Raw genomic sequence first — 72,089 nt, 5'->3', positions numbered from 1 at the left:
GAGAAAAAAGACTAAAAAGGGATAAAAAAAAAAAGGATCAGAAGCTAAGACTTATTTGATATAAGGAAGGACACATGTTAATCTGGTTTAACATGAAGACAGGGAACATGTTCATTTACTATCTCTGTCAAAGTTTAAAGTTACAGTGACATTCAGAGGCTATTATTTGTTTTTATCTCAGCCACCAGCACAAAAACAATCACATCAAAAAGTCAACTTGGTTTGGGTCCTGGGTCTGCAAAATAAGTTTGCCTCATGCATTATACTTAAAAGAGGTGACACATTTTGAATAATTTGACAGTTTCTGAGAAAAAAAGTGGGGTGGGGAAAAATGTTAAATTTCTAATTTTATTTGTAGTCATTTTTTTCTCATGAATAAATGCCAGATTTAAAAAAAAAAGTTGGGATGATGTGTTGAATGTTGATTAAAAACAGGATTTGAAGGTTTGCAAATAATTTAAATCCAATCTAAAAAAGGTCAAAAATAACATATATTAAAACAGAGAATGTTATTGCTTTATGAAAAATATGTGCTCATTCTAAATTTGATGCCAGCAACAGGTCTTAAAACAACTGGAACAGGGACATGTTCACCAACATGTTGCATCACTTTTTCTATAAAAAAGTTGGGACAGGAAAAACAAAACACAAAGAAACAAATCCAAGGTAATGGGAGTGAATTGCAACAAGTTAGTAACATAGCTGGGTATAAAACAACGGGCATTTCAGAGAGGCTGGGACTCTCAGAAGTAAAGATTGGATGAGGTTCTCAAACATTCACAGTTTTACAATGTGGATCACTTTTTTCAGATTTTTTTTACTCGCACAGTCTCGCAAAGAATTTGGGAACTTCTGGAGACATCTCCATACAAAAGGGAAAAGGCTAAAAATTAACAATAATAGATGGGTGTGATTTATGGGGCCCCAGGCAGCACTGCATTAAAAACAGACATGATTCTGTAGTGGAGGTCATTCCATTAAAAACAGACATGATTCTGTAGTGGAAGTCACTGCATTAAAAACAGACATGATTCTGTAGTGGAGGTCACTGCATTAAAAACAGACATGACTCGGTAGTGGAGGTCACTGCATTAAAAACAGACATGACTCTGTAGTGGAGGTCACTGCATTAAAAACAGACATGACTCTGTAGTGGAGGTCACTGCATTAAAAACAGACATGATTCTGTAGTGGAAGTCACTGCATTAAAAACAGACATGACTCTGTAGTGGAGGTCACTGCATTAAAAACAGACATGACTCTGTAGTGGAAGTCACTGCATTAAAAACAGACATGACTCTGTACAGACATGACTCTGTAGTGGAAGTCACTGCATTAAAAACAGACATGACTCTGTACAGTAATGACTCTGTAGTGGAAGTCACTGCATTAAAAACAGACATGACTCTGTAGTAGAGGTCACTGCATTAAAAACAGACATGACTCTGTACAGACATGACTCTGTAATGGAAGTCAATGCATTAAAAACAGACTTGACTCTGTAGTGGAGATCACTGCATTAAAAACAGACATGACTTTGTAATGGAAGTCACTGTATTAAAAACAGAGATGACTCTGTAGTGGAGGTCACTGCATGGGCTCAATATCACTTCTTGGAGCTATCACCTGTGGACTAAGTTCATCACTGCATCCACAAATAAAGAATGAAATCCGACGATGCAAAGAGGAAAACATATATAAACATGATCCAGAAACACCAGAGACTTGTCTGGACCTGAGCCCGTTCAAGATGGACTGTGGGGAAGTGGAAAACTGTCCTGTGGTCTGGTGAATCAAAATCTGACATTCTTTTTGGAAATCATGGATGCAGTCTCCCTTCTAAAGAGGCAACACCCGGCTTGTTATCAGCTCACAGTTCAAAGCCAGCATCTCTGATGGTATGGGGATCATAGGAGTCCATGGCATGGGTAGCTTACACATCTGTGAAGGCTCCATTATTGCTGAACAATGTGTACCTATACAGCTTATTTCTCTAATTTATTTATTAAATACTAACTTACTGATCACTGCAGGGTTGACCAGGGTTTAAACACCCGTGTTGCTGCTGCATTTCATCCAATAAATTGTCCACATTACATCACTTTTACAAGCCACATAAAGCATAACATGTATTGCTGTTTTAGGAATAGTAAAATCAGTAATAAGTGTAGGATATAGTGATGAAATCACTTTCTTCAAGTAGAGAAAAATGACTTCTATGCTCACCAGGAGCAGACGGAGATTAAGAGAGCTGGGATAAAGTAAAGAGCTGATATAAAAAAGAAAGGAGTCGAAAAAGAGAAATACAAGGAAAAGGAAGGTACTGGGAAACAATGATTCAAGACAGAGGGAGTGGGAGGACACACACACAAACACACACTCACACACATACACCATCCCAACCCTTCAGTATAAGCTCTTTCTCTGAAGAGTTTGAGAGACACAGGGTGTTTAAGTGTGTGTTGGCTAAAATCCCAGGTGTAGAGAGAGGGATAAGTATCTCTCTTCATCTTAATGTCAAACTACCATCTCTCTTGTTTGTATTTGGAAGTCTGATCTGCATGTTTTGTAGATAATGCATACATTTAGATGCATGTTTGTGAATAAATGTACACTGTAACACACATAAATTGCTTGCGTAATCATTTTGCAGACCTTAATCCAAGCTTTATTGAAAGTTACTGAAGTGTCTCCTACAGCTTTAATTTACTCCTTTGCCGCTCAGCAGAGACCAGACAAACTTGGATGCACACATGCTCCTTCTCAATTTAGATACTAGTGATGCAATGCTTCGACGCTGTCTACTATCCCTGGCTAAAAACAAACGTGTAAGTTGTTTATCTTATCTCGTTTCTTTCTCAAGGCTCAGCCTTCCAACTGCTGTCAAAAACACAGACATACACATGCAAACTGAGATGTAAAGGCAGCTCCCTGACAGGAAGGATCTTTTAATGACAAAATAAACAACAGAATACTTTTAAAATTGGACTTACTTAAAACCACACTATTTACTGTGCTTATCTTGACTGTACTATGAAGGAGACGAGATGATGGCTAGGTATTTGTCATTATTCAAGTTTGTAAACTATTTGCATGACTTACAATGTTACAATGTTACAGTGTCATTTAGCAGACGCTTTTATCCAAAGCGATGTACATACGAGAACAAGAACAACACAAGCAAAGATCTAGACAAGAGGAAACAAGATCAGTACGGGTAACAAAGTGCTTCAAGTCCATTTGGGTGCAGGTACTGCCAAGCAGTGTAAAGGCAATGCACAAAAGGAAGTAAATTAAGGAACATCTACAATGAAGCAACCAAACCATTTAAGACTTTCCGTTATCATCATCACCAATTAACATCACCACAATAATGACCAAAGTACCAAGTGCTGAGTCCCTCAAGAGCTGAACACAGATTCCCAGAGTACAGCAGGACAGTGCGAGTCAGACGACATGGTCTGCCACTGGGGACAACAGTGGAGAACAGTCTAGCTAAGTGCATAGTGCTTCCTAAAGAGCTGGGTCTTTAGCTGTCTTTTGAAAGTAGAGAGGGACTCTGCCAATCAAATGGAGTTGGCCAATTCATTCCACAATTTAGGGGCAACAGAAGAGAAGAGTGGAGCTAGTGATTTTGAGGCCTTGTGTGCTGGAAGCACTAGGCGCTTTTCAGAGGCTGAGCGTAGCGGGCGAGAGGGGCAGCAGACCTGGATGAGGGGTTCCAGGTAAACTGGAGCGGTTTTGGTTACTGCTTTGTAAGTCATGATTAGAGTTTTGTATCTGATGCGAGCTGCAACTGGAAGCCAGTGTAGCGAGATGAGCAGGGGAGTGACATGAGCTGTCTTAGGCTGGTTGAAGACCAGACGTGCTGCTGCGTTCTGGATCATTTGCAGAGGTTTGACTGTGCATGCAGGGAGGCCTGCCAGTAGAGAGTTGCAGCAGTCAATGCGTGACATTACAAGAGCCTGAACCAGAAGCTGTGTTGGGTGTTCTGTCAGGTAGGGGTCTGATCCTCTTGATGTTATAGAGCGAAAAACGGCAGGACCGAGCAATCGAGGCAACATGAACCTTGAAGGTTAGCTGGTCATCGATCATGACACCCAGATTTCGGGCAGACTTAGTGGGCATGAGGTTTTGAGATCCAAACTGGATATTGATCTGTGGGTCCATAGTGGGACTGGCTGGAATGATAGTAAGCTCAGTCTTGGACAGGTTGAGCTGTAGGTGACGTTCCCTCATCCATTTAGAAATGTCAGCAAGACAGGATGAGATCCGAGCTGAGACAGTTGTGTCGTCAGGTGAAAAAGACATGGAAAGCTGTGTATCATCTGCATAGCAGTGATAGGAAAAGCCATGGGAGTGGATCACTGCGCCAAGTGATGTGGTGTATATTGAGAACAGGAGGGGACCAAGCACTGACCCTTGAGGTACCCCTGTTGATAAGCCATGCATATTGGACACTTCTCCTCTCCATGATACTCTAAAAGATCTCCCTGTGAGGTAGGACTTGAACCACTGGAGGGCAGACCCTGAGATACCAAGTGAGGAGAGTGTAGAGAGGAGGATTTATAAGAAGACTTATAAGAAGTAGCTCCTGTCTGTGGGAGTTAATAACTCCAATATCCCAAATAAATTATGCAGAATTCAAATGTTTTTTGTGCTTCATTGTGCATGACAAGGAAGCATTAAAGCTCCACTGAGTTTTTTGTTTTTTTTTGACTGTTAATCAAACAGACTAGTTAATATAAACATTGATTTGACTGTATGAGCTGCAACATCAAAGCAGACCATCATCCTAAAGACTGAGAATTAGTTTTGTTTTAAAGTCTAACACTGCTGCAGGGGGTAGGTGCCAATTAGGGGCTGACTGCATATGGCGGACATTGACTTTTTGTTCATCGGTCTGTTAAAATGGGGCGATGTGAGGTTACAAAAATGTAACACTAAAGTACTGATGTACACAACAGGATCAACAAAGAGATAACAGGTACTGCTCTGGGGCGCCAAAATCAACACACACTAAAAGTTCCACACAGGAGCTTTAAAAATAAAACATTTTCTTAATCTGATTAAAACCTGCAACAGGAAATAGACATGATCAATCGTAATCCAGAGGTAAACTTACTAAGACACAAATTGGTGCCCATCAGTTAGAATATATGTCACAAGTTCATGATGAGTTGCTTACCCCTTAAAGACCTAGACCCTCTTTTGGGGCGCCAGCTTCTCCTGAATTTATTTTGAATATGCTGAATGAGACGAATGTCGTATCAATGGAAAGTTGAGAATCTCCGCTGTAACTGAGTTTTTAAAGCTTGTTGATAGGATTAGCGGTCCTATCAAGTAGCCACCGGTGGCTGTCTAGGTCTTTGAGGACTACTTGGTCACTGTTGGGTTAAGAGAGAAGGTGGAGGTGGAGGTGGAGGTGGTTGAACATGCCCCAAAGGGCTGTCTCTTTGGGTGGCCATATTTTAATGAACTGATGTGTTCAGACATGGAGCAGCATGAAACTCTATTGTCAGGTCACATTTGGCAGTAATTATTCCGGCTACTGGGATCCAACATTTTAAACAAACTGATCACCCTCACCCTGTAAATTAATGCAGCCATGGAATCTGAAAGAATTTTAAGATATCAACTTCAACATGTAGGGATAGAGAGGGGTAGCCCTCAAATGCTGTGGTAATAACCAATATTTATAATGCACATTCATCATTATGTTCATATAAAGCATCAATACAATCTCCTGGAAGGAGGAAATGTGTGAAGCAAGAATGGGTGAAAGCAAAACAGCATTAGCATCAATGATGGATGATGTTTGCATCACCAGCGTGTCTGGGAGCATCGGTGAAGGAGTGAAAACATTTGGCTCAGCAGTGGTCCTCTAATAGTTCACACACAAGATGTACACGAGATGATTTGTGTGTTTATTCTTCCTATTCCAAAATGAGTTTGAGACGTCCACACTTCTGTTCAGAGGATTACACTGTAGACACCCTTTCTCTCTCTCTTGGACTTTGGGGAAGTGGGGAATAGATGGGAGGAGGGGGCTAAAAGACTGGCGAGGGGACATCTGGTAAATCATTTACGAGACAAGAACAGGTGGCTCTCCAATCCCCCTACGTCATCCATACTTCACAGGGTAAAATATTTATTGTGCTGCCACAAAACGGGATCCTCATAATTTGGCTTCCGCGCATGGTGGCACTCAAGCTCATTACAAGTAAATGTTATGCACCATATGCTTTCATTTTTACTGACTAATGTCCCACAAACTAATGTGCTATTACCAAATGAGGATAGGAGATGAGAGGGGAGGGTTGGCATTGTCAAGTCAAAAAGAGAACACAAAGAGGGGGCAGAGGAGAGCAGCACTTATGGTATCCTCGTCAGGATATAGATTATCTTTGGGGATGGATACCAAACCAATCTTAGCCCAGACTGAGAATGACAGAAAACACTTACATAGGAGTTTAAAAATGTCGGCGTATTTGCTCTGGGACAGCCAACTGTGTCAAGCCATTTTTATTTTTATGTTAAATGTCCTAATTGGTCTGGAAACGTTATAGCCCAAAATGATAAAACACTTATTTCATTTGAGTTTAGAATGACAGCTTATCCATGTGTCTGTGTTCTGGATAGTCGGCTAGTTTCAATGCTATTACTGGAACTGCTATAGACTTTGTGAAAGAAGTGAATAAAGCCACTGAGACGTCACTTGATTAACTTGAAGCTCAAAATGTTTGAGTCTTGAGTTTTGTCTTTTGGCCCTCACCAGCTCGGTAATTGGAGACAGTAGTTGAAAAGGAGAGAGAATCCCAAGCAGGACAAACTATGTTGCCATTTTGATGAGGTTGGACTGTTTTTTTCTGAACCAGCCTCGACTGACCGCTTCATGTTTTAATACTTTTGTTTTTGTCAGAACTTGAGGTTGCAGCTTGGTTAGAACTTGTCTGCTCATGTCTTAAATACATTTTCTTGTTATTTAGGTAGTCACCAAATGTTTTCTATGGCATATCCCTCTGTGGGCTTATTTTGATTTGCATGTAGCCCAAAACAACAGTACAGATGGCATCAGATTTGAGTTTTAGTAAAGAGAAAACGGGAGTCTTAAAACAAAATACTCTAATTAACAAGTGAAATGAAGTGGAAGAACGATGGGAGTTAAACTATTTGTTTTTCTAGGGGCTCAAAACTACTCCAAATGAGAGTTATATGTTTGTGAAAACTTTTAATTTAATAAAAGTAAATCAATAAAAATGATAGTCCTAGTAATGTACAGTATACAGCATCATAAGTGTAAATGGAAAATGTCAGTTTTTCATTGGGCTTGTTGAACAAGATTCATTGATATAATATACCCCAAGTATTCATTATTTTATATTTAGTCGTAACCATGAAGCAAAATTATAAAAGCTCAACTTCCTAAAGGCTTTTTTTCAGGGCAGTTTTTACTTTACACATCTTGGGGTTGGGATGAACTCAAGAGAAGGATCCAGTGGTCAAGTGCACGAGCTGGGCGTACATCAAGTTTGTTGTATCTCTGCGTCAGACCTAGCTGTGACCATCTTTTGACCTGAACTTACACCAAGCCTGACTTTGAATGGCCATACTCGGGCTCTGTCTTATCATTTGTGTTCAAATGAACATTTGCAGAGCGCCAAGTTTTGCCAAGTAAGACAATAACATTCACTTTCTCCTCAAATCAAAATATCTGCAGAAGGTTTGGATAACAAAGCCCAGAAGAGAAAAGATTTAAGACTTAATGAAGAATATAAAAATGCTCCCAGTGCGAAGTTAAAACAGCTCTTTGGAACTATCTGTCCACATCTTTATAATCACTATCTACCTCAACATAACTCAAAAAGCATCACAAAAGATTGCTTATTTAACTAAGTTTAGAAATGATTCTTAGATCCCATTGTAGGCATTATGGTTTGCAAACAAACAACTATGTACTTCTTTTTTGCTAACCTGTATTGCAGCTAGTTATAACTCTTGTTATTCCAAGAGGGGAGCTGTCTTCATGAGCCTATTTGGGGCCTCTAACCTCCCCTGGACAATGTTTAAGATACTGTTACTCTTTATTGTTTGTCTTTTTGTTATGTGCAAATAAACTAAGCTTAACTAAACTAAACAACACCACCACAAACAAACAGAAGCTTCCAACAGGGACACTGGGAAGGTCTTTAATCCAAATCTGTAATTATAGAGCAGCTTCAGTAATCGACTAACACAGGACTTCCACCAGATCTGTGTCTGGTCTGTCTCCGATCCGCCTCAGTGATCTCTCGTCCGTCTACACCCAACGTTTGCGTTTTTGGTATGCAGCACGGAGCTGGACCACCGGACAGCTGGAGTCATGTGACCAAGGTTTTCCTGCAGTAATTGCTGAATTAAGGATTCTCCTCCTCCTCTCCTCATCCATGTTGTCTTTCTGGTCCTCTGAAAACCTCTGACCTGTTGACTCCAGGCCTGGCTCCGCTCATCATGATGGTTTGTTGTTGTAGTTAAGTGAAATACGATCTGGTGATAACACAGAGTGTTTTATTCTGAAAATTAACCGGATGTTTTCATTTTGTTTTGGTGCCTGACTTCCTGTCCCACTCCATCTGCTCTGTGGAGATTGATGCATCGTGCTCAGGCATCCGAAGAAGTTTTGTGTATCTGATCCGTTGCGTTCTAGCATGCCGAATCAGATACGCAGGCGGAACGCAACAAAGCAGATCCAGTGGAAGTCAACACATTGACTGGAATAGAAACCTATCAGATCCGGTACTGTGACGGATTTGAGACGGAAGGACGCGGATCTGGTGGAATTTGGCCGTAATTTGGAGACCACTGTTCATAGATGGCATTAACAGCTCAGAGATGACAGACTCATTAATATTAAACCTGAGAGCGATCAGCACCTGGACAGCTCCCTGTTTCTACCCCACACATACTGTAGTTGAGAGAGTGCTCTGATTATTTTAAACAGGACTTATGGAACAGAAGGAAACCCTTAAACCTGCTCATTATCTGAGTAGGGTCCAATCATCGATTACTCTCTCTCATCCTAACACTTTTATTAATCCTTAAACAAAACACACTGCCATCGCCTTTGTTAAGTTCTGTGACCATTGCTTCTTTTATTTATATGACCTTGAAGAGGCCGACTAGTCTGACTTCACCTAAAGGTAACACCCATGTGTAACACAAACAGGGTCTAATTCTAACTGGCGCACAGGACTTAACTTTAAGTCAGTCGTAACTTTGAGCTTGAAGTCACACGTAAGGTTACACCCAAGCATATGCTCAGCTGGTGCACGCAGCCCCAGGTGACAATTCATCCTGACAACAAAGACCATCAAAGAACCACAGAGAAGAGTTTCCAGCATTAACATCAGAGCCACTTTCATTTATTGATCTAGACTGTAAGATGCAGTTTAAAGCCTTTTTTGTCAAACATTCTCTAAATCTGCTTTTCAGCCCTAACAAAGGCTGATAGAGAAATAGAGAGAGAGAGGGATAGAGAGGGATAGAGAGGGAGAGAGAGGGGAAGATGGAGGAGCAGTGAAAGCTGTATGAAAGCAGCAGAGCAGAAATAAAACGTGTCCACCCCTTTGATTCTAAAGAGCACTTGGACTCAAGGCGCTGGGCTGAAGTGAATAGGCAGACTAATTGACTCACTTTACATTTGAAGCAGGCACTGTACACCCTAATTAATATAGTGATACTGCCCTGCTGAGCCTCACAGCCAGTGGACAACGGGCGATTTATGGCTCCCGCTGTAAAGGTGCCAACAGGAACTATCACTGCTTCTCCATGTGTAGAAACGACTTCTGTTCATTTGTATGTTATCTGGGGAGATGGCCTCTCCAATCATCCCCCTCTCTTCATACATCAATAATGACACTTACAGTTATTGCTCTGAGGTTCTCACTTGTACGACTGCCAGTTAAATTATCTGCAGAGGAACAATCAACACAAACCTCAGCAGCCTTTTGGAAGGGAGTTTAGATGGTGTGTAATAAATAGTTGAGTCAAAGTCGTATTTCAGGGAAAGGTAGATCACTGGAGTGGACAGATCGGTGTATGAGCTATGTTGCGTCAGCCGGTTTTGAAAGCCCTGACAAGCTCTGGCAAGCTGTGTATTTATGTCATCAGCTGCTTTTGTGCTAAATCACACAATCAGTCAATCAATCAATCTTTATTTGTATAGTGCAAAATCACAACAAACGGTATCTCAAGACGCTTTTACAAACATAGCAGGTCTGGACCACTCTATGTCAAATCCACCATGAGCATTGCACCTCGCAGTATTAGCTAGACACACATCTGCCTCGACCGAGTTGGGTCTGGAAAGAGGGACAGAGGAGAATAGGAAAAAGAGGGAGCAGTGATAGAGTGATGAGACAAATAGTAGAAGCTGTTGCCGCTGGAGTCCAGCACGTCCGTATCAGCTGGAGTCTGGAACGTCCACAGCAGGAGGACGTTTACGGCAGCTCAGATGAACCTACGAGACAAGGGAGCTCAGGGACTCCAGAAAGGTCTATGGTTAGTAACTTTCAATGGGACAGGGAAAGTTAAAGGAAGTGATGGTGGGGGGGCGGGATAGGATCCCAGTGTGTCAGTGTGCCACTTCCCCTGGCAGTCTAAGCCTATGGCAGCATAACTAAGAGCTGGTCCAAACCCGAGCCAGCTCAAACTAAAGTCCACCGGAAAGTTTGAAGGCGACTCTTAAAAGTAGAGAGGGTGTCTGCCTCACGGACCCTACACAACAATGCCTAGTCCTAATAACTTTGTAAAACCTTGTAATTGAATACTGCAACTTTTCAGGACTTCTTCCCCTCTGATCTGTTTGCATCTTCACATTTGAGTCGTTACTCTGGATTGGAGCCGTACGCCAAATACTGCACAAAGGCTTCACTTGCATTAGTGTCTGCTCCATACTAATATTGTCAGTCTTCACAGAATGGTAAGGCATTTTATGGCTGAAATGTAAAGAGAATTCTGTATCTGAGGCTGGCTCATCATCAGTAGAAGACATCAATAAGTCATCTTTAAAAGCACTCATCTATTAATTATGTTAATATGTGCCAGCATAGAATATTTGGACTGTGAGAGGCGTGCCAAGCCTTTGTAATTTGGGGAGGGAATCCACCTAGAAACAGGATACGCATATGCCAGTTCCCTGAACAAGTGCAGCCCTTCACCAAAGTAAGAAGATCCGGTCTTTAATCTGTGATAAGACAAAGAGGCCAGATTTTCATTCCTTTATGGACGTGCTCTGTTATTTAAGACATTCAAAAATGTTCCAGCTGGCTCCATCAGAGGAAAGCATTATATTCCACTTCATCCGTGTAGAGTTTCTCACTGAGTCATCCACTGATTACCTCTCTGTGGGTCTGTGTTATGTAGGAGGTATGAAGTGATCAATGGCTGAAAATAACTGTGTTTACTAGAAGGACAGACAAGAAGAGAGTACTGTGTACAGTGAGTACGGATGACAGAGTCACTGGAAAGAGTAAGAGAGTGTCGTTTGAGTCAAATCTAATTATTTGTTCAGAGTTGGAATTCAGCTCATATGTTTACTGCACTCCTACACTCTGGTTGTTTATCACCAGTACTGTAGTGCTGTGTGAGTTATCTCATGATCAGGGCTGTTAAATGATATATTCCTTTCATAGCTGATTAACACTAGAATGGCCATGGGGATCATTTTGTCTGTGTTCACATTTGTTCGTTGTGTAACTTTGTTCAATTAAAGATTACAGTGCTGACGGTTCCTGACTTTTCCTAAAGTTTTGTGTTTACATATTGAAAATGTCATTAATACAAATAGCACAAAAGTGCACAACAATGATATGATCGTGTTTACCTACTTCAGCCACAGGCAGTCATAACCGCCAGTAGGTTGATACGTTTTCACACTGGGCATTTGCCTCTTGGTTTCTTGTTAACTAACATTGTCTCTATGAAACTTATAGACCGGCCATGAGTTAGTGTACAGAGAAGTTTGAAAGTTTTGAATAGATTGAGAACAATAGACAACTCTATTTTGGCAAAGAGAAGCTCAAAGAGAGTGATGACTGCTGAAGAAGCCTGACAGTTTTTCCAGGATTGGACAGAGCAGACCGGCGATCTATCTGAATAAGAAGTGGATGAAAGTGACTAGTCGCGGAAAGTTTCATGCTATATATACATATTTGGTATATCTTTAAACAATGAACAAATCAATTAATCTTTTGAGTATTTATCATTACAAATAATATAATTTGGCAGTCAAAATGACCTCCTGTGGCCTTTCTAGTAGAAATGGAATTCTGGCCCTTCTACTGTAGTGTTAATCCCTGAATTTCTGCACTAAATTGCAATTGAGCAAATGTTTTATCACATGCTGAAATTTGAATTATTTTGCATTCAAAAACATATTTTAAGTCCATTTTAATAAAGTGAAACAGTCTTACCAGTGTCTTCATCACACCCATCCTTCAGCACCAAATCCACTTCAAGATCCTGCTCATCACCTACAAAGCCCCCAACAACCTCGCCCCCTCTTATCTGACCGACCTCCTCAAACGCCACTCCCCGTCTCGCCGCCTCAGATCATCAGATGCCAACCCCCTGTCCCCTATCACCAAGTCCGAGCACCACCCCTTGGGGGACAGAGCCTTTGCCATAACTGCCCCCACTCTCTGGAACTCTCTCCCTCCACACATCAGCAAATCTGACTCACTTCAATCATTCAAAAACCACCTCAAGACCTACCTGTTCCAAAAAGCATACAACACATGATCTCTCCCCCTGCCCCACCTCTGTCCCTGTTTTGTTTTATTTATATGTTTTATTTTTATTTTTACCTTATGTAAAGTGAATTTGAGTACTTAGAAAAGCACTATATATTATTATTATTATTGATTTGGGAATCAAATGAATGCACAACAATACATGCTCCTAATGATTTGGATTTTGGATTTATACTTCAAATGAATGCTGCACGTTACATCTAACCATGACTTAGAGGTAGGAGACAGCTTTAAAGTTCTTTGTGTGGTTGTTTTGTATACCTTAAGAAATCTGCAGGAGTGCATGTACAAAATGTGCAGCACATATTTTAAATTTAGCTTCACCCACAGGTCTGTGGTCATTTGCACACTCCAATATAACGCTATGCAGGCTTCTATGATGCTGTCACCTGCTGACATCAGTCTGATTAGATGCACCTGTATGCTTAGCTCGTAGGTGGCATAATGAATATGTCATTTTTGACTTGTTAACTGAGTGGTCTCTGAGTTTTTTAAAGTGAACTGTGCCATTCAAAAGCACAATGGTGTTGATACTTTCTGTCATGGTGGCAGCAGGATGAAGGAAGTTGCTGCAGCATCTTAAACACAGGAAAAAATCATGCCATCAAAAACATGAATCTTAACACATTGGTACTGACAGCACTTTTAAATAATTAATAGTAACATTTGAGTTATTGAATTTTAATTACATCTTTTAAAAACAGTGAAACAAAAAATAAAATACTGCAGTGTCACTGTGCTCGCTGGAGCAGCTGTCATGTAACCCTGGTGATGTCTTTCAGAGTCACTTAGCTTCGACTTGCAGCTGTGTTTTCTGTCTGTTATTGGAAATGTCTATTGTGGTGTTCTTGGAGCTTGATTCAGTGTCTGCTGCATAATTTATTTGCCCTTCTTATTAATATTTTCCAAACTTCATTAAAGCCCAAAAGTAATGCTTCACTCATGCTATCAATAAACTGAAACAGGAATAGCTAAAATACTTGAGAAGAGGAGTGCTGTCATCTCGGACATGATACAAATTAAGGAAACACGTGTCTGAAGTGACGATCAATGAGCAAGATATGGATATTAAATGAAGCATTCCTTCTCTTCTCATTATAATGTATCCTTCACAGTGTATTGATCAGGCTGTCAACAACGGATAGTGTGGGCACTGCTGCTCATTGGTGGAGTGTTTAAAGGCCTCACTTTCACCACAGCATCCATATATAGACTCTGAATCTCAGTTCATCTGGGGGGAAGTTAATATTGTAAAGATCTAGAGATGAGTGAAAAAGATGAGGTCAGAGTCTACACACTGATTTCAGTACTTTAACTTCCCTTTACGAGCCAACATCTATTTGTCATTTTTTCTTAGGCTACTGACTCTGGGATTGGTAATCTACCTACCCCTAAACTGAACCAACCAGCAGGACGGTGTGTACATCCTGCAGTTTGCCGAGCACCAACAGACCTTGGCTTCACACCTTGCACTTGAAAGAGGAACTTTAACAGCAGTTAGATCAAACTCAAAGGTGCAGATGTCCAGTCATCTGTGCCGAGTTCATCCTGAGGTTTTGCAACTCTGAAAGCTGGTGTTATCCAAATGTAATAGATTTGAGGGTCAACTTTGATTTAGTAGATCTGTGTTTGAGCATCTGGCTGGGCTGGGATCGCACACACAGCATATGCAAAGATGTGTGTTTCAGCTATGGCATAGATCAACATATACTTCTTGCATTTCTAAATTTACTTGTGGTGTTTTTTAAATGATTATTTTTTGGCCTTTTTATATCTTTATTAAGATAGAGCAGAGTCAGTAGAGCAGGAAACTGTGGAGAGAGAGCAGGGGATGACAGATTGGTCACAGATTGGAGTTGAATCTAGGCCGCCTGCTTTCAGGGCTATGACCAGAGCCGGCCTTAACTGACTTGGTGCCCTTGGCAAGAACTTAACGGGTGCCCCTTGTATTGTAACCAACTCCCAACAATCACATCACATATACAATGAAATAAAACTGACAGCCATCTTTATGTTTTACAGGTTTTTTTTATTTTTAAATAAAAATGACCTCTAAAAGAACATTAATAAAGTGGTAATAACACTGATATTTAGCAGGGGAAAAATACAATTTCAAAATACATAATGTAGTAGTAGTATTTATTCAGTCATTATATAACACAATAATTTTCACAGTATAGACACTTTCAACAAAGTAATGTTTTAAGTAATGACAGGAGCAAAATGCTTATTTAAGCCTAGCCTGCATTTCCCATCTAATTAAGCTAACAGCCTCAAAGTGTGAAGACAACAACAAAACAAAGAGGTTCTTCGAAAACTGCTTTACATACCAATATGTTAAAAAACAAAAGTGAATCACAAGCTTTTACTTGCATCACTCCACAATTTAACCCAAAATTAAATTAGATAAAACACAATCTAACTCACCTTCTGCTGAACATTTCAAAAACAAAAGAACTGGTCATTCACTCCTCCAGCACTCACAGCCCGGCTCACAACCCCATCCACATCAACAATCAAGCAGTCAAAATAGTGGATCACTTCAATTATCTCGGACTCACCCTGGACAATAAACTCAACTTTGATCAACACACCACTGACATTCACAAACGCTGCCATCCGCAAACTCAAAGCACTTTCTGTCGCCCCCCACCTTCTACTGTTACTGTACCAAAGCATCATCCAACCCATTCTCCTCTACTGTTCCCCCTGCTACTACAACATGCTAACTGTCTCCAACAAAAACAAACTCATACGCACCACAAACAAAATCATCCGCCTCCCCACACCCAACCTGTCTGACCTCAACAACAGAGCCATCATACGCAGAGCACGCACTATAACACTGGACCCCCAACACCCCCTCTACTCGGTCTTCACACTACTCCCCTCCGGTCGCAGGTACAGATCCCCTTACTGTAGGCGAGCCCGGTTTGGCAGAAGCTTCGTCCCATCGGCCATAGCACTGCTAAACAGAATGCCACTGTAATGTGTCCGGTGTGTTTATATGTGTCCAGTGTGCATATATGTGTCCAGTGTGTTCATATGTGTTCGGTGTGTTTTATATGTGCCCAGTGTGTGCATATGTGTCTGGTGTGTATATTTGTGGGATGTGGGGCACCATTTCTGTGAGGCTGGTTGGATGTTTATGGTTAATGTGTTCATACATGTATTCCTGTACAGATGGTGGCAACAAATCTCCTTATTAAGGACAAATAAAGATCTATCTATTATTTTACCTATTATCTTCAAATTTTCTTCCTCACTCATTCAGCGGCGCCCCCTGTGGACGGTCGGCGCCCCTAGCGTTTGCCTATACTGCCTATGCCCTGGCTATGACCTCTTTACATGGGGCACACAATTTAACCACTACGCCAACCTGGCACCCCAAAACATATCATGATTGACATGTTGTCTTTCCTGAATGATCATCTTAAGTTGTTGTCTGTCCACCAGTAAAGGATCAAACCCACCCCATCCTTAACTGGTCGCCATTATTGAGCTGCTGCCCCTAATGAGGCAAGGGTTAAGTACTGGAGCAGGAGAAATATAGTCCTGCATGCTGCACTGTATTTGATTTACTGGAGGTTCAGATGATTTATAGAGCCCTCCAGTTTTATATTTCCCTCAAGTGGAAGTACGACTGAAGAGAGGAGGATAAATCAGATTTTAAACAGATCACAGGGGGTTGCAAAAACTCCCAAGAGAAGATAAAATGTGGCGTGACAACTGATGGATGATTAAATTAAAAAGTGAATTTTAAGAGAGAAAACATTTTATTAAAGAAAAAAAAAGGGATCTAATTAGGTGAGTTTAGTCTGGCTGATCTCGGAGGTCTCCTGTTTAAAGCATTGTTTAATGTGGCAGTGTTCTTGCTCTGTGTCACTTCAGGAAAACTCCTGAGAGTCTATTAAAAGTGAAAAATCTGGTTTTCAACACTTTTCTAACAGGAATAACTAGCTTCCCCTTTTTACTGAGCGCTTGATGACTGCAGTTTGATTTCCTGAGGCTGCAGTCTACATTTATCATGTCCAACCCTTGAAACATTTCCCAAACGTAGAGACAGGGTTTAAAAGATAAAAGAGAAACTGCTCTGGGACAGGTCAGGGAGTCCTTTTGGCAGCAGACTGAGCCCCAAACTGGGCAAATGTTACTGCACAAATGGGTGCTCTGTGAATTGAAGTGTTCCTCTGTACTTTTTATTTTTTGATTGTGTCAGAACTACTGGGTCTGCAAACTATGAAGGTTCATAAACGTTATGGGAAAACAGACGCTCAGCTGTACTTCCTGAAACCTTCTAGACATCTGAAGGAAAAGGTAGAAGCACTGCTGGGTCTGGTTTTAGTCATATACAGGTGCTCTTTGGATGTTTAAGGGCCCTGGTGAAAGCCTGAGTAGGTTGTAGTGCTATATTTAAGATATTGTAACTTGTAAAATAAGGGCTTAGACAGAGTTCATTCTTTACCCATGCAGCCACCCCTTCATGAGAAAAATGAGCACTTCCAGAAGTCTGTGTGGCTTAAGTTCAGGCAAAGTCTATTATGGAAAATGTATTAGTACATGTATAAAAGATGAAAAGTCTCAATCATTTCATTCTTTGGGAAATGTATTACTACATATGCATTGGTCTTCGTCTACCATGACCCGTTTTTAACTCACTGTAGAAACAAACTCTGGAAACCCAAGGACAGAGATGGTTTCCAGGGATTGGGCACATCTAAGTCCAAGTGAAAGATGACGTCCCACAAGTTACAAAAGATGTCAGAATATTTTATTGTGTTTGGCACATTTCAAAATAAAAGTCAAAATAGATAGAATCACTACGTTTCTGTGAAGCCCGGGGGAGCATGTGCTCTCATGTCTGTATGGAGTACGTTCTGCAAAGATAACAATGCTTTAAGGCTTCAGTGAGTGTACTATATAAATGTACACTGGGGGATTATAACAAAGGAGCCATCCAACTACAAGATCACCCGTGACATTATCTGTGAGGAAGCTTCAATAAATCATTAACCTGCAGGGTGAGACTCCTCTGCTTCATGTCAGGGTTCCAGTTCACTATAACAACACAGTCCATTGACATTGTTACAACAACCCCTCAGCAAAGTCATACACATTTTTCTCTAACAAAGCGTGAAGTGGATAGAATATGACTAGATTACATTGAACGACAATGGTTACATTAACCTAGCTGGATTAATGTAAGGTGGCTGACAAGGGCAGCAATGGCCCATATGATCTTTATCAGGAGAAAACATAGACTGTATAATAAAAGGATGTAGTATCCGTGACGTCACCCATCTGTTTCTGAAGCCTTTCGTCAGTGGGTGTCATATTGAAAATGCTGAACTCAAGCTAACTTCTGATGAGCTAGTGTGAGGTAAAGAGACGGGCTTTGAGCCTTTTTGCTAACAGCTACAGTGTTCCCGCCTGTGGGCCAAGTCAGCTGTGCCTCTAATTATGGAAAACTTGTAATCTTAATATCTTCTAAACTGCTGAGTTATGAAAAAATCACCCCATGCAGTGTGTGCTGATAGAGAAATGAGCTATTCAGACTACACTTGTTTTTTGTACCAGGCTTTAAACATGTTTATTTCTGCTGTAAAGATCGACTTTTTTGAATTGGTTTGTATGTGGTTTTTGTTACTTCTGGAGCATGTCTCAAGTGGACACTTGAGGAACTGCAGTTTTTAACACTTCCAAATTGGCTTCAATTTTTTTGCGGCTGGAGGTTGCCACTTGGGACAAACCTACTGTGATTGCTCAAACAGTATAAATTCAATAACACATGCAAAAGTCCAAAACAAAACACAACAGCAGATACGCTGGAATAACCCCAAACAAGTGTGTTAACAGCAAGCAGGTTGCAAATACACAAATGATGCTACAATTGGTACAATGTTACGATTTGATTTAGCAGTCGCTTTGGTCAAAAGTGATGTGCAACAGCTGTGAAAGATCAGGTGAGACGTTTTAACACTGTATCTGCAACCTCTTCACCTGACAGTGTGTACAAATCCTTATAGAAGCCAAGGTCCCAGAGCATGTTTCATCTGCAGTGGAGGGTGTGATGATTCACAGAGAAGTTGGCCTCCTGGGGCCTGTTGCATGAAACTAGGATAAGGGATTAAGCCGGGATATGTTGCTCATCCTGGCTCAACTTATCCGTGATCCGGTTGCATGAAAGTAGGATAGGAGGAAGCAGGATATTTTATGACATTAGTTACCATGGAGATTTAGTCTTTGGAGCTAGCCTGCTCCAGACCAGGCTAAGTTCCAGGATCTATTTAATCTCATCCCTTATCTCAGTCAGCAGTCACCACAAATGGAAACTAATAGTTATTCTGCTGTCCACTACACATTGTTATCACATTCAACTAGACCCACAGTCATTATTTAAACATTTGCGATCATTGATTTTTAATCATTGTAGATAAATGATGATTTTAGATGTTGCAAAATGCAATTAGATAATTTAGTTTCCCCACACGCGATATATAAAATACACATCCCATATAAATACACAGAGAGTGACATGATCTTCCTTTATTGAATAAGGATATATAAAAGCAGGTAAACCATCAGCTCCTTTCAAAACTGAAGCCACACAGTGACTCTACAAGATAGAAAGCATGGAATCAAAAGCATACAACAAAATAATGCATACACAATCAGTCTGTATATAATGTCTGCACACTGAAATAAATGCAGGCCAAATCCATACACAACAAATTAACAGACAAATTAATACATGCAGTAGCCTCCCTACAAGCTTGTATACACAATATACAGTGCAATAATAAGAGGTCAAATTAATTCAAATTTGAATATATATATGTCTCTGCCACTGCAGGCCATATATAACTGAAATTTAAAGCATGTTAACTAAAGTAATTCAACACATATTGGTCCCTGACCAGCCGACCACTGTCGTCATCAGGGAGCACGGCAGGCCTACAGTGTACTCACTGGATCATCATCATCATCATCATCGTCATCTGGCATTGGTGGCTCCAGCAAGGAGATGGTGCTGCCAGAAACTGCAAGGCAAACCAAAGTCAGATAGTCAAAATGGATTAGATATGAAGGTGCTTACATCACATGTAAAGATGGAAGAAGGTAACTTGTACGAAGCGGTTAGCCTCTTGGGAGGGACATGCATTTGTTTCTGTCCCCCCAAGGATCCCCTCCAAAACTGGCCTGCCTTTATTTTGTGATAAGGCCATGTCTTCGGCTGGGGTGAGGGCGGTGGGAGGTGACCCACCACCCATTCTTTGTATTTGGCCTCTCTTTTTGACGGCTAAAACAGAACATCATTTGTGTGAGAAGGCACCTTCTGGGTACAATGTACACTTGTGTAAGTATTAGTCAGGGGGGCACTTACCATTCTGTTGTCCAAGCTTTGGGTATTTGGGTTAATGGCCAATGCCATTTTACTCACTGGTTGATTTTTCCTGCGACAGATGTCTGGATCTACCTGAGAATACAGGTATGATAACTATTTTTGCTCAACATGTTTGTTTTTGTAGAGCACCTTCTGTACAATGGTGTGCAGCCATGTATGACTAAAAACTCTTTACCTAGTGGACAACTCTCCAGTGATTCAGTTCCATGTAAAGCCAACTATTAGGGCCAGTGCATAAAGTAAGGTGTCTTTGAAGGAGTGAGATGGAAATCAAGGTTGCCGTCAGATGGTTTAAGGGGATGTTACACGTCTGATGTACAGTATGTAAGGAGTCAAAATTTAATAATTCAAGTTCACCTTGCTTAAACAAATTATTTCTTTATAGTGGAATAGAGATTAAGAAACATTTATCTTCACCAAGGTGTGTCTTAAAGTCCTCCAGCACCAAACTGTCTGATGGATGTATTTCAGACTTCTCGTTGCAGGGACATGGGAGAGGTGAGGGATTTGTGATGAACCCTGTCCTGTATTCTGTAGGACGGCTTTATGATGGGATTTTAATCCTCTGACTACACCACCTCTGGGTCTTGAGTCTTTCCGGTGCCAGCGCCCCAGGCTAACCTGCCCACGGATAATGGAGTCAGCAGGCTGTTCCTCATGCTCTGGACTGACTTGTCGGTGATTCAGGGGTCGTTATGGGGGAAGTGCGAGCTTGACATTTACACAGAGACCAGAAGCTACTCTGTCTCCGCCCCAACACTCTGTGCTCTGAACTTATTGCTCTCTTGTCTGACTCTCTCTGTCTGTGTCTCATTCTGTTTCCTCCCAGTGTAGTATCCCCACCCTCACCCTCATCCCCACCCCAACCCCCACCACTCTCATTTTTTCATCTCTCTCAGTCTGTACAGTGCTGTGCTTTGGACAGAGCACAGGGCAACAAGAAGGGCTTAATTCTCAAATTGTGTTTTCTAATTAAGATCAAACTAAACTCTATAAGTATCGTATTTCTTCCTGCTTCACACAACCTCACATGCCCCTCTATCACTCGCCCTGTTTATGTTCCCTGTCTCCGTATGTTACCCCAGTCCATCCCTTCGCCTACCCTTCCCTCCTGTCTCCTCACTAAATCTGCACCCTGCACATTCCTCTTCATCCCAGGTCTGACTCTTTTCCAACTTTCTCTTCTTCTTTTCTGTTCATGCATCGACCCAGTCCTCACCCTCCAACTCACCCGCCTTCTGCACTTGCAATCCAGCTCACCTCCTTAGCCCAGCCCTCTCCTGGGGCCTAATTAATTTATTGAAATCTCAATCAGCCTTACGCTCCATTACCATACCCCCTCATCCCGCTTGACGCGCTCTGCTGGGGGGCATTAGGATGATTACGTTCAGGAGCTGATCCGTCTCGTTTGCTGCGATGGCGTTGTCTCTTCTCTCTAATATAATGGTATGATGATGGCGTACACGCCCCTTGCTCAGTTCAGAACAAATTGAATCTTAACGCTGAGGTTCTGAGGGTTTGGAGTTCAGTGAGAGAGCTGTAGGTGGGTGGTGAGTCTCTTGGGCAGGCAATGAACTCATCTGATGTCAGGAGAGAGAGAGAGAGAGAGAGAGAGAGAGAGAGAGAGAGAGAGAGAGAGAGAGCAAGAAAGAGATCAGGGAGAAAACAAGAACAGCAGAAAACAGACCAAGTAAGCTGAGGACAGAGCGGTGAGAGTCAGGAGGAAAACCAGGAGAGATTCAGAGACCAACAGAGAGAGAGAGAGAGAGAGAGAGAGAGAGAGAGAGAGAGAGAGAGTCCATGATGCACCAAGGGCATGTGTAGCAAGGTTTATACATACACATGTTCTCGTACATGCTTTCAGAACATGTGTACAATATGCAATGTGAGCTGAGGATGAAGTCGTACTAAATGATCAATGGTTAATAAAGGGAAAAGAGTAGAAAAAATGAATAATGTAGAAACGAAATCAATCATTCTTGGTATTCTTAAAGACGCAGGAGGACAAGGAAATGATTATCACTTACAGTGAGACACTAATGTTCCCTCATCTTCCTCTTGTCCTATAACTGTTGACTCTACATGAAGTCATTTCTTTGTAAAAGCAAAGGCATTCATTAGTAGGTTAGAGACTCGGCCGCGATTGTCAAAACATGCAGTAAGATTTTAAAAGACTTAATTAGATTTGACTCTCAAATTTAATCTCTAGACTCTGAGAACAATCTAATCTTACAGTAGGTGATACTTAAATAACAAAGTTATGTCTTGTATAAACAAGATTACTTTTCATGTGTATGGCTTGTAGGACACAGCTAAGATATACACGAATGGACAGTAACAAGTACCAACAAAGAGTTCAAGGGCTATAGGACACAAACTTAGTGATTGGTAGCAGCACAGTCCTGTCCTTAAAATCAAGGATCTGATTCAGTTTGGGAGTGCCAAGCACGAAACGGCCCAAAATCAGCCATCATCAGGGTTTAATACTTCACAAGAGAAACTAGCATTGCTGTGCGCTAATTGTCACACATACCAGCTGTGCCATTACACTTGATAACACTCTGAATGGGCTGTTTTTCACTGGCCCACTTCAAAAAGAAAGAAAGCTGGACATAAACTGTGAAATTTGTGTCATCTGTCATAAATCAACTCTTAAATCAAATGGTAAAGACTTCCCTTCTCTTATAATTTAGCACCATCAGGATAAGAGCACACAACATGGAGATGTGGCAGCTCATCTCAGTCACAATTGGGTTAAAAAAAACAACTGGTGCAAATCCACACAGAAGTTATGTTTCAGTGTGGGTAGGCTCACAGACTCACCAATATGTCCATCCTGAGTCTAAGAGAAGCAGGTGTATACTGGCCACGTGATGGAAACTGTGGATTAAAAGTTAAGTCCATTGACTCAACAAACCCACAGGAGCATGGTAGAAGGGAAGTCTAAACATTCAATGCTCCTAAAGGACAGCCACTTTCTGCCTCCATATATAACTTTTGAGCAAAACTAAGACTTACTGAGAAAGAAAAACACATCATTGATATATTTCAGGTCTTTACTTTCCCTCTATTCGCAAAGATCCACAGTTGTCTTTTTTCTCACAGTTTCAACAAGATATTGGTCTCAGTCACAGTGTTGGAAAACCAACAACGCCAACATTATTTCTTGACACATTTCAGTATGTAGAGTGTGAACCCCATCAAAGTAAACCCTAGTTACTTGCTTGTGCCATGAGAAGTAAGCTGGGGATTGATTATTAGAGGGTATAGGGGACATTCCCATGATGCCTGATTCTCATCAGCTGCAGTGTTACCTTGGGGTGAAGGTGAAACTGCTGCAGGGTTTGAAATAACTGCTGTAAACTAGCTCAGTGTGAAGGCACCATGTTGGACGGGCCATCTGCACCTCCATCCCTTAGCAGGCTACTGACATTTTCATCTTGGATCCTGTTCAGTAATATTATCAACGAGCCGCCCACAGAGGGTGAGTGACAGAGCCAGCCGTGGACGCCTGACCTCGGACCTGAAGGCTCCCAAACATCAGGAGAAAAAGAAAACCCTGAATAATAACTGGGTTGGAGAGCCAAAAACAGAGAGCAAGGCTGTCAGAGAGAAGCCCAAAACAGTCAACTCCAACTTCTTCTGCTTTTTTGTGAAGGTGTCCCCACAGTCTGAAGGTTTTTATCATTTTTAATCCTTTTATTTAAGTACTGCACCTGATGAGTCCAGAAGTTTACTAAGATTTATAATTCTGAGATCATTGTTGCACATAAACATAAGCTAACATCTAAATGAGCTTATAAAGATGAGGTTATATCAGTCTTATTTATTTTGTTGTGTATAATTTTTGAAATATGTCTGTATTTTTGAACATTTGACTCTATATTTCACTTTCTCAGTCCATGTTTATTTTTCCTGTTAGTAAAACTGGAAATGTGATCTTCTTTTGACCTCAGAAAAACCAGACAAGCAAACACCCAAACCCAAGGAGCCCAAGTAGTGGCTGCCAGACAGACTGAAGGTCCAGTACTGGATGGACAGATACCAGGACCATAAGGAGAAGAAGGATGAGAAGAGGAAGCAGAAGGCTGAGGATCAGTACGCTCGATGGGCCGCCATCAAGGCGAGCAGAGCCGGCCATGCTTCCCGGCAGAACGACTCTTACGCTGGAGGGTTTTCTGCAAACAGAAACAGCATCCTCAAATCCTTATTTTAATGTTCTTTACTTTGTTTCTGTGTTGTTTTGTGATTAAGCACAATAAAAACTGTTGTGCAGTGAAATCATTAAAGTGTACTGATTACTGTCTAACATAAAGAGATGGTTAAAATGTGTTTATATATCAAAGTGAAAACTGTTTCACAAACTTTTGAGTTTCATGTGAGGTCTAAAGGGTCTACAGCTGTGCTGGTTTCACTGTGAGGTTAAATTTAGCCCCAGAAGAGTTTTCAGTTAAATGCTAACTTCAGTGTGCTAACAGGTTTACATTTAGCAGGTGTAAAGTGTGTTCACAGACCTTTTTATTTATTTATAAGTACAAACAAAAAGTTAAAGTGAAAGTCACCTCAATTCATCATTCATCATCCAAAAAAGGACTCCAGATGGCTGAATACAAATTTCCCAGCAGTTGTCAATGAAACGTCACGCTGCTTACTTAGCAGAAAGAATTAAAAGGTTTTTGGGGAACTTACGGTGGCCCTGAAGGGCAAAATACAATAACATTTCACAAAACACAATATTTCACAAAACACAACATTTCATAAACATGACATAATAAAAAAAAAACACAAGTTTTCTCAAAAAAATGTTTCACAAATTTTAAACTGGAAGGAATGGAAGAGGAGATGGAAATAATAAAGGAATATTTCAACAAATTACACACGTAATGTAGCCTTATACTCCTATGGTGTAGACTACATATTAGGCTTAGGCATATGTTAAGACTTTGGGTCACTTAGTGAGGGGAATGGGTCAGGGTGTTGTTTGTGTTGCACTACATTGTGTTGTTGTGATGTTGTGCGCATGCGCGACTCCTGCAGGTAAGCGTCTCTCGCTGTAGTACTTATGCGCATGCGCACCCACTGCAGGTTAAACACTTTCACCTGATCCATCGTCAGGAGCACACAGCCCGTTGGTAAGTCACAGCGCTGCCTAATAATGTCCGGATATGTGTGTACCTTAGTGTTGCCACGCGGTGTTAGTGTGGGTTGCTGCACTGAAGGGTACCGGCTTGTAATCTGTAATCTATAACTTGTAGCGTCCGGCTAATGACGTTAGCCGGGCGGAGCACTTGTTTAACACTGGCAGCTGGCAGTGATGACAGCATATGTCTTTGTACAGTCCACTGCAGTGCCGGGTTGATGTTTGGTTATTGGTTCTTTTGTGTATAATGCCTTGTTTGAGCAACACGTGTAGATTATGAGCACTGTTTACGCGTAGGCTATCGTAGCGGGAGAGAGCTGCTCTGTGCACGCTCAGTGAAAGCTAAGCACCCTGGGTGATGTAGTCCACTGCGGTTATTCATGTCAGCTCTGCTACACTTTTGGGCTTTAAAGGCTTCTTTTCAGTTTGTTGTTTGCGTGATGTGTGAGAGTAACATATTGTAATACTTTATGCATTTATTGTTTTCAGGTTTTTGACCTGTGGTCAATTCGTTTAGAAATAAAAACAAATATAGACAAAACACGAGTCGAAACATTGTGTGCTTCCTGGCATGCCTGTTCGGAGGGCAGAATAGTAAACATTCGAACCGCATATATACATAATGTATATGAGTGTGAACCCCATCAAAGTAAACCCTAGTTATTTGCTTGTGCCGTGAGAAGTAAGCTGGGGATTGATTATTAGAGGGTATAGGAGACATTCCCATGATGCCTGATTCTCATCAGCTGCAGTGTTACCTTGGGGCGAAGGTGAAACTGCTGCAGGGTTTGAAATAACTGCTGTAAACTAGCTCCATGTGAAGGCACCATGTTGGACGGGCCATCTGCACCTCCATCCCTTAGCAGGCTACGGACATTTTCATCTTGGATCCTGTTCAGCAATATTATAGCAGGGCTCAGGGAAGAAGGAGAGCTGAATGAGGACAGTTTCATGTAAAATCCTCCGCAACAGGCAGAGAAGAATCCACCACCATGGAATGATAACTGACGAGGAATCACTGGGACTATTTTTAAAAACTATAAACACATAATTTTATCAATCTTTTTTATTTTAGAATAATCTTTTAATTGATGGTTTTTGGCAACGTTTCTGTAACTTAAGTTTGTAGCCGGGTAATAAGCATGATGGTGTATGCAAAATAGGACAGCAATTTTATTTCCCATAATTATCTGCTAACCATTATCCCTTATTTAGTGTGCTGACTTCTAAATCTTTTCTGAAGCCGCTGTGTTCTAATACACTGAAAGTTTTTCATATACCAAAAAGCCTGCTTGAACATGATTGGTTGTCATGATTTTGATCCGATCAGTGCTGAAATACCAAATTTTGTCACTTTCAGATGATGCTAGTATACAGTATGCAGATATCTATAGGAAGTAAGCAGATTTGAATGTGTACAGTCATATGTCTGCGCAAGAAACTTGGAGTTCTATAGTTAGTGTAAACAGCATGACTCCTCATATTTATAACCCCTGACGTATGCCACTACCAAAATGAAAACATCTACACTCTGTTTCTGTTCCTCAGTGAGCACCTCACTGAAACAGGACTGAGCTCGAACGACAGGTTACAACCACTGAAAAAAATGTGATCCGTGATCACACGAGGAGCTGATGTCTGGTCACAATTACAGCCACTGAACATTTCTATTAAGATGACCTTATTCTCTATGAGGAGCTGATCAAGTATTCATAATGTACAAATGTAAGCAGAGGGGAGTATAATTACTGTAGATATGTGAGGATGTTCAAACATCTGCCCTTCTCATGACAGTTGGTCGAATAATATTAAAATGTAATGTAGACAAAGGATGGTGTCAACGACTGCTCATGTGTTAAGTTAGCTGCAGAGTAAACACTGGAAATAGAGGCTTTGAGAGCGACAGATGTAAAACAGACGACAGAGAGAAAATGACAAATGTAAATATGAGACCTGGTTTAACACTTCTCTTAGCACCAGAGGCCTCTTTAGATTCTCTGATTGCTTGTGTATTTAAGGTAAATCGCTCTAATTACCCTCTCATTATGTACTTCACACACTGCTGCTTTTGATATTTACAGATGTGACCCGCAGACTGCCCTCCTCCTCAGCTGAAAACTCTCCGGTCAGGCGACTTACAGGGAAGAAAATCAAACGCTGCGAAACAGAAGATTTCAAAGCGAGTCTCTGCCGCCTGCTTTGACTGTTCTCTGACTTCCTCTGCTTTTAAAGATGCAACAGTGGCAATTGGCAGCCTTTACAAAAGGAAATGGAGAGGAGGTGCTCGCCACAGGAAACCAGACCAAGCGTGGCTACATTCACAGGTGTTACATCATCTTCAGAGAGATGCAGATAAATCACTGTTCATGGGAACAAAAACACAGTGTGCTGCTCTGTACTGTCAGACAGTTAACAGGTAGTCAGGTTTTTGAAGCGTAAATCAATGCATGTGAAAAAATACAGCCTTCCGAATGCATACTTATAGTGACAAAATGTATGAATTGAGAGAAGCTTCCAGGTGACAAAATGCTTCTAATCTAATCTTATGTTATATATATATATATATATATATATATATATATATATATATATATATATATATATATATATGTGTGGTCTCAATTAGAAGATCTAGATTTTGCAGATGACATAGTCCTCCTGTCTACCACCCAAGCACAAATGCAAACCAAATTCACAAAACTTGCCAAAACAGCAGCCACTACAGGACTTCACATCAACAAAAGCAAAACAAAGGTGATAAATATAGACCACAAAACAAACAACACCATAAATCTGGATGGAGAGGCACTAGAAGAGGTGGACACATACATATACCTGGGAAGCATTGTTGGGAGGGATGGAGGCAGCGACAAAGACATACAAGCTAGAATAGGGAAAGCTAGAACAGCTTTTTTAATATTACGGCAAGTATGGAACTCCAAACACATCTCCACGCAAATTAAACTCCGCATCTTCAACTCCAACGTCAAGTCAGTTCTACTGTATGGGGCGGAAACATGGAGAACCACAAAAGCAACAGCAAACAAACTGCAAACATTCATAAACAGATGCTTACGACACATCCTAGGAATCTACTGGCCTAACACCATCACAAACGAAGAGCTCTGGCAAACCACACAACAAGAACAAATAGAAACACAAATAAGACGCAGGAAATGGGGCTGGATCGGGCACACCTTGAGAAAACCATCCTCCAACACAACCAGGCAAGCCTTAACCTGGAACCCCCAGGGGAAAAGAAAGCCGGTAAGACCCAAAAACAGCTGGAAAAGGTCTGTCGAGGCAGAACTCAAGGAGAAAGGAACATCTTGGAAGGAAGCAGAGAAGATCGCTCAACGCCGAACCAGCTGGAAGAAGTTCATAAATGACCTATGCTCCCCCAAGAGCCAAAGGGTTTAAGTCAAGTCAAGACAAGTTTGGGGCTTAACTTCACTCATAAACATTTAGGTTGGTAAAATAATGTTACCTGGTTGTTAGCTTCCTAAACAGAAGCAGTGAACACCAAAACGTCCTCAAACATGTGACCATAAATACAGTTTGTTTCTACAAGAAAGTTTGATAAACTGGCCCATGTACTGATCACAGGCCACATGTCCTCAAGCGGAGACAAAGATGGGTCAAAGAGGGGTTAAAGATATGAACCCTAGGCTCTGACAGACTGCCAGTTCAAGAGGGGATATGTATGTCACTGTTGTGCTTCCTCTGCAGTGTGTAGCACACTGAGGGGGTAATAGTGAGGCACCGTAGTTCCGCCTCTGATCCGCTGTGGGAGGTAGGGTGCTTCTCAAAGCTCTAAACTGCAGTCTCCTCGCTCCTCGGCCGAACCGGAAGTACTTACTGACGCGCCATTTTAACTTGCGTCCCAAAGCTCTAAACGCTGCTGGAGGAGAGACGAGCGAGGAGGTAGGAGACTGATCCGAGGAGGGATAATCGAGGAAACACGAGAACAGGCTTTGCGGAAGTCTTTTCTCTGGCAGACACGCCCCCTTATCGAATATCACTCACTGATTGGACGCTGCAGCGGCTCGGACTTAACCGAAACTTAACATCAGCTGAGTTTAATAACAGAGAAAAGATGGACCTTAAAACAGTCACTAAGGGTGCCCTGAAACAGACCTTAGAACAGTCACTAAGGGTGCCCTGAAACAGACCTTAAAACAGTCACTAAGGGTGCCCTGAAACAGATCATAAACATTCTTTGGTTTCTAAACAGTCTGTATGTGATGAGATGAGATTAAAAAGTGTTTGATGTGAGTTTTAGATTAATAGAGTCTAATATCATAGATAGAATATAAATTAATGATCAGTTATTCCTCCTGTTAGTTTCCCCGTTTGTTCTTGTTTCCTTCATGAAGAGAATAAAAGTCTGACAGTAAAGTTTGTCTGTTAGTAAAAACACTTTTTCTTGTCACGTTAATAAAGTTTCATATGAGGCTGATCATTAATGAGCACAGGGTTTGAAAAGAGTTGGTTTATATTTTCCCTTAAAGTAATAATAATTTAATAATGAGGCATTTTACCGGTGAATCGATCCGCGATGCTTTAGGACAGAATAAACAGAGAGCTGATTCTCTTCATGTGCAGGTGTGTGTTAAACATGTAAACACAGAGACAGAGCTCTGTTACTGTTTATATTGATCAGAGTTATTACAGTGAACATGTGTGTTAAACAGGTGTGTGTTAAACAGGTAAACACAGAGACAGAGCTCTGTTACTGTTTCTATTGATCAGAGTTATCACAGTGAACATGTGTGCAGACACAAACAGCTGTTAAAGCCGTCATCACAAACCGACGTCGCTTCACGTGACGCTCCGGAGGAGAGGACGTCTCATTTCTCTAAATACAAATCTCCTCTCTCCTCTGGTTTCATTTCCTCGCATCTCTGGTGGGCGGGGACTAAGATGCGAGGAAGAGATGCGAGGAAACGACGCAAGGATGGACGTTTAGAGCTTTGAGAAGCACCCGTAGTAGCAGAGGTGTAAAGGAGGAAGAGCATGGCGATGTGAAGCAGCATCGTGAGGGCATGTGAGCTGGCTGGGTGGAGCAGCTCGGTGTGTGTGCGTGTCTGAGAGTGTGGAGCTTCCGTTGTTGTGTTTACACCCTGTGACTCTCGAGCCTTTGCAACATCTCAATGCAATTAGAAATCAGAGAGAGTTCAGTGTGATGGTGGAACATTGTGCAAGTTCAGGCCCTAAAACTGTTGAGTTGGTTGATTGTAGGAAAGAGAGAATTCTGATAACTGACTTAACATGAATTATGAGCTTCCTTAAGCCCTGACCCACTTTTTTTGGATGTCACACGGCTAAATGTTGATTATGTATTAAAAGTTGATGCACATGGAAAACTTAACAAATTATGAACTTTTTTCTAAGCAAGCTTTATTTCTAAAGAACAAATAACTGCTATTTGTCATAATGACTGACTTCATTCTGTATGACTCACTGCATACTTTAGTAAAGCAAGTACAACTGACCCTAGCAGGGTGCCATAATCATTGTACTACTGTGCGCCAAGCTCTGCTATTAAAAAGTTATTCATAAAGGATGTAATTTACACAAGAAGAAAATAAAATATAATTCCAGTCAGTCACGTTGTGCTGATCAAAACTGTAAACGAAGTGATGCAGGGCAGCAGGGGCAGTGGCAAAGCAGAGGCAGAGAACGGAAATATTGCAGCTTAAATAGGGACTACAGATGTGAGTTAGCTAATAGCTTACTCTAGTACATCTAAATGGCTGTACACTGTCCCTGTTGAAATAAACACATAAGTAAATGAATGAGAATGACGCACGGCAAATGTGAGAGTAGCTCAAGTTGCTGGAACTACCTCGCAGGCATTGCTCCATGAAATAAAAACAAATAAAAGGAATCTTGTTAAAAACATGAATGTCACAAATTGAGATTTAATCTTACACATGAGGACTGATGACATTTTAAGGGGTTGAGTAGCAGTTTTATGGAAACAGACAGTGTCAACGTTGTTCACTTTGGAGGCAGAGAACGACCGCTCACACTTTGTGAGGATCCGAGAAGTATCAAGCATTACCAACAGTTGCTGAGTGCTGTAGCCAAGTCGGGTTTATGGTATCCAACAGGCATTCGGCATGGCTTATGCGTCTACTATCCAGATGTAGAGAGCAGTACCTGTGAAGCAGCTGTTGTGAAGCAGCTGTTGTGAACATTTGAACGAATCAGGACAGACCCCAACAGGCTGGTCTTGTTTTAGAGAAGTGTAGCTTTTTGAAAATATAGTCGAAGAGTTCACTTTTAGTTTTGGTTTGTTCAGTGTCTGTTCTGTATTAGAGGATCAACGTGTCAGGGCGTGAAAGTCGGATCCTTTGCCAAGTATTCAGCTGGCAGGTCGTAGAGTTAGATGTGTGTTTCTAAGTTTTCATAGCTGCAGATTTTCTTGTCTTTTACACTTAATACCTGTCCACAATTCTACAGTAGAATACAGTCACTCATGTAGTTTAGTAAATGTCTCCGAACAAGCCTTCCTCCAGATGCCCCAAACAATCGGAAAGGGGATTCATCAGAGAAAATGACTTTACCCCAGTCCTCAGCAGTCCAGTCCCTGTACCTTCTGCAGAATATCAGTCTGTCCCTGATGTTTTTACTGGAGAGAAGTGGCTTATTTGCTGCCCTCCTTGACACCAGGCCTTCCTCCAAAAGTCTTCGCCTCACTGTACATGCAGATGCACTCACACCTGCCTGCTGCCTTTCCTGAGCAAGCTCTGCACTGGTGGTGGCCTGATCCCGCAGCTGTAACACCTTCAGGAGACGGTCCTGGCGCTTGCTGGACTTTCTTGGGCGCCCTGGAGCCTGTTTGGCAACAATTGAACCTCTCTCCTTGAAGTTCTTGATAATTCGATAGACGGTTGACTGAGGTGCAATCTTACTCGCTGCTATAAACTTCCCTGTTAGGCCCTTTTTGTGCAATGCAATGATGGCTGCACGTGTTTCTTTGCAGGTAACCATGGCTAACAGATGAGGAACAATGGTGCCATGCACCATCTTCCTTTTAAAGTGTCCAGTCACTCAATCATGACAGATTGATCGCCAGCCTTGTCCTCATCAACACCCACACCTGTGTTAATGTGTGTGACACCGGTGTGTCATTGAAATGATGTTAGCTGGTCCTTTTGTGGCAGGGCTGAAATGCAGTGGAAATGTGTTTTTGGTGATAAAGTTCATTTTCAAGGCAAAGAGGGACTTTGCAATTAATTGCAGTTGAGCTGATCACTCCTCATAACATTCTGGAGTATACGCAAATTGCCATTATAAAAACTGAAACAGCAGACTTTGTGAAAATTAATAGTTGTGTCATTCTCAAAACTTTTGGCCATGACTGTATGCTAAAGTGTGTTTTACTTCTTGTGCGTCATGAGAAGAGTAAATAAGTTGAGCTCTCAGGCTTATTTAATGTATTTTCCTGCAGTTTCCTGCCATGGTCCTGGGACTGGGGAGTCCACTGACTGACAGGTTTGATTTCAAACTAACCAGTCCTGGGATTCTTTGGCAATCAGTACACACGGCTACCATCAGCTTACTCTGAACTGTGGATTAATAACTGTTGTTGATTTTTTTCAGCAACTGCAACACAGTACAACTGTTTCCTGGTTTTATTTGCTTCCTCCTGCCCTTGTCGTCAAGCTCTGCACACATGAGGGAGTACACTTCATGTTCAGTTCATGCCCCGAGAAAAACTCTGAGGAAAGGAGGCTGGATGAGCTGCGGGCTCAGAGGAGATCGGGTTCAGAGAGGAGATGTTTTGAGGTGAACTCTGCTGCAGAATGTAACCCATGTTTACCTTTGAGAAATCCAAAACTTTCAATATTGTAAAAATGCTCGGTTAGTTTGGTTTGACAGCAGACAAGTGAAGGCTTCAGGGACTGCAACAAATAAAAAACACAGAAGGAGGAAGTAGTTTTAGTAAGTGCCACACAGCTGCAGAGGCTGCTTACTTCAAAATGAAAAGCTAAACCAACCACTGATAGACGGAGAGACGGCATCTCTCGTTCACCTGCGTGGAAATATGTTTCATAAAATGTCACTGTGAATTTTATACATGGGAGTTTTGTGTGTTAGTGGAACACGTAGTTTTAGTTTGGGATATTGTGATTAACATTTGAAGCACTTACCATATATTCAATTTAGTGAGATTACTTGGCTTTGGTTGTAACTGCATTTACAGCAAATGGCTGCAAATACTCAAACGGTGCAAAGTCAAAAACACAAAACAGAAAAAAAACTGCAAAAAATGTATCTAGACTTTAACAGAAGTGCCCGAGGCTTTTAGGTGCACTCAGAGAAACAGCTTTGTTGTTGATGGGATGGTGAAGATCAGACATGTAATTGTTTAGATGGGAAAGCAACATCATTTTATATCCAAGATTCACGTAAAATATACTGTAGACAGTAGATTTAGAGAGAGTCTGACCTGGACTCTGACCTGGTGATTGTGAAGACGCGGTGGGGATGGAAGAGGAGTGATAGGAACGCCAGGCATTCTTTCCTTCACCTCTGCAGACCTGAGCTGGGTTTCTGTGAGGCTGCTTCAGGATGCCTGGGGCGAGTATTAACTGCACAGCTAATTAAGCTTTGTAGCTAACATACACGTGTTTGCTACCGCCAACCCGGCCCAGATCTCTGGGGATGTGGAGAGTAATGTTCCTGACATCCCTCTTACTCCTCTCCTGTCCTTACACTGCCTTCTTCATCCCCAGTGTCACAGTCCAGGATGGAATCACTGTACATCTCTTGGCTACAGAATGAATGAATATTTTTAAGTCAGCTGAACTAACTCTAACGTTAAGTCACCCCAGCGACTTAAACACTACTCCCTGTTGTTAAAGTAAACCACTTCCCTATGCCATGCAGTATGCTGGGCTGGATAACTCAGGTTCCCTGGGTGTCTAAAGCTCCAATGGTTGTTAGAGAAATACACACTCACAGCCTGACACCAGGTAGCTACAAGTATTGATCAATGACTAGCTAAGATCCCTGGCTAACTTTATCTACACTTAGCAGCAGCCACTTTAGCAGAGCTTTCTTTCCCTCAAAAACTATTGCTCAATAAGTCGTGCAGGTTTTATTTACATGTTTTTAAAGTTGTGTTTGGCAGAGCAGATATGGGGACAAGGTCATCAGACACACACTGTCCGGTGGCGTTTATGTTTGCATTGTCTAATTTCATCATCTTCTTCTTCTTCCACGTCAATAATAAAGCTGTTTCACTGAATGCACTTACAGGTTCCGGCCTGGAGCACTTATACTAAAAAGTCTTGATTTGCACAAGTGTATCTGTGTGACGTGAGGCACCGGGCTTGTATGTGAATCGGCAACGCCACCCGGGGGAATTTCACCCCTGGGAAATATTAACTATTAATTTCACTTGTAAACTGAAATAGCTACAGGTTCGAGAGACCACTGGGCAGAGGCAGGTGGAAAACTATTTTAGGACATGGTTCTTTTTGTTAGAACACACAATATAATACACAACCGAATCAAAGCAACGCAATTATAAAAGGTAACTAAGCTAACAAGTAAATCCAAACAAATCAATTAAGGAAAACAACCAAAACGATGAAAAGAAGCACACTCATGCAAATCAAAATACTGAATCAAATAACAGAATGCAAAATAACCAAATGAAAATAACCACACTCATGCAAATAGAGAAATACAACAAAATACCCACAAACAACAGATCAACACAAAATACCTCAATTAAGGAAAAGGAAAATGAATGACTCAAAACCAATATAAAGAAACAAACAACCAAACCCATCATAAAGCAATACACTATTAAAAGTAATGAAAGAAACCTGCACGCAGCCGTCTGATGACCGGGCTGCAGAGCCCGCAGAGCGCTGAGACGCCCCTGCTGCTGACGCGCACCTGCGTCTCCGGCAGATCGGGGAGTAACAGCGCGAACAATATCCTCCCGTGCAAGAGGATTACCAGTTCGTATAAATGATCAGAGTCACTACATCCCCTCTGTCCGATCCTTATTCTTTCATGTAGTTGCAGTCAAAAACAAACAGCGCCAGCTGAATCCAAGGCTGGGGGAAGAGCCGAGTGAGGGCCTGCTGCTCCAATTAACTGAATTAAACAAAAACTACAGTCAGTTTGCAGCAGGGAACCACGGACACAACCAAGGCAGGCAAGAGCCACTTACCTCAGGACACGAGACGCAAAACACAAGGCTAGGCTCCTGCAGAGCAACCTGTCCACCACGGCAGCCAGTCAGCCTCAGCCACACTGCAACAGGTGGAGGTAAAGTCACAAAGACGCACAGAGCGCACACACAGTGGATAGAATAACGGAAAGGCCCGTTACCTGAACAGGTGATTATTCAGCACCAGATTGAATCCTGGTCTGACAATCCAAACCACGCACACCGCAAATGCCGAGCCACACTGGGAAGTGGACGGGAGCGGGAGGAGAGGGCGTGCAATCACTCGCACCTGTATATATAGATGCCCATGGCGCTGCCACAATCAGCGCAGTGGCAAAACCTGGCACAGTGCCAACAGTGGCCAGGAGGTAAACAACCTCCGGTCACATCTGGTCTTGTGTGTTTTTAATGTCACAGCCTCTCTGTATTTGCAGCTGTTAGTGCAGTTGTTTTGTCTTGATGTGCGAGTTTGTTTTGTGCTTTTGAATTTGTAGGTTTGAGCATTGACAGCTTGTTTCCCCAAATGAAGATCGTTCAGGCTGTTTCAGATCATCGGCAATTCTCCATACACCTACAGGCATCAGAGGAACTCCCAGTCAAAACTCCCCACCTTATTATACCTCCATAATCATTCAGAGAAAAAATCTGAAATCTGAATAAAGAGAGTCAATTGTTAGAGAAAGATATTTAAAATAAAAATTGTAAACATATAAATGGCAAATGACTCAGACTTCTGAGGATATAAGTGCAATCTTTCTTGCTACTAAATTTATAGCATTTAATAGTAACTTTTTTTTGTTTGTTTGTTTATTTGTCTTACCTGAAAGTAACCTGAAATACATGTATGTCATCTGAGCTGCTATTTCAGTCACTGCAAGAATAGATGACCTCCACAGAAAGTTGCAAAGATCATTTAACATTGAGGAATTCACAACATAGACATCCCCGCTGACTATCTGTGGCACAATTTGGCAAAAAAATCCATGCATGATCCAGCCACACACTAGTTTTGCTTCATCTTGTTATTGGACAGATTCTAACACTTGATATTTTGATGTTATTCTACATATACCTTGTGTCTTCCTCCCTCTTAGTCTCATTAAAGCACTTCTTGTTTTTTGGAGACAACAGCCACCTTTAAGCCGTAAAGCAATCTGATGAGTGGTCATAGATCAAACTGAGGACTCAGTCTGCCCCGTTTTTTTAGCTTGACTCAGTGATACAGATCTTTACTGAATCATTTTTAACCTTTTTCAAAATCTCCTGCTTTGGGACTCTGAAGGTGGGGATGAAGCCAAAGCACCGAGTAGAAAACATCTGCTGCCAGATTAGAGGGTTGTCTGAGCTCAGTCTCTCTGCTCTCTACAACAGACTCTCTGTCATACAGGCCACTTCTGTCCTGGCTGATCCAGAATCCCCCCTGTGAACTTGGAGTTTCACCTTCTGCCCTCTTGGCTGAGGTATCCGGCCGCAAGCCTCAGGAGCCCCAGAGTTCGAGCCCACTTCTTTCCTAAGGCAGTTTCTCTTTTTGCTCCACCTAAATAGAGAAAAAGTTACTGGATAAGTTGAGCTGCACTGAATGTACTGTTTCAGACAGGAGTGTTTTAGTTAGAAGTGAAATGATAGACTTTCATTTTGAAAGAGTTTCCGTTTACTCCTCAATCTTCACCTGTAAACCGAGACTTCTAAAAGCTTGCTCTAATGTATGGTTAGAAACGCCTGAAAGAGCAACGAGGGCAAAAACATCAACACCAAATAAACACCGTTATATAACTTTATTGCTCATGTAATTGCCTCATAAAGCTGGTTTTAAAATGTCCGTTTTACCCCATTATGTAAGGATGTATTGTCTTTTAACATTGCCAAGAACTATTAACCAACTGCGACTTAAGTCACAGAGAGGCTGTGGAGTCGTTGGGGTCATGGTGCAGCAGGTACTGGCAGTGCTCCCGAGACGGGGTGAGCCAGCTTCACCTTCCAGTGTGAAAAAAGAGGAGTCTGACCTGAGCACACTGTTCACAGCTACAAGAAGTACTGGAAAAAGGACTTTTTCTGCAAGTGTACCCAGAGACATGGAATAATTAAATAATATGAGAAAGGGCAAACAAGAGTGGGAACTAATGCCCTATGGTAGAAAGTGTGATGTAAGGTTATCCAACGCTATCCTATGTTAACCAAGGGCACATTGAGTTTAACCATTACCACTGTCCCTGCTATTGTCCTGCTATGATACAAACATAAAGGAAGCTAAACACCAAAAAGTGGATTAAAAAATGGTTACATTTACATAACGAAACCTTTCAACAAAGCAGATCATCATCCTCCATCTCTATAAGCCCACAGACTAATTGTTTAGCTCTTCTTTTACATTTAGAAATATGTTTTCTTGATGCTACACAGCATGATATTTATGTAATAAACTCCATGTTGCTCATGTTTCAGTTTACAGTAAAAGGAGAAATCAGACGTGATAGTAAACCGGTAGTGGTGAGGTGTTAATCAACAACACATTTTGCTAGCTTGCCAACATTACCTGGCGGAGCTCCGGCTATCAACCACCCACTTTGTAGTTTAATAGACAACACTCCTGCAGTGACAGAAATGTGTCCAGTTTGTGGGATGTTGCTCAAGCATGTGGGTATAACCCAGATTAGTTAAAATCTTATTCCACACACAAATAATTGTTTCACATTTGATAAGTCGGTGGGTAAACTGGCTTGTTCTTGTTAGATTGTGCAGAACTGTAGAGCAGAATTACAGATTAGTGTCCAGAGGTTTGTTAAAAGCTGTCAATCAGAGACTGTTTGTGTGCCATAAAGACCTGATTCACATTCAAAGAGACTCTAAAATGATATCTTCTGAACACAAATCTCTGAAAATCCATGTGTATCAATGTGTGAAACTAATACATCATCCAAATGCCACGTGACTGTATGTAATGTTGGAGTTTTTAATTGATAGAAATTACCCAAAGGAAATCGCGTTGTCCAGAAACCTGATATATTTTTCTACAGGTTTCGTTTACCTCACCATTTTAGTGAGTATAATATCTTATACCTTCAGTTGTGGAATAATCCCATGTAAATTAAATATATACTTCAAATTTAGCTCCTGGCGCAATAGTTACAAAAGTTTGGTCGCTAATATATGAAAGTATTCTGAAGCAGAAGCTGAAAGCCAGGAGACAGTGGGGGGCAAAACAGAGCTAAAAGCAAACTTAATATTAGACCTGATTAAATGATGTAAACAAGCAGATGTTTTCTAACCTCTTTGCTGTAACAAATTAATATAATGATCATGTGCCAATGCTGTGTTCACATCTTGCTGGGGTGCCCTAAAGTGGTAACAGATTAATTATTCAGAACTTTAAGGCCTTACTACCCACTGCTCTTTGCTAAATTTATTCTGCTCTCTGAAATGTTCCAGTGGTCTACCTTTGGCCGGCAGTAGCTCAGCCTGTAGGGGACTTGGCTTGGGAACTGGAGGGTCACTGGTTGACGTCCTGGTGGACCAAAGTATGAGAATTTGGCTGGTGGCTGGGGTCCAAAATTTAACTCCATTAATCATTAATATCCCTGATTGTTTCTGTGATGCAGAGGAATTGTTTCAGTGGATATAACATCAATCCATGCATATAAATCACTGAAACTATGACCTGTGTGTGCTTTCTGCATTTTTAGGGGCACAGTTGAAGGAAATAAACAAAATGTGCTGACTCTAGCCCCGTTTAAGTAGAAAGTGTAATTTATGCTGAGTAAATAGTAACAAGGCTGCCTTCAGGCTCACGTGGCTCTTAAAGGAAATGAGAGCAGCAACACTGATTGGTCTGATTCATGATATGGCCAAAACACTAATAATCAAAGGACTCAACTTAACCATTAAGCGCTCTGCACCTCACTAAGCTTCCAGATTGTGCACCACTTAACTAATAATGTGGTCAAATTCACCCTGATTCACTTCAGGCAATGCACTTTGAACCATGCCTTTTGGGTATTTGGATAAGGCACCATTTGTCTTTACTGCACGTTGAATAATTGAGTAATAATTACATTTTCTCCTTGGGATCAGCAAAGTTTATTCCTCTTCTATAATGAATACAAAGAACAGCTTTATATTGTACAACTATGTGTAATGTTGTCAAGAGAGAGCAGACTTGAATGTTCAGTAAAATCTATTCCTGCAGTAAAGAATGAAACTGAGATAACAATTACTTTAAACCTCAAATGACATTTAAATCATACAATTTGATGTATCACCTTATGTAGGGTTATACAACTTTAAGAGGCTACATTTTAAATAATCATATGCCATGATCCAACGTGGGTAAGTCAACACATGATTACGATTGTGAAATGGTAAGCTCTGTGAAATAGATTCCATCTGTACATTTGGTTAAAGCTGAAGCCTTTATGCAAAGCATGCATATACCCCCAACAGCTGGAACTCTATCAAAGGGGGCCAAGAGAGACATGGGCCAAAATCACAATTCCCTTAATCCCGAGAGGAGCATGAGGTTAGACTGAGGAGATGCCAGTGTTTCTGCAAGAGATCAAAATGTTGTTGCTGCAGACAGAAGTCAAAGCCTCACTCTTCTCGGCCCTGCTTGAACACTAGTCAGTGTGTCATACTTTACATCTGAAGGTAAATGAGCAGCAGAAAAACATTGCCTTTTTTCCTCTTTGACACAAAATGGTAAATTGGGTATATCAGAGTGTGTGAAATCAAAATCAGTGTGGATTATACTGAAGTGTCAAACTGTGAGTCTTAAATTTACAGCCTGGTTACTGCTGTTAGAATTGATTGCAGAATTTTCTCATTGTAATTGGCATGGATTTCATCACTACCTACACCATTTGAAGCTTATTTTTTCTCTTCAGCTATCAAAGCTTCAAGGCATTGTGCCATTGTTCCCTGCTCTTTGTGTCTTCCTTTTATTTCTTTTCATGTGAGCACACAGAATTTAAAAAGTAATATCAAAACAGAAAGAATTCATTCAATACACAAAGGAGTAGAACGCTAAGTGTCAATCAGGGCTTTCAAACTGTTATTATTTAAAATTGAGATGACTTGAATTTTTATGTCTAATTGCGAGACCTCGCATTTTTAATCAGATTTTTAAAACTTTTTTATTTTCAAAGACTTTTTAAGGCCATATTAACAATGGAAAGCAGTCCTTACTGGTGTTTTGATTCGTGGGCTGAAATGGTGGTGGCTCCAGAAGGCAGCTCATATGAGCAGTCACTAGATGCATGGCCTTTGTCCTCCACAGTGTCAATTGACCTGCAAGCTGTAGCTCCCCTTCAAGCTATTGCTGTTCAAAGTTTGTCACTAGTTGACTTCATCAGAAACTATCCAGTAGTGTGAGGCATTTTTTGACCAGAGGAAGTTTGACTTTTCAGACTGGGTAGTCTGGAAAGTCTGGGGCGGCTGTGGCTAAGTGGGTAGAGTCGGTCATCTATCCATCAGAAGGTTGGCGGTTCAATTCCAGCTCCTGCAGTCACATGCCGAAGTGTCCTTGAGCATCCTTGAGCAAGACACTGAACCCTGAATTGCTCCCTCAGAGGAGTATGAATGTGAAAGAATGAGATTAGCTAACACTGATGGTCAGTCACTACATAGCAGCCTCTACCATCAATGAGTGAATGGGTATGAATGGGTGAATGTGACAAGTAGTGTAAAAGCGCTTTGTGTAGTCAGAAAGACTAGAAAAGCGCTATATAAACACAAGTCCATTTACCATTACCATTTCCCCCTGAACTACGTGCGTTTCGAGCAGGTGGAAGTCGGGTCTAAATTTAGTTCAGGGGTAGATAATCTCCCCCCTAACAAGCCCATGCTAAGAGGGTAGTACTTTTCAAAAAAGCCCCGGGGCTTTCTGGGGGCAGGGTCTGCAATGCTGAACATGTCTGATTGGTAGATTAACCGCAGTGTTGTTATTCCACCCGCCGTCCACAATAACATCACACACATCTGTGATTCACTTAATTTCTCTTTCTTTCATTAGTTTTTATTTGTTCTATCTTTTTGTATGTGTGTGTACTTTTCAAAAGAAGAAGCTGTGAGTCTCTTGATTTTAACAGCTTGTAACAGTAGTCTCCTCTAAACACACCGTGAATGCCTCTCCTCCGGTGTTACGGTTTTAAAAGTGACTCGGTAAACTGGAGACCTTCACCTGAATGTAACAGTGTTTGTGCAGTTTACACAGCTGTTGAAACACAGAGGGAGTTTTAAGATTCAATATCCTCATTAGATATTTAATGATCGTGTAAAGACGTTTATGAGGGATGCATCCAGCTGAAAGTCGCCAGTTAACAGGGTCGCTGTTTAAACCAAAACACCGGCCGATCTCTGCCACGGCTTTTTGAGGTCGAAAGGATTTTAAAGCCGTGTTGAAACGTCTTTGCTACTCACGCTTATCTCCTCTCACGTGTTGATTCAGTGAATCCATCTGTGATGAAATATAGCACCATCTAAAACAGCGCCAGCTGAGTCTTTTCCATGCTAACAGGCTAACTGTTGTGTTGCTCATAATGATACCTGCCTGTCCATCTGCTTCTATGGTGTCATCTGTGATGAATGGCATTTGTCTTTGACTTACTGCCCTCTACTGGTCTGGTGGTGTACTGCCTTTACTTTTTATTTCCTCCATACGTCACTGGCCTGATTTTCACAATCTACCCAGGACTTCGGCCCTGCGGTCGAAACTCAGACAACAATGGGGGCATGGAATCTTTTAGTTCAGGGTAAAGTAGTTCTGGGGGCTAAAAGACCCCAGAACTCTTGGTCAAAATGCACCTGTGGTCTTCCTTTTGTGAGGGGGAGGAGGGCTCTCTGCATCAGCTGTGTGCTTGGTCAGCAAGTGATATTTGAGACTCTATGTACTCTCATATCACATCAACAGTAAATGCAAATAACTTTGTTCTTGTTTTGTTTCTGTTAGCCATCAACGACATTACTGCTGTATCGCTTCCTGATTTCCAATGAGATAGGCCAAGGGTCACAATGTAAAATGTGTGTTAACTCATTATCCCTTAACATGGACAGGCCCTAGCATCAGTTTCGACTTCTCCTTGAAGAATCTCAGGACTCTTCTTTGAGAAAAGTAAATGAAGATATCATTAAACAACTTTGGTTTCACACATGCTACGGTGGTATTTGAATGGTGACCTACTTCATATTAAATGTGCATCTCCTAGCTCTACTTCATGTAATGAGGGTAATGACAGTTTAACTCCAGTAATCTTTTGACTTTCAATCATCCTTGTTTTCCCTGGATAATGAATGTCTGGCCTGTAATCGGAGATTACTTGTTTTTTTATCGACCCTTTCCTATGTAGAAGGCTTTATGTAACATTTCTAATCAATAACTGGAGCTGCATATTTTGTTTGTACTTGCAGGGAGTGAGCTGACGCTTTGAAAAGATTGGCAGGCACTAGGCTTGACCGTAACCCTGAACCCCCCCACGGATATTAGCTAAACAATCTGGGAAATAAAGGAAATAAGGAACTAAAGGTAGTCAGCAGCCCAAGCCATTCACCTTGTTATCCCTGTGGACGTCTTGGTTGAGTGCCAAGCCCTAACACTAAGGGGCAACACTGAGGAAATGAGTTTCACCCGAGTATCACACTCCAAAACAGATTGTGCTTTTTTAAAGCTTTTGTTTAGTCAGGAATGTTTGCTGAGCATGCGATGCCCTTCACGATTACACCTGGGATTTTCCCAGTCCAACCATTCAAAAGCACTGAAGTTCAGTGATCAGAGGATTTGGTTTGGTCATGTTTGTGCATAGAGATTTGTTTCATGAAAAGGCATAGCAGCAGACTTTAAAACCTGCAAACCTAAACATATCCACAAGTTATCTCCTGACAAATAATCATTGCAAACCTATGGACTTCATCAACCCACTCCCCAGTCTGTTAGCTGGGCTCTGCAGTGCAGTGCTGGCTGTGTGGCAGCATGCAGGCTGCCCTCTCTGACTTGTCTCTATTAAATGGATGGTGCTTTTGGCAGGCAAGCCTGTGTGGCTTGTTTGCCCTGGGTATAAATGATGTCTGGTCTCCACAGCAGGTTACAGACTCTGCAGAATGCTCATTACAGGGGAAAATCCACCCCAGCACCACGACCACGTGTCTATGTTTCTATGATCCATAAAGGGAAAGCTCATCTTTAAACAACAGCCTCTGATGCCAGGCATCATTTGAGATGAAGGACAGACAGCATCATCATCAGTGTGGAACATGAGTCATCAGTGGAAAAACATCAATGTGGATAAAGGACTGTACATTGTGTCTTTTTTCATGAACATACACAGCTTAACTCCTGCCTTTACAGTAAGAAAGGAGCTTATATTGACGAGTGGAGCAGCAGCATTTTGCAACAGGTAAGCAGGTTACAGTCACACTGGAAGGCAGCCTATTATAAGACCTCGGATGTTGTTTACCTAAACAGAAAAATGAATACGTTTGCATGAAAATGAAGGTGACATTAGTGGAGGAAACTAAACATGGTAGATTTGAACTGGGTGGTTGGATAGATATGACAAAGAGGGCACAGACTCTGAAGGAAAGTAAAGAGCCAAAGAGATCTATGAGTTATGTGAGATCCTATTTGTTGTTATGGTGACTCCATGTGTCTTGAAGCCCACTCGCTCCCTGGTCTTATTCACTCTTTGTACTTTATTCTACAGAAACTAAAGCACTCCCTTTATTACTCAGACGATCATGGGCCATTTCAAAGGTCTTGCCCGCCCCCCTGCATCTCAAAATGATGCACAAGAACCCTTTGGCTCATGCAACAGTTTCATCAAGCTTTCATTTGGATCTGATGTCCATTTATCTTGGGGAACATTAGATGGTAAAAGCAACTGGCCAGAGTAGCTCCAGCACAATGAGGACCATTGATGAAGGAGAACAGTGAAACAATATATTCAGTCATGGATGATTGCCTTAATATTGATCATGATCAAAATGGATATCTTGAAACTACTGCTCACTGGACAATCATGAGGTTTAACATGAGGAAGTTTATATATAGGCTGTATTTAATATGTTTGTTTTTTTCTAAACAAAAGGAAAACCCAGTTAAATGAGGAAGATTCACTGCATTTTTGGGGATTACTCATCTTGAGTTTGCAGCCTCTCAAACAATCGTTATTTGTATAGCGCCAAATCACAACAAACGTTATTTCACGACGCTTTTACAAACAGAGCAGGTCTAGACCACTCTATGTCCAATTATGAACAGAGACCCAACACCAAGACAGGATAAGACTCAGTCTGACCCCACCTTAATCCACCATGAGCATTGCACCTCACAGTATTTAGCTAGTTACAGCGGTGAGGACAAACTTCCTTTAACAGGCAGAAACCTTGAGCAGAACCAGACTCATGTTAGACAGCCATCATGCCTCGACTGAGTTGGGTCTGGAAAGAGGGATAGAGGAGAATAAAGGAGAGAGGGAGTGGTGATAGTGCTGAGGCGAGTAGTAGTAGCTGTTGCCGCTGGAGTCCAGCACGTCCGTATCAGCTGGAGTCTGGAACGTCCACAACAACAGCAGCCTGTCTACGGCAGCACAAAGAGACACATCTCCTGAGACTGCACCTTACAAAAATAATACCTCTTTTTTTATGATACAACTCAGGCAACCTGATGACTTAAGCATTTCATGAAGACTGAACCGTTCAATACATAAAAAAAACCTTGAAGATGGGACTGACAGTTGTCGAAACCCCAAATATGTTGACCGGTGGGTGTATTTGTCCAAATGTTGAATGTAATCTTCAATGCAACAACGAGCCCATCGATTTAAAACTAAATAAAAAGACAAGAGGTTTGAAAGATAAACAACCCATAATGTTAGATCTTAGTCATCCTGACTTTAAGGGACTTTTCCAACTAGGGGCCCGATCTACTAAAGGTTTGCGTGTAAAAAAAACACGTGCAAACTTGATAGCGCGCGCAAAGCTGACGTACTAACCGGGTGCACCGAGGATTGAGTCTGTCAAATGAGCAAAATAGCACTCGCAAATCATTGAGCGTGTTTGCCTTCATGAATATGCAGAATACATGTAGATCATCAGAACGCGCAAAATACTGGGAGGAGGAGATGCAAATGTAATCATTTAGCACACGCAATGTGATCTATCAAACCTGAAGCAGATAGTGAGCACTGTTTTTGCGTCTATATTTAGCACGTTTGAAAGGCAGGTGCAAACTGGCACAGCGTTACGCACACATGGCTGCAGTCACTGTAAAGCTCATCATAACATCGCTTTACAACATGCCCGCAAAAGCTGGGCTTACAAGCATTACTACATGTTTTAGTCAATCAAACCAAGAGAACAAAATAATAATAATAAAACAACACAAATTCAAAGCAGTTCAGCACCACGGATAGCGACCGCATCATTCTGACACCCACTTTAACTTTTTCAACTAATGAGAGCACAGTAGGTCACTGTATCAACAGATATAAAGTTTAGTCAAATTGGCACAGCGGCCCACATGTTCACATGCAAACACAAAATCAATATGAAGTACTCGGCCTACTCACCACTGTTTGGACGAGCCTTAAGCTCCGCGGACTTGTCCACGATGCACTGTATGTCCATTTTCTTTGATCTGTCATTCTCAATAGATAACATGACATGTCCACTCAGTCTCTCCTGTCCCATCATGCTCATCAAGGGGTTTTTGGTTAGTTTTAACTTGGAGAATGAGCGCTCACTGAGCTGCGCCAGGCAGCTCTGCGTAACTCCTCATCTCGTGCTTGCAGCAGTGTGTTGGGGTGAATTGACTCAAACATGTTCCCAGTTCCATTTAAGCTGGTGAATCTTTGGGACAGTTGCTGGATGATGTTATCAGGCATTGAAAACGTTCACCCGAAAGTTGCTCCCTGGGACAGTGAGGCGACTGTCTTCATCCAAGTGACGTGTAACTTTTCTAGAGCAAGAGTGGCAGACTAAGCCTCATCAAATCGCTCTCTAAACTCCATCAAAACACTGATTGCGTTTTGGAGTAGAGTAGATGCGTTTATTTCATCGGCAGATCTTCTGTTTTTTCTCACAGCATTCACCTTTTCACAGATGGCCTCCAAATCGCATTTCTAATGCTGCGAGGTCTCTGCTGGAGCTGACGGATGTGTTTATTTCCCTCCTCCACAAAGATCTCCAACTCCATGGCTTCAAACTTCATTTATCGCTTAAGGCCACTCTGCTCTCTCAAACTCTCCATGGTGACAGCCGATAGCACACGCAAAATCCTCGTAAAATAGGGCGGTCCGCACAACTTTTGCACTCGTTATCATTTGCGCACGCAGTCTTAGTAGATCACCCGCAACACGCCCAGAAATAACACGTGCAAAATTATTATTTCCACACGCAAATTAGCGCTCGTTATTTGGGATCTTAGTAGATCAGGCCCAAGGTCTGGTCCCTGACAGAGCTCAAATTTCACCAGTCAGCTCAACACAGTGAATTTAAGTGGTCTTTAAGTGTTCTCGATTACAGCTGGGCATCAATATTTTGACAGAACATTTTGGGCCTACCTGCTGGGAAAATTGTCCCACTCTCCAGAATAATTTAGCTAATTACCAAAACCATTTCAGTTGATCTGCACCTCTAAGTAACAGTCTCACAAATGACTGCTTTTTTGCAAGTGTCAGAAAAATATGAAGCAGAGGATCAAATTAAATTCTGCTGAGATATTTCCTCTGAAATTAGCACATGAAACCAAGAATCCTCCCAGAAGTGGAGCCAATAGATGAGAGCTGAGCTCCGCAGTGGCTTTGTGGTGGAGACAATAAAACGCTTTGAGCTCAGCTCAGTCTCCGTCTCATCCTTCTGTGCCGACTTGAGCCTGCAACAGAAGGAACCACACTATTGTCGCTGGAGAAGGAACGTTAACCTGCCATCTCTTTTCTTGTTGAGGTTTCAAACCGTGGCTGTTTAATCACCGAGGATGGAAGCGGGGGGTTTGCAATACACTATACTTAATCCATCTAAATGTCTCACATGTGATATTTCAGAGCTGGAAGAACCCATACTGGAAGCTTTTTTTGTTAAATGAGGTTTTTGAGTGTGTTTTTTAATGACAGCCCACCCTCCCCCACTCCTGTCCCACTTATCTACTCGACGCTCACTAAATGAAGAGAAGGCTACTTCAGCTAATTTACTGTTCCTGGTCGTAAAAATGATGCCTCTTTGGCCAGCATAGGGAGCATAAAAAAGGTTTGAGGGGGGTAGGACGGGCAGGATTTTAAATGTTGGGACACTGAACAGATGCAACGTGAGTGATATAAGGCTAAAATATTGGCTTGGGAGGCTAATATAAAGACAGAGACGTGGCTGGCAAGGTTAATATGATTGCTTAAATATTGGCAAGGTTGGCTTATATGAATGGCGCTGAAATACTAGCACTATTATACGGCCACGGCTTTGGCTGGAGCGAGAGCGGCTATTACAGGAAACACTAGCCAGGCAGTGTCTTTTTCTGCCAGCTGTCCTTTTGCGTCTCTGAGGTTATTTCTGAGCATTTTATTTTCAGATCACTCACCCAGGGTTGATGGATGGACGGACGGTTGAGGAGACAGCTGGATCAGACAGAGATGTGACAAAGGCAGACAGTCAGGGAGACAAAGTCGAAGCTTCATTTTTTACAGCGCTGTTTCATTTTTAATAGCGAGGCCTGACATATGTTCAAGCTCTGCTTTTTTTTTTCAGCCGCAGAAACACAACAGCAGCAGAGGCAAAAACAAAATGTGAATTCATGCATAAATAGGAAGCAGTGTGGTCCAAATAAACAAGTTGGATCAGCCCCATCACACGCATTAATGTTTTCCTCCTCTCTCTCTTGCTCATGTCCCTTTTTTCCTCGCCCCGCTCTCCTCTGTCTGCTGCTCTGTCAACACAGACGAACTCAGCCAGCCACCATCATCTCCTCGCATCTCATGGGTCCATTTAGCAGCCAAGAGCCACAAACACTCGTCTGAATCCTAATTAGGGACCACTCTGGTTGGAGGGTGACATTTTTAACAACATGATGTGAGACATCAAAACACTAAAGCAGAGCTGAGGACATCCTCGTCATCCTGTGATTCCTCCCTGATTCCTCCCTGATTCCCAAAACCCTGTTTAAGTCCTGTTGGTGAATAGAGCAGTGTTTGCTGGCATGCCTTTGTGTATATAATCACCACGCCATGCTGATGTGTATAACTGTGGGATTATACATTCATTCATAGAGGGAAAAGAAAGAGGAAGAATTATCTGCTGGACTAGAAAGTTATTCTTTTCCATCTACCTGAACATTGACAAGGTCAGGACCTTTTCACCCATGTTTGAATCAGCTGCACAGGGAAGTGTAGCTGTCAAATACGAGAAATGAGATTGGAATAAAAGCTGGAAATGGACATGACTTGGATCAGGATCCCGGCAGCAAATATATAACACAAGAATAAGGCACAGTAATGTACTGGAAACACTGCATTGTGCAATGTGAATCCACAGCTCGAAACAAATGTGCTATTCGACTGAAAACATTCACTGATGACTGTTTTCTCTCTATTCTCTACTGGAATTGTTGACATAAATTTTCTGTTTCAGTTGAGTCAAAGGCTGTTCGGTTTTGAGGACTGAGTATCTTCTAACCACAGGGCGTCTTTTTTCAGCAGTTTTGAACGAATCACGAGTCCATATTACCTGAGTTTGATTTAAATCCACATTATTTATGAGTTTATATTCTTTGAAGGGCTGTTGTCTCCTTCCTAACTACTCTCCCTGAACCTGAACTGACTGTGTAAGATCTTCTGGAGTGTAGAAAACACATTGATTTATTAACATTAGATTCTAGCTGATCCTGTCATTGGTCTTGAAATTTAAATCAATGAAGTTATGACCATATGAATTGTGCATAAATGCACACAGCACCTTTCTAAATCCTAAGTTCGGCTGTGATGGGATCACTGTAGGTGTCTAACTGGCTAAAAAAGTACCTGAAACTGATCAAAAATCTTAGATCCAGTTGTTTATTCACTTCATTCGTTTTAATGCTATTTGATTCAAGTCCTAATACCATCAATGCTTGACTCTGAGTCCAGCGCTGAGTAATCAGCACTCGGGTCGAGTCAGAGTTTATGATATAAGGTTAGGGCTCAAGTCACACTCCTCGAGTCCTCGACTCAAGTACTACAACACTGACTGACAGTGTAAGTAATTCCTGTTGAGATTATTTCATATCTCATCTCTCATAGAAATTATAAAGAAACACAACGGTGTCCATGATCAAGCCTGTCTTTTTCCACAGATTTTCTTGTGAATGCAGTGATCAGGGGCGACACCACAAGCTCTGGGCCTGCACCAGTATCACAGTTCAAGTCATGAGCTGCCATCATGTAGTATCCACACCCTAGTAAATATATAAAATCAATCCCACGAGTCTGACCTATTTAACCTCTTATTATTCACACCATGAACTTTTTTTTAACACTTTTTAACTGTCATAGTCTATATTTTGTCATTCCTCAACATGTAACCCAGACAGTCAAGCATACAATAAATAACACTTTAATGAGAAATACTATAATCCTTGTTAAGAAATGTTCTAAAACTAGTTTTGTCATTGGTCAGATTTGAGTATAAAAGTGTCTCTGGGATGAATGTCTTAATAACAATGGATATGAACCATTTTTGTTAAGGCAATAGCTGGCTCAGGTTTAGATTGTAACACACACGACATCATATGAATCAATAGATCATAATAAATCTGCTGATATTAAAAATTAAAGACTAGCTCACTGGGAAAGAAGCGAAGTATCACTCCAGTGTGGTCTATTTTTATACGACTATGAATACTATATTATCTTAAGAATAATATTCATAAAATGAGGTCATATGATGTTATATCAGGCTGATTCATTCTGAACTATAGAAATGTATATACAATGCAAATATGAAAGAAGCTATATTGTTGAATGATCATTAATAAATGCAGATACATCTCTGTTATTCGCTCAGAATGTTCTGTGTGAGTAGACCTCTCTCCTGTTGTGAAGGAAACAAGTTAAAATCATGTTTCCTTTACTTGCTCCCTCTCCCTCCCTCCCTCCCTCCCTCCCTCTCCCTCCCTCCCTCCCTCTCCCTCCCTCTCCGATTTTTGTCTTTTATTTTTGATATCCTGATTTTGCTTTTTTGGGGGGAACATGGTGCTGCATTAGTTATTTGGCTCTCCATCTGCAGCCGGATTGATCCTGTCTACTCGCGTGGGGCAGACTAAACCATTTTAGGAACAAGGCAGGGTGAGGGGGGGATCTGAGAGAGACCCCACAGATGTATGGTCATTTATTGAGCTCATTTGAGAGATATAACTGAGAGGAAACGACGTACCCAAAAGTACCTTTTCATTTCATGCTCATCAGGGGCTCGCAGTAGTGAGACCCGTGTTTCCCTCCACTACAACAGCACTACAGTGAGGCATTACCTTCCTCCTTTAATCTAACGTCCACCTCTTCAGTGGAGCTGACTACTTATGTGCTAAGACCACATGATGCTGTCCCTTTCATGTTTACCATACACCTTGTGTCTGCACACCTGTTGGTACCCCTGAGCATTAACAGGAGACAGCTCAGAGTTTTATCTCCACCTCACACCAAATGAGAGGATTGCATTGCACCACAAGTCCAGCAAAACTCTCCCGGTTCATTCCTGACATCAAATTGTCTGTGAGAGTGAAATTGTCTCAAAAGCTGTTGGTGTACCGCCGGCAGAAAAACATCACCATGACAACATAACAATCCCATCCTCAGAGAGAGGCTGCAGGATGTGTTTGAAAGCTTCAGTGAGTGAATAGAGCTCGTGTTTAGACATTTTCTCTTCCCTTATTTTTTTTGTCAAGGTCAAGACTGATGTTTCTAGCACAACATCCATCGCTTTCTGCTCCTGGCATTACAAGCTAATGACAAGTTTCTGAATGAAACACAAGAGAGTTACAACAATGAGGATGTGGACCTACCTGGAGAGAGAGGTGTTCTCTTTTTTTTTGTCTGTCAGCTTCATTGTGTTTTCTGCACAAACTGCTTGTGTCACCTCTCTACAGCAAACACAGGTAGAGTTTAAAGGGAAGCGAGGGAGACAGATGTAGGGAGAGACAATGACAGAGCGGTAGTGTATGAGCCCTCACCCCTGCACGATGTGCTCAATGCTAACTGCTTGACTTGGTTCTCTGCCAGAGGCTTATTCAGAACCAAGGACAGCTCCTCTGGTCTCCAAGCCCTCTCGCTGGGGAGAGACACATTTAGATAAAGTCTCTCTCTCTCTCTCTCTTTCATTTTTTTTCATTGCTCCCGTTTTCCTTTCTCTAAAACTCGTTCCGTCTCATTGGGGAGCCCACATTTAGCCACGCTCTCTTTCTTTGTCAGTCTCTCTATTCAATCTCTCTGAGGAATGTCAAATTTATAGTCATCTCGTCCTCTTTCCTTTCTCTTTCTCTCTCTGTGTCTCTAAGCTCCGTTTCCCCTTGGTTCCCCTCCAGTGAGGCCACATTTAGAGTCTGCACCATAGGGGAACACCCTGGCCTTTACCTCCTATTCAATTAAGCTCTGACTGAAACACACACAAGAACACACACGTAGCAGCACACACACACAATTACAGCGTAGCGGTGTCTGGAGACTGATGACACAGAGAGATGACCTCAGAGAAAAAGGCATTGAGAGACGTGCACGTACAGACACTGAAGAACGAGTGTATCGGACCCACACATGCACACATACAGCAAAAACACTGAGCAATTACCCCACAGAAATCCTCTATGGTAATTTTCAGATGTGAAATCTCTGCAGTAATTTTGGACTGACTTCAAATTAACTTTTTTTTCTGCTTTCAGAGTGTTTTTTTTCCCTACTGGGCCTGAAGTATTTAGTTAAACACACACAGGCTTCACACTTTGTTCCAATCTGTTTCACGGCTAGAGTCATCAAGAGACATATCTGGCACAAGCCAATTGTCAGGATAAGATTAAAAGAAAACACGCACAAAGGTGCATCGCTGCTTTTTTTTAACTTGACAGGAGAAGTTAGAAGATAATAAAACTTGTAAATCACTTTTTAGATACTAAAGCAACAAAGCAGACTGTGTGAGAATAGATTCACTTTTAATTTGAGCTGCACTGATCCCTCTTCTGTGAGTTGGAAAAAAGCTGTTTACAGGATAAAGCACTTTTTCAGAATACTTCTAAAAGAACCTTGTTTTATTGTGGCCAAAGATAAGATAACTCCATTTCTGTATGCTTACATTAAGTCCAGGGCTCCCCTCAATGATTCAAACCTGACACGATACCAATGATAGCAAAACAATACAGACTGTTTCATTTTTTCACTTTTTATTAAACATAAATGTATTTTGTTCAAAGCTAAATTCCATATAAATGTTCAGCTCAAATCCAACATCATAATCTTTATCTCTTACACAGAACTTCCACCAGATCTGTGCTCTCTTCCGTCAACACCCACCAGTTGCGTTTTCAGAGCGCAGCACAAAGCAGGACAGTCGGAAACCTGGAGTCATGTGACCTAGGTTTTCCCACAGTAATTACTGAATCAAGGATACTCCTTCTCCTCATCCATGTTGTCTTCATCATCCTCTGAAAACCTCTGACCTGTTGACTCCAGGCCTGGCTCCGCTCATCATGATGGTTTGTTATTGTAGTTGTGTGAAGTGAAATACGATCTGGTGATAACACAAAGTGTTTTATTCTGAAAATCAACTGTCATTTGGTTTTGGTGCCTGACTTCCTGTCCCGCTCCATCTGCTCTGTTGAGATTGATGCGTCGTGCTCTGGCATCCGGCAACAATAAAAGTCTTATGTCTTTGATCCAGAGGGCTCCGACCTGCCGGATCAAAGACGCAGCTGGAACACAACGGAGCGGATCCAGTGGAAGTCAACACATTGACTCGAATAGATACCTATCAGATCCGGTGCCGTGACGGATCGGAGAAGGATCAGACAGATCTGGTGGAATTTGGCTGTTAGAGTCTCAGGTAAAGCCCTTTAAGCAAACACTCAAGATAAAACCTCTCCCTACTTATCAAATGTTGAATGGATACCAAACAAGAGGTATCTGGATCGTTTTGGGCTTTAATGTGTGTGACATATTTTGTGTCATCACGCTGCAGCTCCGTTGGTCGTCCCTCAGTTGAAGTGTTTGCAGTTTGATCCATGACTCCCACATGTTGAAGTGTCCTCAGAACACTTGACCCAAATTGCCCCTGAAGCCAGAGTCCACCGGATGTGAATGTGTACTTATGATTAAATCATCACCAACGTGCACTTTGTATAGCTTCCTCTGCCATCAGTGTATCAGTGTGTGTGGGTATGTGACATGAAGTGTAAAAGTGCTCTGAGTGGTCAGAATACTAGAACAGTTCTATATAAGTGCAGCCCATTTACCATTTACTATTTATAGCATTTACTACTTGAACATTACACATGAGTCTAAACCAAGCAGCAGCCTCTGCTGTTTAAAATGAAGCCAGTAGTGAAGAAGTTAAAGGTGCAGTTCCTCAATCGTCCACTTGAGGCTGGCTGCAGAAACCAGAAACCCCATTAGAGCCTGTGTTTGAATGCATGTTTTTACAGCTATATGTAACATGTTAACATCCTGATTAAAATAAAAAGAGACGAGGCATGCAGATTATTTATATATTTGCACACACTGTACAGAGAGTGAAGGTTTTGCATACTTTGGTGCACGGCTGAGATGACAGACATGTGGGTGTTTTGTAGCTGTTTGCCACAAGGCTTAGAGTCTGCCTCAGCCCCACCTCTTTGCCTGCGTTGATCAAAACACCCTTGTTAGGGACCAAGCAGTAAGGCACAATACACAGTTGTCATTTTTACAGAAAGGTGGGTTTTTATTTAAAAAAAAATACACAACCAAAATGATAAAAACTACGCCTGTAAAAGAGGTCAACTTAACATAACCCAAATTAACAAGACAAAATATAAGGTGTGAACTAAACAAACAGACCTGACACAATGAGACAAAAGGGACTTATAAAGTGGTTTGGCCAAACCAAGTTTAACATAAGGAGTTAACAAAATTGACACTTAAAGTGAATTCAAAGTTATACTTATTAAGCCATCAGAGCCCATTGTCTGCTCTAATCAACTAGCTTCAGCATAAAAGTCCTCTCTTCCCTTGGCCACACTATTTGTTCCCCACAGCTAGGTAACTCACAGACAAAGAAACAATGATTAATATAACAGAAAATGTATAATCTTCTGATGTAAAAATGTGCAGACTTAATTTAAACAATGTAAGATTAAATACAAGAAACATAAAAAATAAAAAAAAAGATTAAAGTGTGTTAATTGTGTGATTGACTGCCAGCTAAAACAGGTGTTGAAACTAACATTGGAAAACTGAGGTGAGAATGTGGCTGGGGAGATATTACCGTTGTGTGGCTCCAGACATCACAACCCTCCTAGGTTAATGTGAAGTTAAGTTGAGTCAACTTTCCAACCTGTTGCCCTCTTCAAACTGTCTCTGCAGAAAAAAAATGATGATGTCACTGACGCTAAAGCTACGTCCACATGTATACAGATATTTATAACCCCTTTTTTTCCTCTCTATTTAAAAAAAGAAATCCGCTTCAGACCAGAGGTGTTTCTGAATATTTCTCTGTACCAACGACAACACTTACATGGTTTAAAAAGCCCACATAAGCATGCCAGCAGGTGTAGTAGTAAGTAGTAATGTGTCATCACTCCATAATGTCAAACAAACGTTACATCAAACACCACTAGCGACTACTAGGAGCCAAAAGCCGCTGAGAGGCTGAGGTTGGGCCTAGAAAACTGACCGACGCACAAAAAAAAAAAAAAAATGAGTTTAACCTTTTTATTAACATAAAAAGATAATCAACTAATGATAAAGTGCACAAAACTGATGATTTAAGTGATCAAAGAAAATCGTGGTCAACAAAAAATACAGCGACCCAGCTCACCTTAAATGAGCAGCTTGATTAATGCAGCTTAAATGAGGAGTAGAATATCCCCATCCCAACGTGACAACACAATGAACCATACAATAAGCAAACAACGAAAATAACACCACAAAAATACACAAACAATAACCTACCCTAAACCTCTAAAGTAGATTCAAAAATCACCTTTTAAATAATTCATTCATGGCTCCTGCAACCACAGAAAAACACTGTGCCCCTGTGTGTTGAGCGTTTCTTTTCTTGAACAATTAGAAACAGTGTTCTTTCATCTTTATATGGAATTTAAGAATATTTGAGCGTGATTTATTTATTTGCCCCAGAGCCTCAGTGAAAGGATGAAGAAAAGCTAGATTTCTTTGTAAACAATAAATTAAACCTTACAAACAGACCAAAAGTGACACCATAGCATTTTCTTTTCTTTCTTTTTAATGTATTGTTTGCTCTAGACATTAATTGTATATAGTTTGTATTTATTTATGATTACCAACTGAGAGGATGATTAAAAAACAAGTATAGAACTAGTCACTGACCTTCTTGTGGGAGGTTTTTTAGTGATTGAGATGATTTGTTTGAAAAAATAATTTGATATAAAGTTTAAGGAGATGACATGTTTTGCTTTTGGAGCACAAAATATTCTCTGTATTTGCAGACTGCCTAATACAGTAATCAGTGGCTCACGGGCTCAGATTGAAGATGTGTGTGAACAGAATTAACACAGTGAAATGAATGGGGTCGAATTCTATGAATCTGGTATTGGGTCATTTTTCACAGGAGCAGGGCGCTACATGTTGTGATTGGTGCGTGTGCAGTACATAAAAACAATATTCCAATGTCTAAGTTTGTCAACTTTCGTTTTTTGTTGTCCACACTACAATGAGAAAACTGAGGTTTTAAAAATCTCCACTTTGGAGGCCTTTTCGGTGACTTGACACTCTGTTTGCGACTGGATTTAGGGAACAGTGCAGAGAAAAACTGTACTTAAAAATTCCTGAGTCCAGTTTTTATGGTCTACGGTCTTAACATTATACTTCCTTTAAACAAAACCTCATGGTAACCTTTTTTCGTTTTGGTTTGTCAACTATTATACAGTCCAAAAACATGCTCCCCAAGTTCATTGGTCACTCTAAATTGCCCGTAGTTTTGAGTGTGTTGCCTGCATGTTTGCCCTGTGTTAGGCTGGCGACCTGTCCTGTCTTCTGCCAAACTCAACTGGGATTGTCTCCAGGCCCCCATGACCCCCAACGGGATAAGCGGTCAAGATAATGGAAGGATGGATGGATGGACTATTAAACTTTGACAAAAAATGAGGGGGGAAAAGACATGGACATATATAAGGGGTATTGTTCCATTGTAAAACATAATTGTAATTTAATGTGTTAAAAGCACATCAAACTGAAATACTCTTGACTACTCTGCATATATACTCCCATTTTATTTAAGTATTTAATGTTTTCCTAGATTTTCTTTGTTTTTTAAATGGTAGGCATGTTATGTTGTTTGGTCTAACATGGTCTCAGCATATCAGTGGTTAAAACACTTGTTGGTTAGCTTTTGGCCTGCACTGCCAGGAATGAGCTGAGACTTAAAAGTGTTTGGCGAGAAGTACGATCAGCACTTTGTCAAGTTCTGCAGAGCAAAACTTTCTTTGCTTCTCGGAGGAGTTTGGACGACAGCAAAACGAAAACTGTGAAAAAGAAAATATGTCCAAAGCCCCCGATGCTGCTGGGACTATTTTTGTATCATCATTTAAAAATCAGAGCTTGAGGAAAACAACAAGATATGTTTTGTTGTGAGTATAGTACACAAGCAGGGAGATGGGTCAGAGGCTGGATGTGCACAAAGTTATTTAAAAAGGATAATAAATGAAGAGGAAAGCAGAAAAGAACAAAAAGACTGCTGCCAAAGCAAAGACAGTAAAGTTACTTCAAAAAGAGAACAAATGGATCTGACTCATGATTATCGACTTGGACTGAGCAGCACAAAGGACGGTGGTCAGCTCCAGCATCAGCACCCTGGACAGTGACGTTAGCAGAAAGTGGATATTACAAAGTCCATTAATCACCTGACATCAGACGTTAACATTATGCAACGACTATTGTTCTCTGTTTCTACAAACTGGACAACAACTCAGTGTAACTCCTGAGGTCAGATGAAACAGATGCAGTAATTCAAGGATGAAGAGAAACTTAAGCTGCTTTAACAATGATTCATCTGTTCTCTGAAAACCCTCTGAATTTTAACTAAGAGTCATGTGGGCTTAAAAATGATGAGATGATAATACATTTCACTGCAGGACATTCTGTGAAGTATAATTAGTGAAAAAAAAAATCCTCCTCATTCAACATTCAACACCTTTTTCTGTTTGCCATTGGCAGTTTGCTCAATAAGTGGATGAAACACTCTGTTCTTCACACACTGGAAACTCTTTCAGCTACCTTTCACCGTAGGGGGGGAAAGAGGGGAACTGGCTCCAGCATTAATACACATCACAGGAACACTGACCTTTGTGTGTGTGTGTGTTTCGGTGTGTGAGCCTCAGAGCATTCAGCCATGTTCGGGTGAAAGTTCAGGCTTCTGTTCCATGTGTGAGCGTTTATGTGTCTGTGTGTGTGACCTTTACACCAGCTCCTCTCTCAGTCATCAGGGTGCTGTTTTCCCCACCGCTGACTCTCCGTAGAGCTCTCTTTCCCCTAAAGTGAGTCTCAAAGTGTTTCCGTTCAACTTAATTGTTTTACAATATTTTGAAATGTCACCAGAAATTAACAGTGGAGTGGTCTCATGAAATTGTATGAATAAACATGTGTTATTGTGGCAACATTATGAATTAAATCATGAAATGGTAATGGTTTCTCTGGACACATTTTACTTGTAAATGAGCATCAGTTCATGATAGAGAAAAATGAGAACAGATAATGGTTTTAGAAGCAGGAACCCGACTTTGTGTTGATGCAGCGGTGCTCCAGTTTCCTGCAAATAAACCTGTGATATATTTCTTTCACTGTTTTACCACCACATGAGCACATTCCTTTGAAAACTTTAACGGAATTAGAAAACTGAAGATCATTTTCATTAAAAGTTGTACATTCTTCATGAATACATATAAAGTAGGGGACTATACAACACTTTTCAACAAAGAACAAAGAGGTTGTCAAGTTCTGACATAGGTATGAGCATGTAATATGAAATGCAGATTCCCAGGAGCAATGAACAATAGAGAAAGTGCGTTCACAAATTGTATAGATGATTAATGAAGTGCCAGTCTTAACAAGTATGTTTCTATGATATCTCTTCTGCACCAAAGTCACATTGGCTTCTTTCTTTTTCATGCCTTTACAAAGTCCACTGCTACAGAATATTTGCCACAAAGCTTCCTGACATATCTTCAATCCTCAAGGCCTGCATGCTGATTTAATGACTTTAGTGATATAGGCACAGATATACACACATCATTCACTACTGATAGTTATACAAACAGGAAATGTCTAAAATCCACACAGCGAACACTCAGGGTGAAAACAGAATGTGTGATTGATTATCAGGACAACATGATGTGTCAGTTTACCTCAGAGAGATTTTATTTCATGAAACGACTATAAACAGTTTCATTAACTGCTATTCATTTACAGTTAAAGTGACATTCACAAAACCATTCCCATCATTCACAAAATGCTGCAGGAACTACAACTTTCTCAACAGGAGAGCAAAATTTGGGTTCAAATCCCACCACTGCCATAAGCCAACCACGGCTGTCTCCTAAGGAGAAGGCCTGTCAAAAGTTTGTGTTGCTCTCTCAGTGTGATCAAGTGTGTGTTATAAAGGCCAGCACTTGGACTTTTCCAAAATCCCCTCCGCCAGTGCTATGTTCCGTCTCCTAAGCGTCTGACAGTACGACTGAGGGGAAGAAACCACGAGCCCTTGTTTCTAAGTTATTGGGTGTCCAAGTTGAGGACTGGGTGTTCCTTTTGCTCCACCTTATGTGTCCACTGAAATGTGAGTACCTTTTGTAACTCATCAGTGTAGCCTTACAGTATTGATCACTGTTGGAGCCAATAGCAATCTTCTTTGATGTTTATAAGGACCAACTAAGAAGAGGTGAGCATTTGCAGGCTAGTTTCATATGATCATTCTTTGAATGCATATGTTGCAACTTCATGAGCCCAAGGACAAAATGAGACATGAAATGGGAAAAGGCGTGGTTGTTAATCAATCCAACGGAACAGAAATCCACAGAGTTGCAAGCCTAAAGGCACCAACCGACAAGCAGAGTGGCGCAGCGGAAGCGTGCTGGGCCCATAACCCAGAGGTCGATGGATCGAAACCATCCTCTGCTAACTGTGCAGTAGGTCTCCACTTTGAGTGGGATGCCATTGCTTTTTGCAAGTGCTGCTGCCCCAACCTGGATATTCCAGCTAATTGATGAAACATCTCATGATACCCAGCGCATCGGCCCTCTGAAACTGGATGTGTGCACAGCAGGGTAGTGTGGCCGAGTGGTCTAAGGCGCTGGATTAAGGCTCCAGTCTCTCAGGAGGCGTGGGTTCAAATCCCACCACTGCCATAAGCCAACCACAGCTTTCTCCTAAGGAAATGGCCTGTCAAAAGTTTGCCCAGTGTTGCTCTCTCAGTATGATCAAGTATGTGTGTTATGAAGGCCAGCACTTGTACTTTTCCACAATCCTGAAATGTGAGTACCTTTTGTAACTCATCAGTGTAGCCTTACAGTATTGATCACTGTTGGAGCCAATAGCAATCTTCTTTGATGTTTATAAGGACCAAGTAAGAAGAGGTGAGCATTTGCAGGCTAGTTTCATATGATCATTCTTTGAATGCATATGTTGCAACTTCATGAGCCCATAGACAGAATGAGACATGGAATGGGAAAAGGCGTGGTTGTTAATCAATCCAACGGAACAGAAATCCACAGAGTTGCAAGCCTAAAGGCATCAACCGACAAGCAGAGTGGCGCAGCGGAAGCGTGCTGGGCCCATAACCCAGAGGTCGATGGATCGAAACCATCCTCTGCTAACTTTGCGTTAGGCCTCAACTTTGAGTGCTTTTTGCAAGTGCTGCTGCTACAACCTGGATATTCCAGCTAATTGATGAAACATCTCATGATACCCAGCGCATCGGCCCTCTGAAACTGGATGCATGCACAGCAGGGTAGTGTGGCCGAGTGGTCTAAGGCGCTGGATTTAGTCTCCAGTCTCTCAGGAGGCGTGGGTTCAAATCCCACCACTGCCATTTGACGACCATTGCTGTCTCTGCATTTAATTTCCCATCACAACTTTGCCCTCTTAGCAACATCAAGTGTAGTGGGCTGGATAAATGTAGTGCAACGATACTAACGGCCTACAGAAGAGCCATTTTGTTTTGCTGACGACAGGGCAGAATTGCCAATGCTGTTGACGCAACCTCCGAATGCCAGCTATTTGATAAAACATAGCCCTAAGATAGCCCTGCGCGACTGCATCCCCTCACTAGCGCTCACCACTGCAAGGTAGTGTGGCCGAGTGGTCTAAGGCGCTGGATTAAGGCTCCAGTCTCTCAGGAGGCGTGGGTTCAAATCCCACCACTGCCATTTGACGACCATAGCTGCCACCACATGTGTTGTCTGTTTATCTTGGTGTTGAAGTTGCCGTCTTAGCAACATCAAGTGTAGTGGGCTCGGCAAATGTTCTTCTTTCACTCTACAAAAAAATAAATCAATGGACTCACCTGTTGACTGCAGATTATTGGAGCAATGTCATGTTTTAACCTCTTCTGACAGCCTAAATAAAATAATAACCTCTGCTCATCTCTTTCTAGCTGTTGTGATAGACAAGAAAACACGATTTGTGAGGCTGTGTTCTGCTTGTTTCATTATTAAGTTAAAATGGTGGCAGGCAGCGAGGGGGGCTTTGAATTGAGTTATTTGAAAGAAGAGTGTAATGTATCACTTTTTTGATTTGGGGTAAAACTGACAGCTCTACTGTGTGATGCTATCACTTCACCAAACTGTAGCCATGCAGCTTCCACTTGAACCTGCACATCATGTAAATCTAAGTTGACTCTGCTTCCTCCTGCTGCACATCAGACAACATTAAACGCAGCGTTGTGACAACCAGGTCCGACAGTTGTTGCAGTATTTTGACAGCCAATTAAATCCTGCTAGCTAGTAGCAGTGTAATGCAGGTGGATGTACAGTCCAGCGCTGCATTTTGATGATTGAGAGGAGAGCTCTTGTTTTATTCATTCCAAGGTCACTCAGGGTTCAGGGAATATCCCTCCCTCCAGAAACATCACTGGCACTAACGCGCCCTCCAAGGTTCCTGGGCTTGATTCATTTATGCCATTAATACAATCTGGCTGCTGGCACTGGGACGAGCTGATGGGGGTAAAGCACTCACTCTAACCCCCCACGCACACAATACAGACATATACAAGCACACACACACACACACACACTTTTTTCCAGTCAATTGGCTGTTGCGTCTCCAGAAAGGCTTCCTATTAAATAAAGTGGCATCCAAGAGCTTTAATGCAGCACCTATTTAGAGTGAAAGAAGAAGAAGAGAGAGCAGCGGGGAGGGAGCTGATGTAGAGGTAGAGAGGGCGAATGAATGACTGAAGATAGAGAGAGAGAAGGAGATGAAGAGGATGCAATGCTTCCCCACTCAGCTGTAGGTAAATATGTGTGTTTGAGCGAGAGAGTGTGTGTGAGTGTGTTTGTGTATGTGTGTGTGTGTGTGTGCTCCTTTTCAACTCCCACTCTTCGACTTTAAGCATACCTCAGTATTCATGTGACGAGTCCTTCATCACCGTGATCCTGAGAGCTTCACAGACTCAGACACACGGCAGACTTTTCAGATTCAAACCCGCACATATACAGTATTTCTCCATGTGCTAACTCTCAGTGAGCGTAATGAGTCAGAGGCACACAGACAGGATGTGGTTAAAATGCACAAATATGATACAAAGAGAGACACACACACACACACACACACACACACACACACCTACAAGCACGCACAATTGAGAGAGTGAGGTACTGAACAATACAGTTTGTAATCCCTTGATGCCGTCTAAACCTCACTGTGAATTCACTGTAACATGTGTCTCTAATGTGCACACCTGTGGGACTTACATCCCTTTATGTACATCACAATAAGTGTGTTTTGGAGATTGTTTGTAGGTATTTCTATTACCAAACAGAATATGCCATGTTTCCTTCCTCCTCTAAAATAACTTGCGCTTTAGCTCATATGCATTAAAGCAAACAGTCTGCATATAAAAGTAATCATTGAGTAATAATGCTCCTGTAAGGACCTTCTGCCTGTGTTGGCGCCCTCTGTTAAAAGTGCCTCCTACATCTTATCTGATTTTTTCCTGTATATATGTAGGTAGTGTTTTCTGACCAAGCAGCAACCTCTGGTCTTAAAATATGAAGCCAATGTGGAAGTGCTAAAAACTGCTGTTCATCTAGTGTCCACTAGAGGGTTGCAGCAGGAACACTGGAAACCACATACACACCCATTCAAAAAAGACTATCTTTAAAGCAGAAATAAACATGTTTACAGCCTGGTTCATAACACAGTTGTGAAGTTTTTTCTATAACCCCTTATTACTAAAGATATTAAACTTACAAGTTTTGCCCAAATAAGGACATGCACGCTAACACTGTAGCTGTTAGTGAAAAGGCTAAAGGCCCGCCTCTTTACCCCACGCTAGCTCGACAAAAGTGAGGTTGAGTTCAGCATTTCCAATATGGCACCCTCTCACGACCGGCATCAAAACAGCACTTCAGAAAAAAGATGGGTGATGTCACGGATACTACGTCCATTTATTAAACAGTCTATGATTCAGACCAAACGTCTCATTCTGCTGTCTTTTAATAGTGGAAGCATGTTTGAAGTACATAGCATCAGGAGCAGCTGGACTCAGTTCAGAGTGAATAACATACTAACAACAGGGTGCGGAGCCTTTCTGTGGTTGATGTAATGCTCATTTGGATTACATTTCATTAACGTCTGTGCTTCTACCATTGGTGAGTATCACTAGTGATGGGCAAATGAAGCTCCATGAACCAGTAGTTGTATTTTTTGACTCCTCTAGATGGCGCTTTCTGTTCAACAAAGAGTTGAAAGCACACTGAATTGCCATTCATTGAGCCTTTATTTTTAAACCAAGAGCACCATCTAGAGGAGTCAAAAAATACAACTAATGGTTCATGAAGCTTCATTTGCCCATCAATAAGTATAACATTTCATTTTAACATTTTTTTTTTTTTTTTGCAGGTTAAATTCTGTTTAATATTAATAAATAAGTTCTACTCAACTACAAAGATCACAGATTCCTTTATTGGAGTTTATAAACGTAGCATACCCCTGTGATCATGCAAGGGTAAAAAATATAGCTGCCACTCAAAGATAATCTTTCACTTAAACCACAGTGAGACCAAAGTTTATAAATAGTCAAAGTGAATGGCACAGTGACCAAATTTAATACTAAAGCTGGATTATTGTATTTTTATTTAATTGTACTTCATTCTACTTTTCATCAGTTTGTTTATAAAACATTTTTAATTTATGTGGCTATAATATTCACTGTTTTGATTTCAGATTTTGCTTGCATATTTTCTTTTACCAGGAGGGAATTTTTTTTGAGTGCTAACTAATGTTTGTTTCGTTTGTTTGTTTATGGAAAAGTTGCAACATTCCAATAAGTATACTTATACTTGAAATACAGCAGAATATATATCAACTTTGCTTTGCTTTTTTATTGCATATTTCTTTTGTTTTGTACACTTTTAAGACAAAATAAAAAGTAACAATACAATAAAATAATATACTGTATTATAATTATCTTGCCATATTATGTTATGTTATGTTACATTATTATTCTACCTAAAACTCATGGTCATATTGCATTCCAGTATTATTTTTTATTTATTGCTTAATCTGTCATTACCAACCATAATCACACCATGTCAACCGGTCACTACTGAAATTGTTTTTAACACTTCCTGTAATTACTTCTATTTAATCTAAATTCCATTGTAACATTGCATATATCTAAATTGTATTCTAGCTTTATTTATCTATTTTTATTTTTACTTATTTTATTCTATTTTATTCTATGTTATTCTATTTTATTTTATTGTTACTTATTGAAACTTCTTTCTTGATTGTACTTATGTCTGGGTTGCTGTAAAAACTGAATTTCCCCCCCGGGGGTTTAAATAAAGTAATATCTTATCTTATCTTATCTTAAAATGTAACAAAAAGCTCCAGTTGTTCCAATGCAATGAACAGTATTCATCTTTTTCTCGAGCAAACATTGTTGTGACAGATTTCCTGATGAATTGACCATGCAAAAGAAAAAAATCTAAACAAGTACCTTTTTTATGGTTAAATGTGATATTGCTGAAAAAAGTTTAAAAATGTATTTTAAAAAATCGTGTTTGACTGTAGCTTGATCTGTCGGTCTCCACAGTAAGATTGTGGTCACTGAAATTGTTCTTGCAAAGTATTTTTAAAACATGCTACTCTCCCTCAGGTGAAGGATCTGAATCTGCCCTCTGCCATCGCTCTTTCAAGAAACAATGTTCCATTTTCTCTGTAAAGTCATTGCTGTTTTCAGAGGTGCTATTTTCTACCAAAGAGACACTCAACCCAAAACAGAGTTTGGAGAATTTCACTTTGAACTTCTGAGCACAGATATACCCTGGCTGTACTTTCAGAGGCGCTGCGGCTCTTGAGGTGAGAAAACGAGATTTGAGCTGGCAGTCCCAACCTGACCTCTGCACTTGTGGAGGTGGCCTGTATTCTCAGTGTGAGAAAGGCTGGCCTGTAGGCCTGCAGCCAGACTGCTTGGTGCTAGAGTGGAGATGACACATCACAAGAAATAACACTCCCCTACCGCAGCACCTCTCTTTGTTTTCCCTGTCTCTTTGTCCTTTTTTATCCTCTGATGTTTTTCATACTTTTGTTTGTCCCACTCCTTTGTATGTTCTTCTTTTTAAGCTCCTCTTCCTCAGAAAATGAAGAAGTGTGCAAAACTGCAACCTATAATCTTTCTCTAAGGCAACTCTCTCTGGACAACAGACTGTATTTAAATATGACGTTAGATGGAGTGTATTGTAAATTCAAACTTAAAACATTAAACAGGGAGCTGGATTTAGATGGAAAACAAAGCTGAAGAAATTGTATTTGTTGTCGTTGGTTTCCGCTCCTCCTAACAAATGACACACTGAACATACATGCATAGTTTTCTAGGCTTGAGTCAGAGAGGTTAAAGTCGACTGTTGTCACTGTCTGCTGCTCTCTGCTAGTTACATCAGACTCAGAGGTAAGACCTTGGCTGCAGACCGGCGTGTGAAGGCACTGTAAGGCGTCATTTTCACTTTGCTGTTCATGTTAACAGATCAGAGCCTTCGAACTGCTGACGTGAGCGGTGCATCTCACATGCCGACAAACTAGAGCATACAAGGATTGCTTTTAGTACGGTGAAGGCAAGTGGTGGAGCAAGGGGTAGGCCAGGGGTGTAAATGTGTTATTCTAACCAAAGCTTCATGAAATAATGTTGCCTACTGTAGCTTTAATAACTGTGTAAAAGTGTAGTGCGGTGTACAGTCATGGCCAAAAGTTTTGAGAATGACACAAATATTACATTTTCACAAAGTCTGCTGCTTCAGGGTTTTTAGGTGTTTTTGTCAGATGTTTCTATGGTATAATGAAATACAATTGCAAAAGCTTTTATTGAGAATTACACAGAATTCATGCAATAAGTCAATATTTGCAGTGTTGACCCTTCTTTTTCAAGACCTCTGCAATTCTCTCTGGCATGCTGTCAATCAACTTCTGGACCAAATCCTGACTGATGGCAGTCCATTCTTGCATAATCAATGCTTGGAGTTTGTCAGAATTTGTGGGTTTTTGATTGTCCACCCGCCTCTTGAGGATTGACCACAAGCTCTCAATGGGATTAAGATCTGGGGAGTTTCCTGGCCAAGGGCCCAAAATCTTAATGTTTTGTTCCCCGAGCCATTTTGTTATGACTTTTGCTTTATGGCAAGGTGCTCCATCATGCTGGAAAAGGCATTCTTCATCACCAAACTGCCCTTGGATGGTTGGGAGAAGTTGTTCTCGGAGGACGTTCTGGTACCATTCTTTATTCATGGCTGTGTTTTTAGGCAAGATTGTGAGAGAGCCCACTCCCTTGACCGAAAAGCAACCCCACACATGAATGGTCTCAGGATGCTTCACTGTTGGCAAGAGACAGGACCGATGGTAGCGCTCACCTCGTCTTCTCTGAACAAGCCTTCCTCCAGATGCCCCAAACAATCGGAAAGGGGATTCATCAGAGGAAATGACTTTACCCCAGTCCTCAGCAGTCCAGTCCCTGTACCTTCTGCAGAATATCAGTCTGTCCCTGATGTTTTTACTGGAGAGAAGTGGCTTCTTTGCTGCCCTCCTTGACATCAGGCCTTCCTCCAAAAGTCTTCGCCTCACTGTGCGTGCAGATGCACTCACACCTGCCTGCTGCCATTCCTGAGCAAGCTCTGCACTGGTGGTGGCCCGATCCCGCAGCTGTAACACCTTCAGGAGACGGTCCTGGCGCTTGCTGGACTTTCTTGGGTGCCCTGGAGCCTGTTTGGCAACAATTGAACCTCTCTCCTTGAAGTTCTTGATAATTGGATAGACGGTTGACTGAGGTGCAATCTTACTCGCTGCTATAAACTTCCCTGTTAGGCCCTTTTTGTGCAATGCAATGATGGCTGCACGTGTTTCCTTGCAGGTAACCATGGCTAACAGATGAGGAACAATGGTGTCATGCACCATCTTCCTTTTAAAGTGTCCAGTCACTCAATCGTGACAGATTGATCGCCAGCCTTGTCCTCATCAACACCCACACCTGTGTTAATGTGTGTGACACCTGTGTGTCATTGAAATTATTTTAGCTGGTCCTTTTGTGGCAGGGCTGAAATGCAGTGGAAATGTGTTTTTGGTGATAAAGTTCATTTTCAAGGCAAAGAGGGACTTTGCAATTAATTGCAGTTGAGCTGATCACTCCTCATAACATTCTAGAGTATATGCAAATTGCCATTATAAAAACTGAAACAGCAGACTTGTGTCATTCTCAAAACTTTTGGCCATGACTGTATATACTGTACTTAGGAAAAACAGGAAATCAGTGATTGTTTTAACAGCACTAATGCAGTGTTGTAATCTAGTGATTTATTGTGTAGTTTTCAGAGTGACTTCACTAACAGATCATAAGACAGTATAACATAAATGTAGCATAAAGTTACATTAAAAGATCAAACCCATAACATCTCAATCATCTCTCCGTCTGCTGTAGTAAAATCAAGCAATTATCCTAAAAGGTTGACTTATGGAGACTAAAACTGTCTGCCAGTTAAACCTTAATAAAGGTTTCTGCCTGTGAAAGGAAGTCTTTATGTAATATAAGAAAGCAGATGTAGTCCTTTATTGGATTTCAGCAGAGGCCTTTGAAGCAAGATTTGTGGTTAGTGGTTTCCAGCATCAGATCGGTTAATTTCTTACCATAACCCGATCAGGAGAAGTTTCTTTTCTGGATAAGAGATCAGTTTGACCGCTGACGGATCAGGTGTCTTGATCCCAGAGATCTGTGCATCAGAGCAGCAGCTTAACAAGACTTTAAGACTGTCATACACACCACAGGAATCAGGTGTTATCACCAGATCGTATTTCACTTAACTACAATAACAAACCGTCATGATGAGCAGAGCCAGGCCTGGAGTCAACAGGTCAGAGGTTTTCAGAGGACCAGAAAGACAAGGAGAATCATTAATGTAGTAACTACTGTGGGAAAACCTCGGTCACATGACTCCAGCTGTCCGGCGGTCCTGCTCCGTGCTGCGTTCTGAAAACCCAGCCGGTGAGTGTTGACGGACGGGAGAGCACAGAGTCGGACTGCAGCAGATCAGAGACGGACCGGACACGGATCTGGTGGACGTCCCGTGTAAGTGTTGAATTCATCCAACAGACAAGTTTCCACAGGGGTGAATTGAGCTGAGCGGGGGTTAGATGCGGTCACTTGGTCGACCATTTTATTTGTTTTGAAAAAGGTCTGCATTTACCCAGAATTCCTTGCACCTTAGTCCTACTAAACATAATCAAGGACTAAACTGCATTGTGAAACAGAATAATTCAGCCGTCTATTTGAAGTCCTACTATCTGTTACATCTATGCCATAGCCTATAGATAGAGTCTATCATTGTGAAACCGGGCCCTGGTCCACTTTAAGAACCTTGCTGTATTGACATCTGGATTGGGGACACAAGGTGTATTTTAATGATCATCACTAATGATAGTTACCATGAGATAAAAGGTAGGTGATCAAGAGAAAGAAAGAGGAGAAAGCACTAAGAAGAAGTCTGAATATAAAAAGCTTGACCTCTTACTGCAGCTTTTTGTTGCAGTGGGCTGAGGGGTCAAACAGCCTGCATTGAGATCTCATCCGGCTCTCAAAAATAGCCAGCCTTGTGCCTCTCTCCGACGTTTAATGAGCCTCCATTTGTCTCCAGATTCTTTCCTCCCTACTTTTAATTAAAACACCCGCTTTTACCTTTACACGAAACATCAAAGAGGAAACAGGAGCTCCTGCTAATTGGAGGAAGATTTGGCGCTTTAATAATATTTTGTTGTGACTAATTTCCCCCCACACAGGTGAACAGAGAAGAGACGGAGGAGGGGGAGAGGGGGAGGATTTGTATAGGTAGCAGAAAACAAGATAGCAGGGAGAAATGAAGAGATTATAACAGGTTGAAAATAGCACACAGGTCTTTTGTTTTGCTAATTTCCTCTCCTTTGCTCAGGTAAGGTGGAGGCGAACATGAGGCTTTGTGTTTGTAAAGAGGGAATTAATGGGAGTACAATATAGTGAGGGGATTGAGAATTAAAGAGGAAGCTCATAATCTCTAAAAATAGCAAGACAAGACAGGAAGCTATGAAGAGGGTAATCAACATGGGAGGCAGTAACAAGGCACAAGAGAGGAAAAACAGGAAGCCGAAACTTCATCATCACAGAAGTTAAAAGGCTGCAACCCTCCTGTTTCCTCCCGTTAGTCTGAGCTGGAGGAGAAGACAGCTAGATGACTGTAAAGCGGGTTAAGAGGTCAGGAGGAAGAAAACAAAAATAGGTTCAATTATCACCTCCCATGTTGTGTTTTTTCAAAGTGTTCATTGCATAATTACACATCAGGAAAAAACAGAGGTTAAACAGCTCTGTGGGGAGTTCGCTGTCATTTATCAAGTCAAAACAGTCGCCCACTCAAAGACTCAGGGTCACCGCGGCTGGCATTTAACAGACTAGAATAAGTGGGCCGTGATGAACAATGACATGTTTGAGATGCTGCTTCTCATTCTTCAGGAACGCTGCAGAAAGCTATGATGCTAAATGTGACAACATGACATTTGAGGCCCAAATAGGACAAGGTGCACAGGAACAAAGTACTAATGATTGTTTTGCTGTATTTCAGTAGAAGTTTCAGGTTTTCTTTCTTAACTTGATCATTTTTTTATGTCTTATCAGTTCATTCAGTAGATCTTGTTTTAAGAATGTTTCAGGAGATCCGTGTCCGACTGGAAACACAAGCTTATCTCTTTTCCATAATGACGTTTGTTCCTTGACGGTGATTGATCCCTCTGCTCCAGGAAAGTCAAGAGGTGCTGCGATGGATAGGAGGAAAAATTTATAAATGATGCAGTCAAATGCCCCAAAGTCAATGCATTTTATATCAAAGCAAGTTTGTGGGCTTCCTATAAACACATCAGGTGGAGATGCCACAGGTCAGCTAGCAGTGCACAATCAAGATGCTATATGTGCAACACAAAACACAACATATACACTCAAGCACAGTTATTAGGCACGTGAGTATTTTTGTGAATATGTTAAAAACTATGTTAACAGTTGTTTTCAAATTTGTCGAGAAGTCAGATAGTGAATATATTTATTCAACTGTGTGGTTAAAATGATGCTTTTCAAATTACGTCGGCTGTATTTTTAAATAAATGCAGAATCTGCAGAAATGAGTGTGCCAAATTATCATTATATAGTATATAACTTGTGAAAACTAAGAACTAGGCACCATTTTAAACGTTCTATTGATTGAAAATAATAATATTTACTACAACTGAATTCAAACTTCAACAAAAACAAGAGTTTTCTTTACATTTGTATCCAAAATAAAACTGTTAATGTCTTTAAAACATTTCAAATCTTAAGTGTTTCTCAAATGTCCAATATAACCTCCTTTTCTTCCAGTGAGGGTCAGAGGTCACTGGTAAACTGATTTAATGAGGTTTCTGATGACTTCTCTGCTGACACTGTGAGCTGTACCTTGTATGGCTTTCCAAAGAGGCTCTTTTGAGCTGTATTTCTTGCCATTACTGTAAAGTATCTTCTTTATTATTGACCACAAGTTCTCAGTCGGGTTGAGATCAGTTGAGCAGGCAGGCCAGTTCATGAGGCGATCCTCTTTTGTATTTTCCTGCATGGAGGAAAAGACATTCAGCTAAAGTGAAAAAAGATGCTAGTGTTTATGCATGAGCACAATGCACCATCACATGCCTCACGTTATTCTCAGGACAGGATGGCATCTCAGGGCTTTAAAGAGGAGTTAATAGTATGTTACAACAAATAACTACATGTGCAACCCTGTGTTTCACATGTAACCCATCAGGAGCAGTATCAGCCATTCAACAAGTTTATGGTGAGAGTGGGGAAGAGCTTCGACCAATCACAAGCTGAGAGCCCAAACCTCTAGAGAGGGCAGGTAAGATTCAGTCAGTGTTGATGTTGTAGAGCTCAGTATATATCTGTTCTGTATGAAAAGTACCCAGATAAAAATAAATGATTTAGAGCTCTATAAATGAAACAGACTTAATGATGATCTAAAAAACAAGTTTCTAAGAAGGGAGGGATCTGTGAAACTCTCAGACTAACCCTTACTAAAAAATAATCCCATAATTATGAGAAAGTGAGAGAGTAATACATACAGTAATTATGGATTAAACTGTCATTGTATCCCATATCTACAACTAACTATCTCATTATCTCATCTGTAATTGTGTAATTATGATGCTCCATGTTTCTGTAAACATATGTAAGTTTTCACATGTTGTCTTTAAGTGGATGAAATGAGAAAATAGTGCAATTTTGATTATTTTTGACTGATAGACACATGCATTTAACTCCAGAGGACCTAGAGGTGTTTCTGCTCATACACTGAGAAAGAAGGATGTGCAGGATGTGCCTATTTTTGTTCAGGGCCTTGACTTGAACTCTTGATTTTTGATTAAAAACAATATGAAAAACAACAATTGTAGAGAATAGTGCTCTATTTTTTACATATATATAGTAATGCTAAATTTTATACATATAGTTAGAGTTAACTGAAGTGGGCTGGTCTGAGTCCCACTCACCCATCTGTTTCTGAAGCCAATCATCAGAGGGTGCCATATTGACAAAGCTGAACTCAACCTAACTTCTGTCGAGCTAGTGTGAGGTTAAGTGGAGGGCTTTGAGCCT

The 72,089-nt window shown here is 41.3% G+C and overlaps 2 long non-coding RNA genes and 3 other non-coding genes across 5 annotated transcripts; 4 read left to right on the top strand and 1 right to left on the bottom strand.

Moving 5' to 3' along the window:
* The first annotated feature begins 23,491 nt into the window (after window positions 1–23,491).
* LOC117817795 lies at window positions 23,492–24,480 on the top strand. The gene is made up of 2 exons (XR_004632216.1): window positions 23,492–23,873; window positions 24,153–24,480. It is a non-coding gene; the product is annotated as an uncharacterized LOC117817795 (long non-coding RNA).
* A 10,554-nt stretch (window positions 24,481–35,034) lies between these two features.
* Window positions 35,035–35,792, bottom strand: LOC117817789. Its single transcript, XR_004632213.1, has 3 exons — window positions 35,699–35,792; window positions 35,538–35,620; window positions 35,035–35,461 (listed from the first exon to the last, which is right to left on the bottom strand). It is a non-coding gene; the product is annotated as an uncharacterized LOC117817789 (long non-coding RNA).
* A 24,219-nt stretch (window positions 35,793–60,011) lies between these two features.
* Window positions 60,012–60,093, top strand: trnal-aag. The gene has a single exon. It is a non-coding gene; the product is annotated as a tRNA-Leu (tRNA).
* Window positions 60,094–60,694: 601 nt separating this feature from the next.
* Window positions 60,695–60,776, top strand: trnal-uag. The gene has a single exon. It is a non-coding gene; the product is annotated as a tRNA-Leu (tRNA).
* A 255-nt stretch (window positions 60,777–61,031) lies between these two features.
* On the top strand, window positions 61,032–61,113 carry trnal-aag. The gene has a single exon. It is a non-coding gene; the product is annotated as a tRNA-Leu (tRNA).
* Window positions 61,114–72,089: the final 10,976 nt, after the last annotated feature.

Source organism: Notolabrus celidotus, chromosome 8 (assembly GCF_009762535.1).
Source record: "Notolabrus celidotus isolate fNotCel1 chromosome 8, fNotCel1.pri, whole genome shotgun sequence".
Classification (NCBI taxonomy): Eukaryota; Metazoa; Chordata; class Actinopteri; order Labriformes; family Labridae; genus Notolabrus; species Notolabrus celidotus.
The sequence above is the reverse complement of the archived record's forward strand: the minus strand, read 5'-3'. Positions and strand labels throughout refer to the sequence as shown.